General features: G+C 44.2%; 1 protein-coding gene across 2 annotated transcripts; it reads right to left on the bottom strand.

Moving 5' to 3' along the window:
• Positions 1 to 29,670: 29,670 nt before the first annotated feature.
• Positions 29,671 to 31,540, bottom strand: LOC123185288 (probable receptor-like protein kinase At1g49730). 2 transcript variants are annotated; one of them, XM_044597213.1, is made up of 7 exons: positions 31,295 to 31,540; positions 30,921 to 31,191; positions 30,780 to 30,832; positions 30,632 to 30,699; positions 30,437 to 30,526; positions 30,293 to 30,353; positions 29,671 to 30,203 (listed from the first exon to the last, which is right to left on the bottom strand). In XM_044597213.1, the coding sequence occupies exons 1-7, from the start codon at positions 31,332 to 31,334 to the stop codon at positions 29,896 to 29,898; spliced, it is 891 nt and encodes a 296-aa protein (XP_044453148.1). In that variant the 5' UTR covers positions 31,335 to 31,540; the 3' UTR covers positions 29,671 to 29,895. The 2 variants fall into 2 exon arrangements, with proteins under 2 accessions (XP_044453148.1, XP_044453149.1); XM_044597214.1 differs by having other exon boundaries at positions 30,293 to 30,347.
• Between the last annotated feature and the right edge of the window lie 40,549 nt (positions 31,541 to 72,089).

The following is a 72,089-nucleotide window of genomic DNA, read 5'->3' as shown; positions in this document are numbered from 1 at the left end:
ATGACTACTAGATAGTTCAGTGTGCCATGCTTTACGGCTTAGAACCGGGACTTCAACGACGTTTTGAACGTCATGGAGCATATGAGATGTTCCAGGAGTTGAAGTTAATATTTCAAGCAAATGCCCGGATTGAGAGATATGAAGTCTCCAATAAGTTCTATAGCTGCAAGATGGAGGAGAACAGTTCTGTCAGTGAGCATATACTCAAAATGTCTGGGTATAATAATCACTTGATTCAAATGGGAGTTAATCTTCCAGATGATTGCGTCATTGACAGAATTCTCCAATCACTGCCACCAAGCTACAAGAGCTTCGTGATGAACTATAATATGCAAGGGATGAATAAGACTATTCCCGAGCTCTTCGCAATGCTAAAAGCTGCGGAGGTAGAAATCAAAAAGGAGCATCAAGTGTTGATGGTCAACAAGACCACTAGTTTCAAGAAAAAGGGCAAAGGGAAGAAGAAGGGGAACTTCAAGAAGAACAGAAAGCAAGTTGCTGCTCAAGAGAAGAAACCCAAGTCTGGACCTAAGCCTGAAACTGAGTGCTTCTACTGCAAGCAGACTGGTCACTGGAAGCGGAACTGCCCCAAGTATTTGGCGGATAAGAAGGATGGCAAGGTGAACAAAGGTATATGTGATATACATGTTATTGATGTGTACGTTACTAATGCTCGCAGTAGCACCTAGGAATTTGATACTGGTTCTGTTGCTAATATTTTCAACTCGAAATAGGGAATACGGATTAAGCGAAGATTGGCTAAGGGCAAGGTGACGATGCACGTGGGAAACAGTTCCAAAGTCGATGTGATCGCAGTCGGCACGCTACCTCTACATCTACCTTCGGGATTAATATTAGACCTAAATAATTGTTATTTGGTGCCAGCGTTAAGCATGAACATTATATCTGGATCTTGTTTGATGCGAGACGGTTATTCATTTAAATCAGAGAATAATGGTTGTTCTATTTATATGAGTAATATCTTTTATGGTCATGCACCCTTGAAGAGTGGTCTATTCTTATTGAATCTCGATAGTAGTAACACACATATTCATAATGTTGAAGCCAAAAGATGCAGAGTTGATAATGATAGTGCAACTTATTTGTGTCACTGCCGTTTAGGTCATATCGGTGTAAACCGCATGAAGAAACTCCATACTGATGGACTTTTGGAACCACTTGATTATGAATCACTTGGTACTTGCGAACCGTGCCTCATGGGCAAGATGACTAAAACGCCATTCTCCGGTACTATGGAGAGAGCAACAGATTTGTTGGAAATCATACATACAGATTTATGTGGTCCGATGAATATTGAAGCTCGTGGCGGATATCGTTATTTTCTCACCTTCACAGATGACTTAAGCAGATATGGGTATATCTACTTAATGAAACATAAGTCTGAGACATTTGAAAAGTTCAAAGAATTTCAGAGTGAAGTTGAAAATCATCGTAACAAGAAAATAAAGTTTCTATGATCTGATCGTGGAGGAGAATATTTGAGTTACAAGTTTGGTGTACATTTGAAACAATGCGGAATAGTTTCGCAACTCACGCCACCCGGAACACCACAGCGTAATGGTGTGTCCGAATGTCGTAATCGTACTTTACTATATATGGTGCGATATATGATGTCTCTTACTAATTTACCGCTATCGTTTTGGGGTTATGCTTTGGAGACGGCCGCATTCATGTTAAATAGGGCACCATCAAAATCCGTTGAAACGATGCCTTATGAACTATGGTTTGGCAAGAAACCAAAGTTGTCGTTTCTGAAAGTTTGGGGCTGCGATGCTTATGTGAAAAAGCTTCAACCTGATAAGCTCGAACCCAAATCGTAGAAATGTGTCTTCATAGGATATCCAAAGGAGACTACTGGATACACCTTCTATCACAGATCCGGAGGCAAGACTTTTGTTGCTAAGTTCGGAAACTTTCTAGAGAAGGAGTTTCTCTCGAAAGAAGTGAGTGGGAGGAAAGTAGAACTTGATGAGGTAACTGTACCTGCTCCCTTATTGGAAAGTAGTGCATCACAGAAAACTGTTTCTGTGACACCTACACCAATTAGTGAGGAAGCTAATGATAATGATCATGAAACTTCAGAACAAGATACTACTGAACCTCATAGATTAACCAGAGTAAGATCCGCACCAGAGTGGTACGGTAATCCTGTTCTGGAAGTCATGCTACTAGATCATGATGAACCTACGAACTATGAAGAAGCGATGGTGAGCCCAGATTCCGCAAAATGGCTTGAAGCCATGAAATCTGAGATGGGATCCATGTATGGGAACAAAGTGTGGACTTTGGTTGACTTGCCCAATGATCGGCAAGCAATTGAGAATAAATGGATTTTCAAGAAGAAGACTGACGCCGACGGTAATTTTACTGTCTACAAAGCTCGACTTGTCGCAAAAGGATTTCGGCAAGTTCAAGGGATTGACTACGATGAGACCTTCTCACCCATAGCGATGCTTAAGTCTGTCCGAATCATGTTAGCAATTGCCACATTTTATGATTATGAAATTTGGCAGATGGATGTCAAAACTGCAGTCCTGAATGGATTTCTGGAAGAAGAGTTGTATATGATGCAACCGGAAGGTTTTGTCGATCCAAAGGGAGCTAACAAAGTGTGCAAGCTCCAGCGATCCATTTATGGACTGGTGCAAGCCTCTCAGAGTTGGAATAAACGCTTTGATAGTGTGATCAAAGCATTTGGTTTTATACAGACTTTCGGAGAAGCCTGTATTTACAAGAAAGTGAGTGGGAGCTCTGTAGCATTTTTGATATTATATGTGGATGACATATTACTGATCGGAAATGATATAGAATTTCTGGATAGCATAAAGGGATACTTGAATAAGAGTTTTTCAATGAAAGACCTCGGTGAAGCTGCTTACATATTAGGCATAAAGATATATAGAGATAGATCAAGACGTTTAATTGGACTTCACAAAGCACATACCTTGACAAGATTTTGAAGAAGTTCAAAATGGATCAAGCAAAGAAATGGTTCTTGCCTGTGTTACAAGGTGTGAAGTTGAGTCGGACTCAATGCCCGACCACTGCAGAAGATAGAGAGAAGATGGAAGATGTTCCCTATGCTTCAGCCATAGGCTCTATCATGTATGCAATGCTGTGTACCAGACCTGATGTGTGCCTTGCTATAAGTCTAGCAGGGAGGTACCAAAGTAATCCAGGAGTGGATCACTGGACAGCGGTCAAGAACATCCTGAAGTACCTGAAAAGGACTAAGGATATATTTCTCGTATATGGAGGTGACAAAGAGCTCATCGTAAACGGTTACGTTGATGCAAGCTTTGACACTGATCCGGACGATTCTAAATCGCAAACCGGATACGTGTTTACATTAAACGGTGGAGCTGTCAGTTGGTGCAGTTCTAAACAGAGCGTCGTGGCGGGATCTACGTGTGAAGCGGAATACATAGCTGCTTTGGAAGCAGCGAATTAAGGAGTCTGGATGAAGGAGTTCATATCCGATCTAGGTGTCATACCTAGTGCATCGGGTCCAATGAAAATCTTTTGTGACAATACTGGTGCAATTGCCTTGGCGAAGGTATCCAGATTTCACAAGAGAACCAAGCACATCAAGAGACGCTTCAATTCCATCCGGGATCTAGTCCAGGTGGGAGACATAGAGATTTGCAAGATACATACGGATCTGAATGTTGCAGACCCGTTGACTAAGCCTCTTCCACGAGCAAAACATGATCAGCACCAAGGCTCCATGGGTGTTAGAATCATTACTGTGTAATCTAGATTATTGACTCTAGTGCAAGTGGGAGATTGAATGAAATATGCCCTTGAGGCAATAATAAAGTTATTATTTATTTCCTTATATATCATGATAAAAGTTTATTATTCATGCTAGAATTGTATTAAAGCGGAAACATGATACATGTGTGAATACATAGACAAACAGAGTGTCACTAGTATGCCTCTACTAGACTAGCTTGTTAATCAAAGATGGTTATGTTTCCTAACCATGGACAAAGAGTTGTCATTTGATTAACAGGATCACATCATTAGTTGAATGATCTGATTGACATGACCCATTCCATTAGCTTAGCACCCGATCGTTTAGTATGTTGCTATTGCTTTCTTCATGACTTATACATGTTCCTATGACTATGAGATTATGCAACTCCCGTTTGCCAGAGGAACACTTTGTGTGCTACCAAACGTCACAACGTAACTGGGTGATTATAAAGGAGCTCTACAGGTGTCTCCAAAGGTACATGTTGGGTTGGCGTATTTCGAGATTAGGATTTGTCACTCCGATTGTCGGAGAGGTATCTCTGGGCCCTCTCGGTAATGCACATCACTTAAGCCTTGCAAGCATTGCAACTAATGAGTTGGCTGCGGGATGATGTATTACAGAACGAGTAACGAGACTTGCCGGTAACGAGATTGAACTAGGTATGGGATACCGACGATCGAATCTCGGGCAAGTAACATACCGATGACAAAGGGAACAACGTATGTTGTTATGCGGTCTGACCGATAAAAGATCTTCGTAGAATATGTAGGAGCCAATATGAGCATCCAAGTTCCGCTATTGGTTATTGACCGGAGACGTGTCCCGGTCATGTCTACATTGTTCTCGAACCCGTAGGGTCCGCACGCTTAAGGTTACGATGGCAGTTATATTATGAGTTTATGCATTTTGATGTACCGAAGGTTGTTCGGAGTCCCGGATGTGATCACGGACATGACAAGGAGTCTCGAAATGATCGAGACATAAAGATTGATATATTGGAAGCCTATGTTTGGATATCGGAAGTGTTCCGGGTGAAATCGGGATTTTACCGGAGTACCGGGAGGTTACCGGAACCCCCCCCCCCCGGGAGGTATATGGGCCTTAGTGGGCCTTAGTGGAAGAAGAGAAGAGGCAGCCAGGGCTGGGCCGTGCGCCCCTCCCCCCTTGGTCCGAATTGGACAAGGAGAGGGGGCCGGCCCCCCTTCCTCCTCTCTGTCCTCTTTCCCCCCCTCCACGAATCCTATTCCAACTAGGAAAGGGGGGAGTCCTACTCCCAGAAGGAGTAGGACTCCTCCTGGCGCGCCTCTCCTGGCCGGCCGGACCCCTCCCTTGAACCTTTATATACGGAGGCAGGGGCACCCCCTAGAGACACAAGTTGATCCACATGATCATATTCTTAGCCGTGTGCGGTGCCCCCTTCCACCATAGTCCTCGATAATATTGTAGCGGTGCTTAGGCGAAGCCCTGCGACAGTAGTACATCAAGATCGTCACCACGCCATCGTGCTGACGGAACTCTTCCCCGACACTTTGCTGGATCGGAGTCCGGGGATCATCATCGAGATGAACGTGTGCTAGAACTCGGAGGTGCCATAGTTTCGGTGCTTGATCGGTCGGGCCGTGGAGACGTACGACTACATCAACCAAACGCTTCCGTTGTCGATCTACAAGGGTACGTAGATCACACTCTCCCCCTCTTGTTGCTATGCATCACCATGATCTTGCGTGTGCGTAGGAAATTTTTTGAAATTACTACGAAACCCAACACGATGCACCAGTAAGATTTGGAGAACGAGAGCTGAAAGCTAGAATGAATAATTTGAGATGATGGGCTCTGGAGAATCAAACTGAAAAGACTCCTGAATTGCTCCGGATGGGTGAAAAGAATTCTCACAATCGGAAATAATAATGAGAGGATGGCATCAAGCTAGAACCATGAATCTTGAAGAGAATGGAGCAAGATTTAAGAGAAACTCTTCTTCGGTCTTCACAAACGAGAGAATGACGACGAGAAACACCACCATGATTTGTTGAGGCACTCCGGAATGAAAATTAGAAAGGTTGAACCGACGATGAAAAGAATTTGAAAGATCTTGGAGAAAGACATTTGACTGATGACAAATCCTTCTTACGTCAAACTTTGAAATGAATTTGAGAATAACTCCGGGAAAATTAGAAGAGTTATGTAAGATCCTGGGAAAAGACCTGTGGGTTAGGGACCACATGATGATCCACAAGTATAGGGGATCTATCGTAGTCCTTTCAATAAGTAAGAGTGTCGAACCCAACGAGGAGCAGAAGGAAATGATAAACGGTTTTCAGCAAGGTATTCTCTGCAAGTACTGAAATAAGTGGTAACAGATAGTTTTGTGATAAGATAATTTGTAACGAGCAACAAGTAACAAAAGTAAATAAAGTGCAGCAAGGTGGCCCAATCCTTTTTGTAGCAAAGGACAAGCCTAGACAAACTCTGATATAAGGAAAAGCGCTCCCGAGGACACATGGGAATATCGTCAAGCTAGTTTTCATCATGTTCATATGATTCGCGTTTGGTACTTTGATAATTTGATATGTGGGTGGACCGGTGCTTGGGTATTGTTCTTACTTGAACAAGCATCCCACTTATGATTAACCTCTATTGCAAGCATCCGCAACTACAACAAAAGTATTAAGGTAAACCTAACCATAGCATGAAACATATGGATCCAAATCAGCCCCTTACGAAGCAACGCATAAACTAGGGTTTAAGCTTATGTCACTCTAGCAACCCATCATCTACTTATTACTTCCCAATGCCTTCCTCTAGGCCCAAATAATGGTGAAGTGTTATGTAGTCGACGTTCACATAAGACCACTAGAGGCTAGACAACATACATCTCATCAAAATATCGATCGAATACCAAATTCACATGACTACTAATAGCAAGACTTCTCCCTTGTCCTCAGGAACAAACGTAACTACTCACAAAGCATAAACATGTTCATAATCAGAGGGGTATTAATATGCATAAAGGATCTAAACATATGATCTTCCACCAATTAAACCAACTAGCATCAACTACCAGGAGTAATTAACACTACTAGCAACCTACTAGCACCAATACCGGACTTGAAGACAAGAATCGGATACAAGAGATGAACTAGGGTTTTGAGATGAGATGGTGCTGATGAAGATGTTGATGGATATTGCCCTCTCCCGATGAGAGGAGCGTTGGTGATGACGATGGCGATGATTTCCCCCTCCGGGAGGGAAGTTTCCCCGGCAGAACAGCGTTGCCAGAGCTCTAGATTGGATCCGCCAAGGTTCCGCCTCATGGCGGCGGAGTTTTGTCCCGAAAGGTTGCTTCTTATTTTTTTTCTCGACGAAAGACTTCATATAGGAGAAGATGGTCATCGGAGAGCCACCAGGGGGCCCACGAGGCAGGGGGCACGCCCTAGGGGGGGCGCCCCCCACCCTCGTGAGAAGGGTGTGGGCCCCCTGGTCTTCATCTTTGGCGAGGATTTTTCATTATTTATTATAAGGTGTTCCGTGGAGTTTCATGACTTTTGGAGTTGTGCAGAATAGGTCTCTAATATTTGATCCTTTTCCAGCCCAGAATTCTAGCTGCCGGCATTCTCCCTCCTTATGTAAACCTTGTAAAATAAGAGAGAATAGCCATAAGTATTGTGACATAATGTGAAATAATAGCCCATAATGCAATAAATATTGATATAAAAGCATGATGCAAAATGGACGTATCACCACTCAAAAGAAAACACCATTGAACAATTTAAAGGAAGATTGCGTCGGTTGAATTAAATGGCTTGAATGAGATAACATCCTCAAAAGAACTTGAACGAATGCAGAGTGGAAACACGAATCTTCTGAGATATCTTCAGCACTCCGGAACAAATGTATAGCGAGAGGTGAATGATTATGGGGTGTGCACCGGCATGAGAAAACATATGAAATGAGGAAATGATATGATCGACAAAGCTTGAATTTAACCCACCGGGGAAGAAAGAGAACGAAGAATGATGAACTAGAAGCTCCGTTAGTATCTTCCTGAGAATCACCGGGTAAGAACATTGACAGAAAGAATGGAGAGATTTCCCATCAATAAGATGGATACTTGATTAAGAAATCCGAGTCCTTGAAGAAAAAGGGTGGGAGGGCGGGGAAACAAAGGCAACTTGGGACGGATGAAACAAATAACGTTGAGAAAACTTGAGTTGATCTTGCGGATGTTGAAAAAGATCGGATCCACTTGAAGAGAGACACACTGGTTCAGAAGAAATTGAGATGGCAAACTCGAAGATCAAGAAGGATTTGTATTCACATAGTAATATGAGAACACCGCTTAGGAAAGGTATGGAATCAACATTTGACTTCGAAGCAACTCGAATACCACAAACCAAAACAAAAACAAAGAATTGGCTTGTAGAATAAGCCGGAACAAACAAAGGATATACTACGTGATACTTGAATTCCCACTTATAAACTCCCGAAACCTTCTGGCTATGCAATTAGGTGTTGGGGATACAGGGGAAGCAGAATATCTCACCCAAAACTAACAAATCCTACATCCAGCTGTATCCATCCTTCAACAAATAACCAAGAAACCTTCGGAAATCATTTACCTCAACCTTTGAAAAGCATCCGTTATACGAGTTATGGCAATACTCCTGAACTCCCGCCCCAGTACTGGGTGGCGTCGAGGTTATCTCACCAACAACTGCATAAAAGAGATTTTCGATGTCGGCGAAACTCGGGTATTCCAGAACTGCAACGATAAAATTGTGATGACAACACCTCGGAGTTCACCTCCCCGGGACACTGCCACAACCCCTAAATGTCAGGAGGCACCAAGAACAACGTTCTCGTCACAAGACTATCGGAACGATTCCAAGATACCCGTGTGATCCTAATTTTTTTGTGAAATTTGAGGAGAGGAGAGTCAAAACTTCTACGTCAGGAGGCCTCACCAGAGCGACGAAGGGACTGAGGAGTAAAAAGAATCCTACTCTCCGACATATATAATCCTATAAGACTCAAAACATTTGTTCTAGACTCAACAACGTCAGCGATTCGATCAAGCAGGGGCTCCTAAGTCGGGGAAGGCTCTGATTACCAACTTATAACACCCACAATGCGGCTATATCTCCCACGTGTCGGGGCACGATTTAGAGGCATAGCCGCATGGTAGGTTTGTCGCAAGAGGGGTAATCTTCACACAATCCCATGTACTGAAGACGAAAAGGGATAAAGAGTTGGCTTACAATCGCCACTTCACACAAATACAAGTTAAACATACATCATCCAGAATACAATCAAGGTCCGGCTACAGAACCAAAATAAAGGAAGACAACCCCAAATGCTAGATCCCCGATCATTCCAACTGGGCTCCACTACTGATCAACAGGAAACGAAACAACACAACGAACAAGATTTTCTTCGAGCTCCCACTTGAGCTCGGTTGCGTCACCTACACTGGTATCATATGCACCTGCAACTGTTTGGAAGTATCTGTGAGCCACGAGGACTCAGCAATCTAACACCCGCGAGATCAAGACTATTTAAGCTTATGGGTAGGAGAAGGTAGTGAGGTGGAGCTGCAGCAAGCACTAAGCATATATGGTGGCTAACATACGCAAATAAGAGTGAGAAGAAAAGCAACGCAACGGTCATGAACTAGAAGTGATCAAGAAGTGATCCTGAAACTACTTACGCACAAACATAACACAAGAACCGTGTTCACTTCCCGGACTCCGCTGAAAAGAGACCATCACGGCTACACACGCGGTTGATTCATTTTAATTAAGTTAAGTGTCAAGTTCTCTACAACCATACATTAACAAATTCCCATCTACCCATAACCGCGGGCACGGCTTTCGAAAGTTCATACCCCGCAAGGATGTCCCAACTTAGCCCATCACAAGCTCTCACGGTCAACGAAGGATATTCCTTCTCCCGGGAAGACCCGATCAGTCTTGGAATCCCTGTTACAAGACATTTCGACAATGGTAAAACAAGACCAGCAAAGCCACCCGATGTGCCGACAATTCCAATAGGAGTCGCACGTATCTCGTTCTCAGGGCAACACCGGATGAGACTAGCTACGAGTAAAACCAAACCTCAAGTTTCCCCGAGGTGGCCCCACAGGCAGCTCGGTTCGGACCAACACTTAGAGAAGCACTGGCTCGGGGGGGTTAAAATAAAGATGACCCTTGGGTTGGCCGACCCAAGGGAAGAGTAATAGGTTGTTAGGCAAATGTAAAACCAAGGTTGGGCCATGCTGGAAGAGTTTTATTCAAAGCAAACTGTCAAGGGGTCCCCATAACACCCAACTGCGTAAGGAACACAAAATCAAGGAACATAACACTGGTATGACGGAAACTAGGGCGGCAAGAGTGGAACAAAACACCGGGCATAAGGCCAAGCCTTCCACCCTTTACCAAGTATATAGATGCATTAAAGTAAATAAGATATAATAATGATATCCCAACAATATCCATGTTCCAAACATGGAACGAACTCCATCTTCACCTGCAACTAGCAACGCTATAAGAGGGGTTGAGCAAAGTGGTAACATAGCCAAACAACGGTTTGCTAGGCAAAGTGGGTTAGAGGCTTGACATGGCAATATGGGAGGCATGATATAGCAAGTGGTCGGTAACGCGGCATAGCAAAAAGAGCGAGCAACTAGCAAGCAAAGATAGAAGTGATTTCGAGGGTATGGTCATCTTGCCTGAGATCCCACAAGGAAGAAGAACGAGTCCATGAAGAAGACAAACGGACGTAGTCCAACGAATCCTCACAACCCCAAAACAGAATCGAAGCTAATGAGAGAAGCAACCCGGAAAGAAACAAGCAACATAGTAAACAACCATCACATAAACATGGCATGATGCACAACCAAGTATGATGCATGTCCGGTTTAATGAGGCATGGCATGGCAAAGTGCATAAACAATACTACAAATTAAGTGGAGCTCAATATGCAACTCCGTTGCATATTGACGAAACACCACATTCAATTTATTTAGTTCGATCTCGTTTATGTACCCAACAATATTAAATGTTGATTAACATGGCAAGAGGTGAAGCTCAACAAAACTACCCCTTTAGGCAAGTTTAAATGAGGCCGGAAACAACGAACAACAATTCCGGTAAATCCACATAAGCATATTTTAGATTTGGTGCTGTTCTTCCCTAAATCATATTTTAGAGTTGTTAAACATGCAAAGTAAAGCCACCATGTTAAACTAGGCATTTTTCTACCCCATTTACATATAAAGTTTATTAAACTCCGAGCTACGGTTAATTAGTTATGAATTAAAACATTTTAACAAGTTATTTAAGCAAATTTAAACTAACAACATTTTAAACATTTTAAACATAGATGAAAGAGGCATATAATGAAACTAGATGAAATTCTAAGCATATTTCATATATAATGTTTTTACATATGATGCACGGTTGTTGAGTTTTAATATGCATGGAGTTTAGGGACTTTTCTGCAAAAGGTGAACCTCTGGATAAATAGGCAAATTGCAGGACTGGGAAAAACATTATGCGGGACACAACTGGCTATGGGCCAAAATAGTGGCAGGCGCTGGGGGGCAGCTCACCATGGGCCATGGCCTAGGTCGGGAAAGCAGAGGCAGGCCGGCAGATCTGGGCCGGCTCACTGGAGCGGTGCAGGAGGGAACCGGTGGGCTTCCTCACCAGAGGCCCATGCGGCTGATATGTTGGCGAACGAGGCCTTGGCGAGGGGAGAGGTCAACGCGGGCACGCGTCTCCCTCTCCTTGTTCGATGCAGGGTGAAGCAGAGGACTTGGCAAGGCGTGAGGCAGGGAGTTCAAAGCGAAGCAGGCCGCAGCGGAGGGACTTGACACGGAGGAACGAGGTCCACGGGAGCGCACACGAACGCGAGGGAGGTGGGGCAACAGGCGGGAGGGCTTGATCCATAGCGGATCCGGTCGGAGATGTCGGGTTCGAGGCGGAGGTCGCCGGAGTCCAGCGGGAGGATTGCAGGGATGACGTAGGGCGGCAGCGGACCCAGCTGAGATGGAAAAGGGGCAGCTGGTGCAGGGCAATGACGTGGGGGCTCTGGGTCAACGCAACCGCGGGCTTGGAGATCCATGGCGGGGCTCGACAGCTTGCCCGAGCTCTGGGCGATGAGGATCCATTCCAGGACGAAGCAGCGTCAGGCATCCATGGCGACGGAGTACCTGGGAGGGAGAGGGATTTGAGAGAGGGAAAACGAATAAGAGGACGGGAGGAGGAGGCGGGAGGGGCAAGCCGCGGAGGCCTCGGGCGACTGCAGAGGCTCGGGCTCCTCGATCCAGATCGAGGCAGGGAGGAGCTATGCTCTGGATTGGCTGGGCACGAAAGTCGAGTGAAGTTTGGTGGGGTTGCGGCGCTGCAATGGGATGGATGCATCGGGAGTGGAGGGGTGATCCCGAGGGGGATCTCGGTGGAGTGGCGGCGCGGAATAGGAAGGATGGGACATCTCCCTACGATTGAAGGTTAGAGTAGACTGATTATATAGTGAGTGGGTAAGGTTAGGGGCTACCTCGTCCCTCCGATCGTAATCGGACGATCGAGAAATAAATAGTTAGGAAGTCCAAAGAGGAAAAAGGAGATGTTTTATAGATGTTTGGGGATGATCCGGACCCATCGGTGACGACTGCTCGGGTCGGGTCCAGGACAGCTTTCGGACACGCGCGCGAGGAGGGCCGCGGGCTGACGAGAGAGGTTAGATTGGGCCTGGCAGTAAGTAGTGGGTTGTGTAGACGGTCTAGGGAGGAAAGATAGGGAAAGCCCGGCAACAGTTTTCGGAGACCGAAAACGTCCGACGATTTGACCGACTATATTGTCGCTATAGTTATCCGTTGGGGCGTCAAACGGACTCCGAATGCGATGAAACTTGGCAGGCGACCTACTAACAACATAACAACACCGCACGCCAACTTTCATCCCATTCTGAGAACATTTTCCGGCCACTTATAAAATAATATTTCGGACATGCCGCGGGCGCCTGCGAGTATGGTTGGGCTCAAAACGGACAACAGAAGGAACGGGGGAACCCAGACGGATGCAAGTTTGGAAACATGATGATGCAATACACATGATGACATGGCAAGATGCAACACGCAAGCAGAATGACAAGGCAACAACAGCGAATAAACTGAAAGACACCTGGCGCAACGGTCTTGGGGCGTTACAGATGTTCTGCTATCTTTTCAGTTTTGTCATGTCGGTCCTTGCTGGTCATCTAACTATGCCCCTGTAACATCCCAAATTTTAAATTTGGAATGTTATACAATAGATCATCATTGCATATCATATTTTATTGCATTTTGAGTTGATCCTAGAAATTTCACGCAACTCAAGGACCCTCGGAGAGAGAGTTGGGGATTTCGTTATTTTCATATTTGAGTTTTCTCAAATCTTAAAAATAGGATCATTTGATTTTATTTATTTTATGTTCAATTATTTCTATTATAAAAATATGAGAGAGGGAAAAAATGACTTTCCCAAAATAAAGAAATATTGAGGATTTAATAATAAAATCAAATAAGATTTTATTTTGGTTTTATTTGATATTTTATTTGAATTTAGGAAAAATGCGCGTTTTTCAAAATTGCATTTAGGCCCCAAATAAATGTTCATCCTGTGCGGCATGATTTTAGAAGCCAGGGAAAATTTATTTCAAGATTTTTGGAGTCCGTTAAGTATTCCTTTTATTTTTCTTTCCGAGTGTAACTATTTAAAGAAAAGCGTGAACCGACATACGGGCCGTATCCGGCCAGGGCTCCCTGGTCGGGGATTTATATAGCGCGCCCCGGGGGCCCGAGCAGCCCAAGCCGCCGCCCCAACCCTAACCCTAGCCGCGCCGCGCCCCAGCCACCGCCGCCGCTCGCCGCCGCCGCCAGAGCCGCCGCCACCACCGGACCCGCCCGCCGAGGTTGACCCGTCGCCGGTTTTTTTTAAAACCGTTGGTTTTCACCGGTTTTTTTTCGATTTTTTTAGATTCGATTTTTTTAGATAGATCGGTTTTTTTTTCTCGGTTTAGTTGTTTAGCGAGCGTTCGCTCGTTCGTTTGTTTTAACGAACGCGTTCAACGTTTAGATCCAGATAATGAACGTTCGTTTGTTAATCTGTTCGTCGTTTTTTTCCTCGGGTTAAATCCGCGATTTTTCTGATCGCGATTTCTGATCCGATTTTCTTTTTAGTATAACTTTTCGCTCGTTTATCGGAATCAGGCGATTCAAGCACCTGGAGTTTCGTATCGAAACCTTCTTTCCGTTTAACCAACTCAAACCAGTTTTTGCCTCTGTAAAATTTGACCTAGATCCAGAATAGGAAATGAAGCTTGTTTCTTTTGCCGTTTGTCTTTCGTTGCTTCGTTCGATTTGATTCTTTTTGCCAACCGGAGTTCTTAAGTTGAACTTTCTGGTTCGATCTCTTATTTGAGTGTTACCCATGCATTAGTTGAGTACTTATTGTATACTTGTTTGTTTGCGATAGAGTACCCGGAGTGCGCCGCTTGCTACTTCGAATCTATAAGTTTCACGGATCGTCAGCAAGGCAAGTAACACTTTGATCATACTTCCTATTACCCAGTTTTTATTTCATTAGACCAATCCTCACACATTGCATGATTAGGATCTAATTAAATTGTGGGTTTAGGAAGTAGATGAGGTAGTACCTATTACCTGTTGTTATCAAACCTTTGGGAGTTACTTCTATGTTTGCTTATTATGCCATGTTATGCTAGTAGATGTGGATTGGGTGAGTGTATCCATAATAGATGTGAGATTGTTAAATTAATGGTTTATCTAAGGTGGCAACTTGGATACACATCTGGGTGGATTGAGGCACCTGGGTATTCCAGCGATTGCCTGTTTTTCTTTTGGACCGCCACCCAGGCTCAAAGGGATCATGAGATTATTCATACTAGAAACTTCCGTGTGCAGCCACAAGCTACTATGGGCTCTAACATAGTTGACTAAGTTGTGCGAACTCTTACAGTGGTAGACTAGCAGATGTAGGGGAAAGTAGGTGTAACGGTCTACCCGATCGTATGGTGCTAGCGCTTCTGAAAGACTATGTCTCGGTCATCCATTTCTCAAACACCATGTAGTGCGAGAATCCCAATGGAGGAGAACGAGTCTTGTGGGGAAAAGTGCGAAAACCTCTGTAGAGTGTATAAACTAATCATGATTAGCCGTGTCCCTGGTTATGGACATCTTGAGTATCTAGTACCTGGATTATCATATGAATCTTATCATGTTACTCTAATTAATTTTGTTGGGTTTTAATGATGATGTTTAATTGGGATTGAGAGGGTGTCTACACTCTCAATGTTTAACAACCACCATGATAGTTAAATAAAATGTATTCCTTTGCAGTAGAAAAAAATTGGGTTTACGCAAAACTGTAACCATAGAGCTTTCCACCAGCCAAATATGCATGTAGTATAGCCTTATTCTTTCATTGCTCTCTATGTGTTACATTGCGAGGATATTCCATGTGCTGACCCATTTCGGGCTGCAACGTTCATGTTGCAGACTTTTCAGACGACGAGTAAGGTGCCTTTAGGTCGTGGTTCTATACTCAGTGATGTCGTTGGAGTTGATGGACTCACTTATCTTCCAAGCCTTCCGCTGTTATCGTTATTAGATGGCCTTAAGCCATATTTATTGTAATAAGTTCTTTTTTGAGACACTCGATGTATTAAGTGTGTGATTGCTACTCTGTTATAAATCCTTCAAGTACTGTGTGGTGTCAGCATTACTGATCCAGGGATGACATCGGAGCACAGAGATTGGACCATTTGAGGTCTGGTCGCAACAAGATGGTATTAGAGCACATGCTGACTGTAGGACACGACCACTAAGCTAAAGCCCTAGATCACTACTCACTCTTCTCATTCTGACTCCTCATCTTTTCTACTCTTTTAGGATGGCGGATGCAAGGAACAAGTTCACGCAACCGGATGAAGATACACCCTTTGGACGTCACTTGAAGGAAGTCACTAGATATCTGAACATAGGAGCACCAAGCTTCACCGGAACCTACAACGCCACATTACCAGAAGAAGAGCGCTGGATGATTCAAGTTCAAGGTCCAGGAAGGACGTTCATGCCAGTCACTGAGCCCGTAGAGTTTTCCTTTGATGCACTAACCTGGAGTCTAGGAAAGAGCATGGCAGCTCACATCGCCATGGGACGCATTGGAGAAGTTTACCGCAGTGATCTCAAGGATACTATTTACCAGATTTGTGGACACCGAGATGAGCACTGGGAGATGATCAGCACCAAGAAGGATGGATCAATTGCAGCTTTTATCCAGGAGTTAAACCAGCACATTTGACGTCGGGAGAACCAGATGTGCGCCGACATGATAGATCTGAAGAAGGCAAGGACAAGAATCACGGAACTGGAGGAAGAACTCAAGGCTACACGTGAAGATTATGAAGAAGAAATCGAAGTACTAGTGGATAAGAATGCTGACCTAACAATGAAGATCGAAATATTTATGGGAGGCCCTACCCAGTAGAAGAATATGAAGAACCCAAGGAGATTCGCCCAGAAGACTACATCATCATCGACGACACCGACTCGGATCCAGATGATAGCGATGATGACTATGTTGATGAAGCTGGAGCAGATATCATGGAGTCTGCAACCGAAGAATACTTCTAGTAGACCACCCCATCAGTAGTAGTAGTCCACCATGTAAATATAGTAGTCCGCGCACTTTTGCGATAGTTAGATTGATTGTATGGCCTTGTTTGATTGAATGAAGTGATATTGTTTGCTTTTGCCTCATGTGCATATGGGTAGTGTTTTCTCTCTAGATCTCTCTCTATTCTTAAATCTCATCTTTTCTAAACCCTCAAATGCCTCCAAGACGTGAACCCGGATTTACCTTCCCACCGGAGCTCACTCAGTTGATCCAGCACAGTACACGTTGATGCAGTTACTAGTCCAGAATCAGAATCAGGGGAACAACAACAACAACCCACCACCACCACCACCACATGTTGATCACTTAGCATGTTTTCTTAGGCTGAATCCGCCGGTGTTTTCCAGTAGCACCGAGCCGATAGTAGCAGATGATTGGCTCCATAAGACAGCTAGAGAGTTGACCACGGCAGGATGCACAGATGCGGAAAAGGTGAAGTTTGCCGCCATCAGCTTGACGGACCCGCAACATCATGGTGGGAGAATTTCACAGCCACTTTCCCTATCGACACTATCACATGGGACCAGTTTCAGCAGGCTTTCCGTACTGCCCATGTTTCAGGAGGAGCTATGGCCATGAAGAAGCGAGAGTTTCGCAACTTGCGCCAAGGAGGACGGACAATTGGCCAGTATGTGGAGGACTTCAGTAAGCTAGCATGTTATGCCCCAGATCACGTTGCTACGGATGCAGCTAAGCAGGAGAAGTTTCTGGAAGGGTTGAATGATGAGTTGAGCATGCAGTTGATGGTAGCAACCTTCAACAACTACCAGGAGTTGGTAGATCGTGCTCTTATGATTGAAGGGAAGTAGCAGCAGATTGAGAACCGCAAGAGGAAGTATGGACAAGGGAAGTACAATTCTGGAGCTCAGCAGAAGCCACGTTTTACCCCTAGACCGGGAGGGCATTTTCAGCATACCCATGGAGGAGGTAGCTCGCACAACCATAACGGCCCCAAGAATGGTAATGGGAATGGAGGAAGCAACGGCCAGAACCGTACCAACCCATCAACCCCAGTCAAAAGAGACCTGAGCCAAGTCACTTGCTTTAAGTGCCAGAAGACCGGACATTATGCCAACGAATGTCCTGAAGCCCAGAATGGAAATGACAATGGAAGCTCTGGGAAGAAGCCTAACCCTTTCAATAGGGGACAGGTGAACCACGTTAACATGGAGGAGGTTGAAGAGCAGCCAGATGCAGTAATCGGTAAGTTTTTGGTTAAGTCATTTACTGCACTCGTTCTTTTTGACACTGGTGCATCGCATTCATACATATCAAGGGAATTTGCGGATAAGTATAACTTACCCACCAAAGTTCTTAGAACATCCATGTTAGTAAGCTCACCAGGAGCGGAGTATATGGCTAGTAAGGGATGTTTTCAAGTACCATTGAGTATAGGCAGGCATGTGTTTCCCTCGGATTTAATCATTCTGGAATCATAAGGTTTGGATATAATTCTGGGTATGGATTGGCTGTCGATGTATGGAGGAAACATCGATTGCGCCAGTAAGTCAATTTTGCTTACCACCCCAGAAGGAAGAAGGATCAAGTATGTATCCCAGCATGTGCCTAAAAGGACTCGAGTAAATTTGTTAACAGGAGTTGTGCAGGAGGAAGTACCAGTAGTGAAGGATTTCCCTGATGTATTTCCAGAGGAGTTGCCAGGCATGCCATCGGATAGAGATATTGAGTTTTTGATTGAGCTTTTGCCAGGCACAGGGCCAATATCTAAGAGACCATATAAGATGCCCGCAAAGGATTTGGAAGAGATTAAGAAGCAGATTAAGGAGTTACTGGATAAAGGTTATATTCGCCCAAGTTCTTCACCTTGGGGATCGCCAGTACTTATAGTGGAGAAGAAGGATGGATCGTTAAGGATGGTTGTTGCTTATCGAGGATTGAATGAAGTAACCATCAAGAACAAGTACCCACTACCGATGATCAATGATCTGTTTGATCGATTGCAAGGAGCTAAGGTATTTTCCAAGATCGATCTGCGATCAGGATACCATTAGTTGAAGATTCGAGAACAGGATATACCTAAGACGGCTTTTACCACCAGGTATGGGCTGTACGAGTATACCATTATGTCATTTGGTCTGACTAATGCACCTGCATATTTTATGAACATGATGAACAAAGTATTTATGGAGTTTTTGGATAAGTTCATCGTAGTGTTCATTGATGATATTCTGGTTTACTTGAAGAATGAAGAGGAGCATAAGGAGCATTTGCGTTTGGTTCTTGGTAAGCTCAGAGAACATCAGCTATATGACAAGTTTAGCAAATGTGAATTTTGGTTGAAGGAAGTTGGATTTCTTGGAGACGTTATATCCGGAGAAGGTATAGCAGTAGATCCCACCAAGGTTGACATTGTGACAAATTGGGAAGCGCCAACAACAGTTGGAGAGATCCGGAGTTTTCTTGAACTCGCAGGATACTACCGGAGGTTTATTGAAAATTTCTCAAGGATTGCGAAGCCTATGATGGAGTTGTTGAAGAAGGATACCAAGTTCAAATGGACTGAGGAATGTGAGGCTAGTTTCCAGGAGTTGAAGAAACGTCTGGTTACATCACCAGTGTTGATTTTGCCGGATCAGACCAAGGATTATGAAGTGTATTGTGACGCTTCACGTCGAGGACTTGGAGCAGTACTTATGCAGGAAGGAAGAGTTGTTTCCTACGCCTCACGACAGCTTAAGCCGCATGAGTTAAATTTTGCCACTCATAATTTGGAGTTAGCAGCCGTAGTGCATGCGTTGAAAACTTGGAGACACTTTCTCATTGGAAACCATTGTGAGGTGTACACGGATCACAAGAGTTTGAAGTACATTTTCACGCAGAAGGAATTAAATCTCACGAAAAGGAGATGGTTGGAGCTCATCAAGGATTATGATATGAGATTGCATTATCACCCCGGAAAGGCTAACGTAGTAGACGATGCGCTGAGCCATAAAAGTCATGTCAACACCCTAATGACGGGAGATTTACCAAGGGAGTTAGCTGAAAATCTTCGTGAGCTATGTTCGGAGATAGTCCCGAGAGGCTATGTAGCAGCATTGCAGATCCAGTCTACTTTGATGGATAAGATCAGAGAAGCTCAAAGGATTGACAAGGAGGTTGCTTCTATTAAGGAGAAAATTAGGAAAGGAAAAGCTAAAGGATTTCGTGAGGATGAGCACGATACCTTATGGTTTGAAGACCATGTTTATGTGCCTAATGACCCGAAGATCAGGAAGTTAATTCTGCAAGAGGCCCATGATTCACCATATTCGGTTCACCCAGGAAATACCAAGATGTATTTGGATTTGAAGGATACTTTCTGGTGGATCGGAATGAAGAAGGATATTGCGGAGTATGTAGCAGTTTGTGATGTATGTCAGAGAGTAAAGGTAGAGCATCAGAAGCCAGCGGGATTGCTACAGCCATTGCCAATACCCGAATGGAAGTGGGATAAGTTAGGCATGGATTTTATTACAGGATTGCCCAGAAATCGTTTAGGCTATGACTCGATTTGGGTTGTAGTCGATCGTTTGACAAAGGTAGCTCATTTCATTCCAGTGAAGACTACCTATACTAGTGCCAAGTTGGAAAAGATATACATGACCAGGATCGTATGTCTGCATGGAGTTCCAAGGAGCATTGTATCAGATAGAGGAACCCAATTTACCTCAAAATTCTGGAATCAGTTGCATGAAACTTTGGGTACTAGGCTAGAGTTCAGTACAACTTTCCACCCGCAGACAGATGGACAGACCAAGAGAGTCAATCAGATTTTGGAGGATATGCTGAGAGCTTGTGCGCTAGATTATGATCTAGTTGGGACGAGAATTTGCCATACGCAGAGTTCTCTTATAACAACAGTTATCAATCCATTTTAAAGATGGCCCCTTTCGAAGCCTTATACGGAAGGAGGTGCAGGACCCCATTGTCGTGGGATGAAGTTGGAGACCGTCAGTTGTTTGGACTGGATCTGATTAAGGAGTCTAAACAGAAAGTAAAATTGATTCGCGATAGGCTCAAGGTAGCTCAGTCCAGGCAGAAGAGCTACGCGGATTCTAAATGCAAGGAGACAGTTTACGAAGTCGGAGACCAAGTTTATCTTCGAGTATCTCCACTTCGAGGAGTTAAGCGCTTTGGAGTTAAGGGAAAGTTAGTGCCACGTTTTGTAGGACCATACAAGGTTTTGGAACGTATGGGAGAAGTAGCCTATAAGTTGGAATTGCCCGAAGGATTGTTAGGAGTCCACGACGTGTTCCATGTTTCACAGTTAAAGAAGTGCCACTCGGAGATGGCTGATATACCGTTGAGAGATACAGTGCCGCTGGAAGCGATTCAGTTGGACAGTGATTTGACCTACGAGGAGAACCCAGTTAAGATTCTTGAGTATGCCAGCCGAGTCACCCATAGCAAGGTTATCAAGTTTTGCAAAGTTCAGTGGAGCCACCACACGGAGGATGAGGCCACCTGGGAACGAGAGGATGATTTGCTGAAGGACCACCCTCACCTATTTTCTAGCCAACCCAAATCTTGAGGGCGAGATTCATTTTAAGGGGGTAGGTTTGTAACATCCCAAATTCTCAATTTGGAATGTTATACAATAGATCATCATTGCATATCATATTTTATTGCATTTTGAGTTGATCCTAGAAATTTCACGCAACTCAAGGACCCTCGGAGAGAGAGTTGGGGATTTCATTATTTTCATATTTGAGTTTTCTCAAATTTTGAAAATAGGATCATTTGATTTTATTTATTTTATCTTCAATTATTTCTATTATAAAAATATGAGAGAGGGAAAAAATGACTTTCCCAAAATAAAGAAATATTGAGGATTTAATAATAAAATCAAATAAGGTTTTATTTTGGTTTTATTTGCTATTTTATTTGAATTTAGAAAAAATGCGCATTTTTCAAAATTGCATTTAGGCCCCAAATATATGTTCATCCTGTGTGGCTTGATTTTAGAAGCCGGAGAAAATTTATTTCGGGATTTTTGGAGTCCGTTTAGTATTCTTTTGTTTTTCCCGAGCGTAACTATTTAGAAAAAGGCGCGAATCGACCTACGGGCCGTATCCGGCCAGGACTCCCTGGTCGGGGCTTTATATAGCGCGCCCCGGGGGCCCGAGCAGCCCAAGCCACCGCCCCAACCCTAACCCTAGCCGCACCGCGCCCCAGCCGCCGCCGGAGCCGCCGCCGAGGTTGACCCGCCGCCGGTTTTTTTTGAAAACCGTTGGGTTTCATCGGTTTATTTTCGGTTTTTTAGATTTGATTTTTTTAGATAGATCGATTTTTTTCTCGGTTTAGTTGTTTAGCGAGTGTTCGCTCGTTCGTTCGTTTGAATGAACATGTTCAACGTTTAGATCCAGATAACGAACGTTCGTTCATTAATCTGTTCGTCATTTTTTTTCCTCGGATTAAATCCGCGATTTTTCTGATCGCGATTTCTGATCCGATTTCATTTTAGTATAACTTTCCGCTCGTTTATCGGAATCTGGCGATTCAAGCGCCTGGAGTTTCGTCTCGAAACCCTCTTTCCGTTTAACCAACTCAAACAAGTTTTTGCCTCTGTAAAATTTGACCTAGATCCAGAATAGTAAACAAAGGTTGTTTCTTTTGCCGTTTGTCTTTCGTTGCTTCGTTCGATTTGATTCTTTTTGCCAACCGGAGTTCTTAAGTTGAACTTTCTGGTTAGATCTCTTATTTGAGTGTTACCCGTGCATTAGTTGAGTACTTATTGTATGCTTGTTTGTTTGCGATAGAGTACCCAGAGTGCGCTGCTTGCTACTTCGAATCTCTAGGTTTCACGGATCGTCAGCAAGGCAAGTAACACTTTGATCATACTTCCTATTACCCAGTTTTTATTGCATTAGATCAATCCTCACACATTGCATGATTAGGATCTAATTAAATTGTGGGTTTAGGAAGTAGATGAGGTAGTACCTATTACCTGTTGTTATCAAACCTTTGGGAGTTACTTCTACGTTTGCTTATTATGCCATGCTATGCTAGTAGACGTGGATTGGGTGAGTGTATCCATGACAGATGTGAGATTGTTAAATTAATGGTTTATCTAAGGTGGCAACTTAAATACACATGTGGGTGGATTGAGGCACCTGGGTATTTCAGCGATTGCCTGTTTTTCTTTTGGACCACCACCCAGGCTCAAAGGGATCATGAGATTATTCATACTAGAAACTTCTGTGTGCAGCCACAAGCTACTATGGGCTCTAGCATAGTTGACTAAGTTGTGCGAACTCTTACAGTGGTAGACTAGCATATGTAGGGGAAAGTAGGTGTAACGGTCTACCCGATCGTAAGGTGCTAGCGCTTCTGAAACACAATGTCTCGGTCATCCGTTTCTCAAACACCATGTAGTGCGAGAATCCCAACGGAGGAGATCGAGTCTTGTGGGGAAAAGTGCACAAACCTCTGTAGAGTGTATAAACTAATCATGATTAGTCGTGTCCCCGGTTATGGACATCTTGAGTATCTAGTACCTGGATTATCATGTGAATCTCATCAGGTTACTCTAATTAATTTTGTTGGGTTTTAATGATGATGTTTAATTGGGATTGAGAGGGTGTCTACACTCTCAATGTTTAACAACCACCATGATAGTTAAATAAAATGTATTCCTTTGCAGTAGGGAAAAATTGGTTTTACGCAAAACTGTAACCATAGAGCATTCCTCCAGCCAAATATGCATGTAGTATAGCCTTATTCTTTCATTTCTCTCTATGTGTTACATTGCCAGCATATTCCATGTGCTGACCCGTTTTGGGCTGCAACGTTCATGTTGCAGACTTTTCAGACGACGAGTAAGGTGCCTTTAGGTCGTGGTTCTATACTCAGTGATGTCGTTGGAGTTGATGGACTCACTTATCTTCCAAGCCTTCCGATGTTATCGTTATTACATGGCCTTAAGCCATATTTATTGTAATAAGTTCTCTTTTGAGACACTCGATGTATTAAATGTGTGATTGCTACTTTGTTATAAATCCTTCAAGTACTGTGTGGTGTCAGCATTACTGATCCAGGGATGACACCGGAGCACAAAGATTGGACCGTTTGAGGTCTGGTCGCTACAGCCCCATAAATGACCAGTCCTGGTTTTTTCCTTGGGTCACATGAAAGTCGGTCATCCAACCATGGCCCCCTGAACACACGTCCTTGTTTTTTTCCCTTCAGTCATACCCAAAATAATACTAGCATATTCTCAAAATAATACTAGCAATCAAATCTTCAAGTGAATATATTAGAATGCAAAAAGAGTGAAAATATTAAAATGCTACAATAGTTCAAATATAAATATTACAATCTAAGTTAAAATAAAATAGTTTAAACTTCTCAACCATTTCCTTGCTCTAGTGCTCCATTGAAATCCTACAAATTCTCAATCCGATCTTCCCTGAGTTGCTTGATGATGAATTTAGACAAACAAATCAAACATGATTCAATTATGATTTGAAAGTTGGATATGATCATTTATGTTCTCAAATTTTAGGTCCTCGGCAGTACTTTCACCCTCATCCTGCACGATCATATTATGCAGGATCACATAACATATCATCACCTCCCACGGGGTCTTCGGATCTTATTATTTAGCAAGTCTACGAACAATTGTAATGTGAATTTAGAGCACTCCAAATGCCCTCTTCACAATTTCTCTCTCTCTCTCTCTCTCTCAGATAAAGTGGGCTTGTTTTTACCAACTGGATTAGAGATGGTTTGACGAAGGTTGTTCAAATAGTAGTTCATGTTGTAGTCATGCCCGTTGACAATATAATTGCACGAAGGAGCTTTTCTATCATTCAACCGAGCAAACAATGATTACCGCTGCAACACATGGATATCATTATGAGACCCGGGAATTGCCAAAGAAAGCGTACCAAATCCAGAGGTCTTGTGATGCAACTATTTCCAGAATGATGGTGAGCTTTTTAACATGGCCCTGATATTGCCGTTATTGAGCTTTTGGGTAGATTTTTCATCTCCAGTGCATGCAATAAAGATATCCGAGTATACCTAGGCATCCTCTTGCTTCTGAGTGACATGAGCCTTTCAGTGTCTGTGACAGTTGGTTCTCTCAAGTACTGGCTTGACGAAGGTTGCAGAGATCTGGCAAGGGCTTGGTGTGAGATCTGGGTGGTACAATGGCGGCTTCTGGTAGGGAGAAGCGGACACAGAGAAGGGAGTAAGGGATGGAGACACCGAGTGTGATTTTGGTGGGATGAGGGTGTCAGAGTCCTATGTGACTCATATCCGGACTCCTATAAGGTCCCCTTAGTTTACTTCTGATTTGTGGGGACGGGCACACGAACTGGTTCGTGGACTGATACAGGATGGCATTGAGTAGCAAACTATTTTCTAAGGTGCAATTTTGTTTTGTTTTATACTAGATTTCCCAACACTTTTTACATATTTTTATAAAAAATACCAAATTTTGTCAACAAATAGTAGTACTTGGTGTGCAATCCTGGTATTCCTATATGAGCTTGTCATATTTTTTGGGGGGGGGGATAATACACATAATTAAAAACAAGTTTGTTCACAAAATGTACTATCTGGGATGAAGTTTCGCGACATTCACTCCAAATCGTCAACGTTGTATCACCCAAATCAATTTTAGTGACTATTCGAGTACTTTTACACATCAAATTTTTCTACAACTTGGTTTAAAATATAAGTATTATTGGAAATATGTCTTGTAGGCAGCAATACTTGTATTATTTATTTTCATGTTTATAATTAAATGTTTATACTCTATGTTATAACTGATATGGCTCTTGAATATGTGATTCAAAGGAAAACTCATAAGCACGTGTAGAGTTATAAACGGTAAAACCGGATTCCTATTCTTGCCTCTAGGACTAGCTCAAGTGTTGCATGATGACTATGTTTTCCTAATCATGGGCATACGTTCAGAGTAACAAGGATGCCGACAACTTTGAGCGTACAATGTTAGATGAACAATCATATTGAATTGACCCAACTTCTATGTTATACTTTAGATGTCATCGTCACAAGTCTAAAGTTCATAACACAGAGATTTAAGTACGCCCAATTTCTTAGACCATGAGAGTATCGAGTCACTTCATGCCGGACCGTACACTTCGGGGTTGCTCCAACATCATTTGATAGGGTGGTCATAACGACAACTTTACATGTTTATCATAAAGTGTAACAAGGGGCAAGATAGCTCAAGAGTGGGATTTGCTCCTCCGACAATGGAGAGATATTCTTAGGGCCCTCTCGGTGTGAAGACATCCATCGTTGTCTGACCAGACACAAGTGACTTGCTCACATGGATGTCGGAACATGACAATGAAAAAGAACAAGAAAGCCAGTAACAAGGAGACCGCTATAGTGAGCAGGAGAATGCCTCAAGAGGATATTGATGTATCTCACCTTGGGTTTTCTAAAGTACCACGCAGCAAAAGGACTATCATATGATAACCAAAGGTTCACTCGAATATCATTCGTGTGGATATAGGGTCAACATGGATGTCCACAAGTTCGTTGTTTGACTATTGAACGAAAGGAAGTTTCAGTCATGTCTATATTTCACCAAACATGCAGGGTCACACACTTAAGGTACTTTTGATCCGCTGAGTAGTAATTGATTTAGGAGTATTGGAGAATATCACTGGAAAATTTCCAGGGACGACGGAATTTTTTTGAGAGAGAATCGAAAGTGTTTCGGGAAAACAAAGGTATTGGAAGAAAACCAAGTACAACTTGAGAGCCGAAAAAGTTTACGAACGCACAGAAAATACATCGCATGGTCCAGGAAAGTTCTGGAAGATTCTAGAACCCTCCCGAATGATCTGGAGGAGCCCATGGGGCTGCCTACTTGGCTGGCCCAAGTGGGGCAGCCCACATGGGCTAATTGGGCCAAGGTAGTGGTGGGGAGCGGGGCGGGGGGGGGGGGGGGTGAGCCGTCTCTCCCTTGTCTTGAGGGCCAAATCGGGGGGTGGTCGCCGCCCCCTTGGCTTGAGGGGCAAGTTGGGGGCCGCCACCCTAGGGTTTTTGGTGGGGGGCACAACCCCCTAGCGCCTATATATGAGAGGGGACAACCCCTCCAAAGGCACCTCTTCAGGTGCAAGGGTTGCCCCCTTCTTGCTCTCATTCTTCACAATAGTTGATCCCTCTCGAAGGGCCGCTCCTTCCTCCTCTTGTACTCAAGCATCGTTTTAGCTTTGGATGGCGAAGCGCTGCCAGATCAATGGTGTTGTATGTGTGCAATCCAGAGAGGGATCGTAAGTTTGATTCTTGTTTGAGGGAACTGTTCATGGGACGGATCGACGAACTTCGAGATCATCTTCACCGGCTCTTCTTTCGCGGCAACTCATTTGTTGGTAAAATCATATGTGAACTTGTATGCACGATCTTCATAGTGATCCCGGAATTAGATTCGTATGACATTTTTTGTTTTCTACTACGTTTTCCAAGAAATATATAATAGTACTAAAATCACCATTTGTCCTACGTTTTCGTATGACTTAAAATCACCATTTGTCATGTAATAATTGCAATTTAGCATTTTCTTTGTTAATTGGGGGGGGGGGGGTGGTAAAGCATATCTAAATGTTGTCAAAAAATACTAAAAATTGGTTAGGATCCCTAATATTGGTATAGTAAGTTACGAATTAAATTTGTGAAGAATACAAGTAAGAGAAATAATGATCGTTCACCAAATTGACTATCTCCCCTAACATCCGATGCAAATATCCAAAAAAATCCTTTTCTGGTGACCATGTGAAAACTTTACCAACTCAAAAAAATTCCTGCACATTAGTTTAAGATATGTACAAATAAATGTAAATTAAAAACATCTTTTGTTGGTAATAATCATACTTTATTTTTTATCTGGCTATTTAAGAGGGGAAAATGAAATAATATCTAAATGTTGTCACAAAGTACTAAAAATTGGGCAATTGTCCTATGATTGCTACAATATGTCATGATAAAAAGAGAGCAGCGTTTTGGCTCTCGGGGCACAGATGAGCCCCACACGTGAACGGTAATTTCCGTGTACTAAAAGAAAATTCAAAAAAAAATCCAAATTGTTCTGGGATGGAAGATGCTTGAGTGTATGATCTGTGTGCCAAATTACAGCGCACTTGGACATGTGAGTAGCTCTCAGTAAAAAAAATTAGGATCTATAAAAAAGTTTACTTGTTCGGGCTGATTTTTTTCCTTGATAGCTACTTAGATGTCCGAATGCGCCGACAATTGGCACGAACCTCACACACTCAAATATCTTCCATGCAAAAAATCATTTTATTTTTTATTTTTTTAGTATTTTCTTTAACAATACCGTTCACGGGTTGCAAATGAGTCCGGGCTTAGAGTTGGATTTTGTTGATGAACATCCAACTAATAGAAATGATCATTCACCAAGTGGACTATCGCCCATAACATCCCATGAAAATAGCTACAACCCTTTTTCAGGGATCGCTAGATCATTTTTCCACTTTAAATTTTCCTAGACCTTGGTTTAACATTTTAATAAGGAATGTGAACTAAAATAACCATTTTTATCCAATAACATTTTTTTAGCATTTTTTCCAACTTTTTAGAAAAAATTCTTTAAATAAATTTCTCAAAAAAATTATAAAGCTTGGCACGGTGTGCTAATATTGGTACATGAGCTTCCACGTTATTTCATTATAGTTACCACGGAAAATTTATTAATTTGACCGTGGTAATTTTGTTAATTAGACCATGGTAGTTTTATTGTAGATACCATGGATATTTTATTTATTTAGAAATGATAAATTTATTAATTAGGTCATTCCAATTTATATTTAGGTAGCATGGCAATTTTATTCCTTTACACCATGGTGATTTTATTAATTATATCGTGTTAGATTTATTGTTGGGAGGATGTCAATTTTATTTTTGGTTCTCAAGGAAAATTTAGGCCTTTTTTGTTTACTCTAAATCATGGCAATTTTGTATATCTTGTCACACGAGAAATGTAGATAGTTTTCCATCTCTTTTTTCCAAGATAGAAATGCAAAATACACACAATGGCAAAAATATTTTCAATGGTGATTTCATATAACCTCATGGCAATTTTACATTTTTGGTCTCCAAAACACAACAATTTTTGCCACACACTTGCATTGTTCTTTTGGACATGGCAAATTTAGGTAAATTTGATTGTTAAATCATTGCAAATGAAAAATCATGGCAAATTTGCTATGTGCTTGTGTTCAGTTTTTATAGAGTTTTTGCCATGGATCATGACAACTTTTTGTTTGTATATCACATGTGTGCCATGTCATTTTTTGTTGCATTTTAAAGATAATTTAGGTAAATTTGTGTTCGTGACATGGCAAAATTTATGATTTTTGGGTTTTCAGACATCATGAAAATTAGAGAATTTTTTATGTGTTTTTATTGACAATTTGCAAATTGATGCTATATATGATGACAAATCTATTTTTTTATGGCAAGTGTTTCTATTTTATTTATTTTTACCGGTTTTAGTTTTGAACTTTTTCCTTTTTTTGAAAGCAGTTTTGACTTTTTTCCTGGCTGTTAGTAATGATGATGGGAGGAGGCTCACCAAACAAACTGTCCTCAGTCGCGTTGGAGAGGTTAGCGGACATTTTGGTTCGCTCGATCCTCCCTCCCATAGTGAACGAATCGTTCACTCAGGGGACCTCTAGATCAAATATTGACTAGAAGGCATGGTCTAACCTTTTAAAAGAGATGGGAGAGGGTATTTTTTTCAGGGGCTAGATCCTGATATACTTTGTTGAGTTAATATCAGAATTGTAGTTAGATTATTTGATAAAAAAAATCAAATTACACATGTAATTTCAAACTTAAACTCCGAGAACTTTCTTAGCCTACATTGAAAAAAAAGCCCACTAAAATTATTGAGAATTATTGGTCAGTTTATCATTACCAGCTCGTTTGAAATGCATCGTTCTAATACAAAAACCGGGGTAATCCTCCTTTTTCCAAAAAAAAAACTTGTTTGGAATGCAGGAACTTGATGGTAACAAACCAACTTTACTAACAGTCTTGCAAAAGAGAACCGAGTTTTGGAGTTTCTGTCCAGATATTTTTAATGTGTGGAGACTTCTTCCACCTTCCACCCGCAAAAAAAAAAATAAAAAAAATTTGCGTGGAGACTTCTTCGCCACCGATGTCATATAATATCTCTGCGTGGATGTACAATACATACTCCCTTCGTTTCGAATTACTTGTTACAGATATAGATGTATCTCGATGTATTTTAGTTTTAGATACATTCATTTCTGTGACGAGTAATTTAAAACAGAGGGAGTAATTGCAATTTGCATTGCATTCACCCGCAAGCAAAGGACAAAAAGAAGAGCTACGTACACAAGATTACTGTCATCTGTTTTTGTCACCCACCTTCCCCTGCAAGTAGCGGAGTACCTGTGGGATCGAGACAACGGCGGTGCCGCTGCCAGGCCTAGTGCAGAGCCTCGCGACTATCACGAGGTCCCGGAGCTCGCCGTCGTCGTAGGTGCCCCCGAGATCCGCGTCCACCATCCTCTGCATGGATCCGGCGAACCCTGGCTCCTGCACCCACCGCACGAGCTCGCCGTCGCCGCCCCCGGGCGACTGTCCGGTGACGAGCTCCAGGAGCAACACGCCGTACTGGAACACCAGCTCCGTCCGCCTCTGCTGAATTCGCTCTGGAGAAAGAACACGCAGGCTCTAGTGTCAGTGTCAGTGCCATTCCAGACGTGTCAGACAAAGTGATGATAAAAATGGCCAAGAGAACCTTCGGCGTGGGATCCTTCGGAAGAGTCGTGACCGACGACACTGACGTTCGATAGCTGAAACTTAGTACAAATTCAGTTGCTCGATCGATCTATTGGCGGGCCAGGACAGATAGCATCGTCTGCAACGTACCAATGTGACTCACCTTGGCGACGAAATCAGCATCCATCATCACGTTGCTCGAGTTCACCGTCACGTGGAACACCGGAGGGTCGCAGAAGTAGTAGAGATACTCCTGCATCCACTCAAAATCAATCACGAAAATAAATGGTGTTATCTTTCTTGCGTCAAATTTTGAAGTGTTGTGGATGTGGCAGTGGTCGTTAGCAGAAAGGATTACCAGGGCTGCTGCGACATCTATGGCAACCTGCAACCGGGTCCTCCAGTTGAGTGGCGTCCTAAGAGGATCTGTTGCAGCAGGACGCATCATCAGTGTGGCAGCTTAACTGAAGAGCACAAGAGATATCCCTCCCTCAAGAATTTATTACCGTGGAGGCATTCTTTCAGGCTCCTGTTCTCCATCTGATCAAACACCAGAAACCTGTAACAAGAAAGAGAAGCGCAAATCAGAAGATTAGTTAGGAGAAGAGAAAAATACAGTACTAATAAAAATGGCGCCGTGGGTGAACCTGTTGTGTCCTTCTGAGAAGCCGCGGAGCCTGACGACGTGTCGGTGGTTGAGGCGGCCGAGCAGCTGCAGCTCCCGGTAGAAGGCGCCCTCCTGCCCTTCCTGGTCCGGGTCGCCGCTGCCCGCACGGCGCACCGTGGCGACGAGGCCATCAGCGAAGCGGGCGCGGTACGCCGTGCCGCGAGGCCCGCCGGTCTCGAGGGCCGTGCTGAAGCCTCTGGTGGCCGCCTCGATCTCGCTCGGCTTGAACCTCCTCGCGAACGGCAGAGCACCTGGTTTTCCGAAAGCAAAGCCACAGAGAGACAGATTGGTACGCGTGCGCGAAATTCCCGAGGAAAAGAAGGCAGTGAAGCTCGGAGAAGGGAGAGGGCGTACGCGTGCGGCCGAGCCGCTGGTGGAGGCAGCCCATGCCCATCCGTCTGGAGAGGTCGGCAGGCAGAGGCAGACGGCGCACCGGGATTGGTGCGCTTATTTGTTTCAGAGCAGAGGAGACAGATACTCCTACTGTAGTAGGCAGCAGGCAGACGGTGAGGGAGGCCTATGTTTTCTTGCTCTTGTTTATGGAGATCTTCAGGTACAACGAAATGGACCGCCTATCCTCTTTTGCCGTTGGTAAATTAGTTAAAACCGTGCTGCCGCAGCGAAAGCAGGGATGCTCGAGTCGACTTGCTTTTGTGTCGGTCCCCATCCAGCCTCCCACTCGCAATGCAAGTTTCGAATCATAAAAGGTGAAGAAAAATTCCTCTCGAGGCACGAACTAGGGAGGCATCACCATGTGGCTGCCCTACAAGAAAAAGTAGTGTGGGCGTCATTAAGCAAATAAAAACGAATTTAGGATATGCATGCATCTCCTACTACTTTTTCTATCTTTTACCTTAGGACCACTCTCTCTTTTCCCAAGCATGTGCCTCCAGATCCCATAGGACCATTCGGACCAATTTTTTTGACACCCGAGCCTACATGGCAAGGCATCAGTTTGAGTCTATGCATTGGTCATATGCCCTTAGGGCATGTATAATGGTGACATATGGATACATATGTCCCATGACAAAAAATAACTTAAGGCACCTATATTTATGTTTTCTCCCCAATGCAAGCTATCATTAATGGGCCTCATTAAGAAATAGAAAATAAAGACTAGTACACATGCATCTCTACTTTCACTCAAGCATTTTCAGCTTTTGTCACCGGACCACACTTTTTCTCTTCAAGGACCCGCCTCCCGGAGAGGATCCCGCTTCCCTATCTGAACCTACTTTACGTCATATTCGATCCTACATGGCATGCGAGGCATCACCTTGAGGCTATGCATTGTACATGCCCTTAGAGCATCTCCAAAGCGGACCATCAATTTGTATCTGTCCGAACAACATGGTCCGAACTTGTTATGTCATCTAACATGATTCTGTATCGGTCGGCCGACCGATTCAAAAAAGGCTTGCGAGATTTCGGAAAGCAGCCACGTGGAACTCCGACACCCCAACCCACTGAAATTTCCTCCTTACTTTGCATCCACCCCCTCCTCCTCTGCCGCCATTGTACCTCTTCGGCCGCCACCCAAGTCTTGTCGAACGTCCGAAGCACCATCCATGCACCCGCTCCCCTTGTACTACGGCTGTTGGCGAATGCAGTATTTCAAATTTTTTACCTACGATCACGCAAGATCTATCTAGAAGATGCATAGCAACGAGAGGGGAGAGTGTGTCTACGTACCCTCGTAGACTGAAAGCGGAAGCGTTTAGTAACGCGGTTAATGTAGTCAAACGTCTTCGTGATCCAACCGATCCTAGCACCGAACGTACGACACCTCTGCGTTCAGCACACGTTCAGCTCGATGACGTCCCTCGAGCTCTTGATCCAGTTGAGGACGAGGGAGAGTTTCGTCAGCACGACGGCGTGTTGACGATGATGATGAAGTTACCGGCGCAGGGCTTCGCCTAAGCACTACGACGATATGACCAAGCTGTGTAACTGTGGAGGGGCACCGCACACGGCTAAGAGAAGACTTGGTGTGCCTTTGGGGTGCCCCCCTCCCACGTATATAAAGGAGGGCGAATAGGAGGTTGTCGTGGTTCTAAGTCTGACAGTAGAATAGGGGGTACGTATGAGGAGGCAAGATCCTAGCTACGATGAGATTGTGCATGCAAGATTTACGAGTTCAGGCCCTTCTCGGAGGAAGTAAAAGCCCTACGTCTCGGTGCCCGGAGGCGGTCGACTAGATTATGCGTGAAGTTACAGGGGGTGCGAACCCTTGTGCTAGTGGAGGGGGTGACTTATATAGAGTGCGCCAAGACTTCAGCCAGCCCACGTTACAAGGAGTTCAATGTACATTAAGATGAGACGTTACTGGTAACGCCAACAATAAAGACATATAAATGATCATTAACGCTACGGAGTGAACTCCTGACCGTTGCCATCCTGAGTGATTTTAGATCTTCTGTACTCCAAGTGGTTTCTAGTATGGTTGAATGATGATATACTGATCGAATGGAACTGGGTTATCCGAGTGGAATTGTTGGTCTAGTGGGTTGCACTCTGAGGTGATTCCAGTCGGTGGATGCTGCTGTGTTTTGAATACCGTTTATATTAGGGCAGTGTCCTTGGGAAGGGTGTTTAGGTCAAGCCTATTACCCTACCCTAGGTACATATCATCGTCATTAGCCCCCGAATGGGTCGAGGTTCAAGGGGAGAAGAGGTTGGAGATAGTTCCAACCTGATTCTTATGCTTCAGGGGCATTTTACCTAGGTCGGCGAACGACGCTGGAACTTCAACTTTGTTTTCAGTCGCCTTGATCCATTCAGAGTTTGTCGACTGAATTTATTCTGATGTGCTTCGAGTGTTGGAGTGGTATGAAATCTTGGGCGTGATTGGTTGCACCGCCATTCCCGGACCTCACGAGATTCAAAATTTGGGGAAGTGCACGGGACGGAGAGCATCGTAGTAAACGGGACGAATTAGGCAATGGCGCCTCGATCTCCACGCCACCTTTTTCGCCATGTACCGAGCGCACGACTGTTGCAGGATTTGACAGGATCTCTCGGGCCCACATGTCAGTCACTCGAAAGCGGGCTAATAAAAGGCGCCATGGCCGGTGTGTCTGCACAGCGCATCCCATTCTTCTTCTTCTCCTTCTTCTTCTTCTTCTTCTTCTTCTTCTTCTTCTTCTTCTTCTTCTTCTTCTTCTTCTTCTTCTTCTTCTTCTTCTTCTTCTTCTTCTTCTTTTCTTCTTCTTCTTTTTCTTCCTCTGCTTCTCCACCTCGCTGTCCGCTGCTCTCGACGCCACCGCTCCACTCGTGAGCAGTCCGCGGTGATGGGGAAGGACAAGACGGCGGCCCTAGAGCATGCCAAGAAGGTGACGGCGATGATGACGGTGAAGCCGAAGGGCAAGAAGATGAGTCAGGGGGATCGTCTTCGAGGTCCGGCCTGCCGCACTGCTGGATCCAGGGCGACTGGATTCGGTCCACGATACAACAGGAGGATCTGGCCGAAGGGGGCTTGATTGCCCATGGATCTTGGAGGCTGCCGGGCAACGAGACCGAGCCGCAGCCGCAGGAGGGTGAGTGCGTCCTCCTCACGAATCACGTTGACCGTGGTTTCTCACTGCCCCCATCCTTTCTTCCGGGGTTTTCTGAACTTTTTTAGAGCCCAACTTCATCAGTTTTCCCCCAACACCATCACGTACCTCGCTGCATTTGTTTCCATGTGTGAGAATTTCCTGGGTTGTCGACCGCATTGGGGTCTCTTCAGACACATCTTTACTTGTCGCTCTCAGTCTATGAAAAAGGCTAATTCGAGTGATGAAAGGACGCATGTGATCCAGATGTGTGGAGGTCTAGGGATTCAGACGATAGGCAAAAGTACTTTTCCAGCTGTGATTCTTCCCGATTCAGCTAGAGGGTGCCAATCGACCTGGTTTTATTTCAAGGACCAACCAACTCCTGGCCAGTCGACCGGTCTTCCTCCCTTCTCCATGGAGTGAGTCCAGCAACCTACTTCTTTGAAAGTAACTTCAGAGAGAAAGCAAAGGTGGACATGCTAGTGGAACGATTAGTCCAATTAGTCCGCGACGGCGTGACTGGTATGGACTTGCTGGAGGTGTTTCTCAGTCGACGCATCCAGCCACTCCAGGCCCACGATCATCCTATGTGGATGTACTCGGGTATTGAAGACACCACTCGAATCCACCCGGAGGAGGTCACCGAGGAAATGGTGGAGCAGTGGTTGCAGGGCATCACTGGAAACAAAGACATACCTAGGGGGTCTAGGAGAGTTCTACCATTCAATGCTGACAATGAACCTGAAAAGGTCTATTCTTTACTGGCGAGTGTTTCTTCATTCTGATTTGTAACTGTCCTTGTGCTCGACTGATGTCTGTGCTATTCTTTGCCTTGCAGGTTTACACTGAGATGTACTCGATGCCCAATGGAGAGCAGGATCAGGACGGAGAGGCGAGCGGAGGTGAAAGCGGTGACTGGAAATCCAATGAAGAAGATGGGGAGGAGAGTGAGGACTCAAGCAACGGCGAGGAGGTCGACTTTGTCGGGGAACGTAGCAATTTCAAAAAAATTCCTACGCACACGCAAGATCATGGTGATGCATAGCAACGAGAGGGGAGAGTGTTGTCTATGTACCCTCGTAGACCGAAAGCGGAAGCGTTATGACAACGCGGTTGATGTAGTCGTACGTCTTTAGATCCGACCGATCAAGCACCGAAACTACGGCACCTCCGAGTTTTAGCACACGTTCAGCTCGATGATGATCTCCGGACTCCGATCCAGCAAAGTGTCGGGGAAGAGTTCCGTCAGAACGACAGCATGGTGATGATCTTGATGTTCTACTGTCGCAGGGCTTCGCCTAAGCACCACTACAATATTATCGAGGACTATGGTGGAAGGGGGCACCGCACACGGCTAAGAAAACGATCACGAGGATCAACTTGTGTGTCTAGAGGTGCCCCCTTGCCCCCGTATATAAAGGAGCAAGGGGAGGTGCGGCCGGCCCTAGGAGGAGGCGCGCAGGAGGAGTCCTACTCCTACCGGGAGTAGGACTCCCCCCTTTCCCTAGTTGGATTAGGACTTGGGGGGGAAGGAGGAGAGGGAAGAAAGGAAAGGGGGGGCACCGCCCCCCCCCTCCTTGTCCAATTCAGACTTGGGGGGGGGAGGGTGCGCGGCAGCCCCTAGGCCTCCTCTCCTCTTTCTCCACTAGGCCCATTAAGGCCCATTAGGTTACCGGGGGGTTCCGGTAACCTCCCGATACTCCGGTAAAATGCCGATTTCACCCGGAACACTTCCGATGTCCAAACATAGGCTTCCAATATATCAATCTTTATGTCTCGACCATTTAGAGACTCCTCGTCATGTCCGTGGTCACATCTGGGACTCCGAACAAACTTCGGTACATCAAAATATATAAACTCATAATGAAACTGTCATTGTAACGTTAAGCGTGCGGACCCTACGGGTTCGAGAACAATGTAGACATGACCGAGACATGTCTCCGGTCAATAACCAATAGCGGAACCTGGATGCTCATATTGGCTCCTACATATTCTACGAAGATCTTTATCGGTCAGACCGCATAACAACATACATTGCTCCCTTTGTCATCGGTATGTTACTTGCCCGAGATTCGATCATCGGTATCTCAATACCTAGTTCAATATCGTTACCGGCAAGTCTCTTTACTCATTTCGTAATACATCATCTCGCAACTAACTCATTAATTGTAATGCTTGCAAGGCTTATGTGATGTGCATTACCGAGAGGGCTCAGAGATACCTCTCCGACAATCGGAGTGACAAATCCTAATCTAGAAATATGCCAACCCAACATGTACCTTTGGAGACACCTGTAGAGCTCCTTTATAATCACCCAGTTACGTTGTGACGTTTGGTAGCACACAAAGTGTTCCTCCGGCAAACGGGAGTTGCATAATCTCATAGTCATAGGAACATATATAAGTCATGAAGAAAGCAATAGCAACATACTAAACGATCGGGTGCTAAGCTAATGGAATGGGTCATGTCAATCACATCATTCTTCTAATGATGTGATCCCATTAATCAAATGACAACACATGTCTATGGTTAGGAAACATAACCATCTTCGATTAACGAGCTAGTCAAGTAGAGGCACACTAGTGACGTTTGGTTTGTCTATGTATTCACACAAGTATTATGTTTCCGGATAATACAATTCTAGCATGAACAATAAACATTTATCATGATATAAGGAAATAAATAATAACTTTATTATTGCCTCTAGGGCATATTTCCTTCAGTCTCCCACTTGCACTAGAGTCAATAATCTAGATTACACATTAATGATTCTAACACCCATGGAGCTTTGGTGCTGATCATGTTTTGCTCGTGGAAGAGGCTTAGTCAACGAGTCTGCTACATTCAGATCCGTATGTATCTTGCAAATCTCTATGTCTCCCACCTGGACTAGATCCTGGATGGAATTGAAGCGTCTCTTGATGTGCTTGGTTCTCTTGTGAAATCTGGATTCCTTTGCCAAGGCAATTGCACCAGTATTGTCACAACAGATTTTCATTGGACCCGATGCACTAGGTATGAAACCTAGATCAGATATGAACTCCTTCATCCAGACTCCTTCATTAAGCTGCTTCCGAAGCAGCTATGTACTCCGCTTCACATGTAGATCCTGCCACAACGCTTTGTTTAGAACTGCACCAACTGACAGCTCCACCGTTTAATGTAAACACGTATCCGGTTTGCGATTTAGAATCGTCCGGATCAGTGTCAAAGTTTGCATCAACGTAACCATTTACGATGAGCTCTTTGTCACCTCCATATATGAGAAACATATCCTTAGTCCTTTTCATGTATTTCAAGATGTTCTTGACCGCTGTCCAGTGATCCACTCCTGGATTACTTTGGTACCTCCCTGCTAGACTTATAGCAAGACATACATCAGGTCTGGTACACAGCATTGCATACATGATAGAGCCTATGGCTGAAGCATAGGGAACATCTTTCATTTTCTCTCTATCTTCTGCAGTGGTCGGGCATTGACTTTTACTCAATTTCACACCTTGTAACACAGGCAAGAATCCTTTCTTCGCTTGATCCATTTTGAACTTCTTCAAATTTTTGTCAAGGTATGTACTTTGTGAAAGTCCAATTAAGCGTCTTGATCTATCTCTATAGATCTTAATGCCCAATATGTAAGCAGCTTCACCGAGGTCTTTCATTGAAAAACTCTTATTCAAGTATCCCTTTATGCTATCCAGAAATTCTATATCATTTCCGATTAGTAATATGTCATCTACATATAATATCAGAAATGCTACAGAGCTCCCACTCACTTTCTTGTAAATACATGCTTCTCCAAAAGCCTGTACAAAACCAAATGCTTTGATCACACTATCAAAGCGTTTATTCCAACTCCGAGAGGCTTGCACCAGTCCATAAATGGATCGCTGGAGCTTGCACACTTTGTTAGCTCCCTTTGGATCAACAAAACCTTCCGGCTACATCATATACAACTCTTCTTCCAGAAATCCATTCAGGAATGCAGTTTTTACATCCATTTGCCAAATTTCATAATCATAAAATGCGGCAATTTCTAACATGATTCGGACAGACTTAAGCATCGCTACGGGTGAGAAGGTCTCATCGTAGTCAATCCCTTGAACTTGTCCAAAACCTTTTGCGACAAGTCGAGCTTTGTAGACAGTAACATTACCGTCAGCGTCAGTCTTCTTCTTGAAAATCCATTTATTCTCAATTGCTTGCCGATCTTTGGGCAAGTCAACCAAAGTCCACACTTTGTTCTCATACATGGATCCCATCTCAGATTTCATGGCTTCAAGCCATTTTGCGGAATCTGGGCTCACCATCGCTTCTCCATAGTTCGTAGGTTCATCATGATCTAGTAGCATGACTTCCAGAATAGGATTACCGTACCACTCTGGTGCGGATCTTACTCTGGTTGATCTACGAGGTTCAGTAGTATCTTGTTCTGAAGTTTCATGATCATCATCATTAGCTTCCTCACTAATTGGTGTAGGTGTTACAGAAACCGTTTTCTGTGATGTACTACTTTCCAATAAGGGAGCAAGTACAGTTACCTCATCAAGTTCTACTTTCCTCCCACTCACTTCTTTCGAGAGAAACTCCTTCTCTAGAAAGTTTCTGAATTTAGCAACAAAAGTCTCGCCTTCGGATCTGTGATAGAAGGTGTATCCAATAGTTTCCTTTGGATATCCTATGAAGACACATTTCTCCGATTTGGGTTCGAGCTTATCAGGTTGAAGCTTTTTCACATAAGCATCGCAGCCCCAAACTTTCAGAAATGACAACTTTGGTTTCTTGCCAAACCACAGTTCATAAGGCGTCGTCTCAATGGATTTTGATGGTGCCCTATTTAACGTGAATGCGGCCGTCTCTAAAGCATAACCCCAAAATGATAGCAGTAAATCAGTAAGAGACATCATAGATCACACCATATCTAGTAAAGTACGATTACGATGTTCGGACACACCATTACATTGTGGTGTTCCGGGTGGCGTGAGTTGTGAAACTATTCCGCATTGTTTCAAATGTATACCAAACTCGTAACTCAAATATTCTCCTCCACGATCAGATCGTAGGAATTTTATTTTCTTGTTACGATGATTTTCAACTTCACTCTGAAACGGATCTGTAATCCCTGTTTTGAGTTGCAAATATTAGCAACAAAACTAGTATCAAATACCCAGGTGCTACTGTGAGCTCTGGTAAGGTACACATCAATAACATGTATATCACATATACCTTTGTTCACCTTGCCATCCTTCTTATCCGCCAAATACTTGGGGCAGTTCCGCTTCCAGTGACTAGTCTGCTTGCAGTAGAAGCACTCAATTTCAGGCTTAGGTCCAGATTTGGGTTTCTTCTCCTGAGCAGCAACTTGCTTGCTGTTCTTTTGAAGTTCCCCTTCTTCTTCCCTTTGCCCTTTTCTTGAAACTAGTGGTCTTGTTGACCATCAACACTTGATGCTCCTTTTTGATTTCTACCTCCGCAGCTTTCAGCATTACGAAGAGCTCGGGAATTGTCTTATTCATCCCTTGCATATTATAGTTCATCATGAAGCTCTTGTAGCTAGGTGAAAGTGATTGGAGAATTCTATCAATGACGCAATCATCTGGAAGATTAACTCCCAATTGAATCAAGTGATTATTATACCCAGACATTTTGAGTATATGCTCACTGACAGAACTGTTCTCCTCCATCTTGCAGCTATAGAACTTATTGGAGACTTCATATCTCTCAATCCAGGCATTTGCTTGAAATATTAACTTCAACTCCTGGAACATCTCATATGCTCCATGACGTTCAAAACGTCGTTGAAGTCCCGATTCTAAGCCGTAAAGCATGGCACACTGAACTATCGAGTAGTCATCAACTTTGCTCTGCCAGACGTTCATAACATTTGGTGTTGCTCCAGCAGCAGGCCTGGCACCCAGCGGTGCTTCCAGGACGTAATTCTTCTGTGCAGCAATGAGAATAATCCTCAAGTTACGGACCCAGTCCGTGTAATTGCTACCATCATCTTTCAACTTTGCTTTCTCAAGGAACGCATTAAAATTCAACGGAACAACAACACGGGCCATCTATCTACAATCAAACATAAACAAGCAAGATACTATCAGGTACTAAGTTCATGATAAATTTAAGTTCAATTAATCATATTACTAAAGAACTCCCACTTAGATAGACATCCCTCTAATCCTCTAAGTGATCACGTGATCCAAATTAACTAAACCATGTCCGATCATCACGTGAGATGGAGTAGTTTCATTGGTGAACATCACTATGTTGATCATATCTACTATATGATTCACGCTCGACCTTTCGGTCTCTGTGTTCCGAGGCCATATCTGTATATGCTTGGCTCGTCAAGTATAACCTGAGTATTCCGCTTGTGGAACTGTTTTGCACCCGTTGTATTTGAACGTAGAGCCTATCACACCCTTTCCTAGCATGTGGCACCACGTGATGATCGGGTGTGATAGGATCTACGTTCAAATATGCAGATGCTACCATGATCCTGGCAACACAACATGCTACCATGATGAATAATGGTGGAAGATGCAGATGCAAAGAAAGATAACACTTTCTCATATTTCACCTTAGCGGGGCCAAGGGATCAGAATCTGGATGATCGACCGAGAGACATTTAGCACTCCGCCTCTAATGTTCTCCTTGATGTGCTAGCGTAATCCATTCATAGATATGGTTTGATATCTAGAACATCAAGTAAAAGGTCGGACTTCGGCAGCTCAAGAATCCATAAGGAATAACTACGGAGGCAGATCCTGCGAGATCCTTATGGGGAGGTGACTAACTTCTTCAACCAGGATACTACAATAATAGGCCTTCCGGTTAGGTGTGTTGGCCACGACATCCACATTACCGGTTACAGAGGGACCAACAATATAGTTCTTGGAGTACGTTCCAACCATCATATCTGCCCGAGATTCAGATCTGGTTGGTGTTAGGATATTCCAGACTCATCGAGTCTAGAAAGAAAATGAAAGTTTGCAACACAAATCGATGAGATGTCATTGCGAGATTCTCAGGAAATGGACTATGGTAGTAAGCTCCAAAAGATGAGCCGGTTTTGCTACAAACCTGTGAACACGCTGTCCCAGACAAGCATGACCACATAGTAGTCTTATAATAAAACACTACCAAGTCCAGATGGGGAACCATCATCGAGGATATCGAAGTCCTTGCGTAAGTCTAGCTCTTAAGAAGAAACTTCTTCTCCTTGAACAAATCAATCAGTGGCTTGGTGTGCTGGGGATTCATATAGAATGAAGGTTGCAAGTCTCCAAACCACAGAATACTTCGCACGTATGCATGACTGACTTGGGATGATTCCAGAGAAGGCGAGACAAACTTTCCCAAATTCATGGCAGCAACTTGCTTCAAATGCACGTGAACTAGAGGAAGTCACTTTTAATACCAAACATATGCTTCATGAGCTAGCATGAAGAAATGCTTTCAAAATTTCCAACACTAGCTTAATGTTCAACATGAATCATGGATAAGATGAAGATATTGTCGATGGGCTCAACAACAGGTCATCCAGATTTCCATGAAGATGGAATTCCATAATTAGGTGAACAAGGTGATAGCATTGGTCAGAATAAAGGATGTAATGGTGTATGCCCGAGGAATCAACCTTGAGTAGGACAACATTACGAACATCGTTGGTTCTGATTTGATTTGAGGATAGCCCACACTCAAATCAAAGTTTGGACAAGAAAATAGATCCAATAACTGATCACGAGGACCAATCAATGAAGATATCATCTTTCTTCAACACACACACACAAAAGATATCCCTTAACACAAACTAAGCAAGACAAGCTTTTATCTTCCAACTCTCCAAGTTGTTGTTAAGCTTAACCAACTAGCTCAGGGGTATCCAACATAGATTCTTGGAGAAAAGGGTGGCTACAAGAAACCATCTTGATCACAAACTCAACATAGAGCTCAGGTGACAACCTGGTAATACTTCCAAGAAGATATTCGGAACATCACGAACCACCGATATGTTACTAAGCTCGAGAACAATCTTGCTTTTTAGGGCAAGACAATGTGATCAAGAGATTGATGGATTGACACACTCCTAACACATTGGTCGAAGAGTGCACCAGAAACAATGATTAGGTAGCACAATCTACCTTAGAACGATGATTCAATAACCAACATGCTAAGAATGAAGTTATTGTCCTTTAACTACCAAGCAACGGGGTTGCTAGGAGTATTGATTTCACACATCACAGTTCACTTGTCGGCACTCCGGTTACAACAACACGGGACCGAGGAATGGATATTGATAGCGAGAAGTATTTCTATGTCAAGAATTCATGAGAAATGGTGCAATTCTCCTGACAATCCTGACATAAAGGGGGTAATACTCCAAGGTAGAACAGAACAAATGCTGGATTGGCATTTTGATCTGCAGAACACAACTACTTTGACCACTCCAAGAAATGGATGAGGTGCTGGAGTTAGTTTCTCCTAGTCATTCCAGAATAGAATGGCTTGACGGACCACAAGAATAATAGGCATCGATAACAGGAATGCACAACCAGTCCTGACTATCAAATGATAGATGATGGTCGGATAACAAATGAAGAGGGACAACTCAAGGGGACATATATCTTTCTGAGTTGTGGATGCATAGATTAATATGTCGAACCAAGTCCAACATATTTCTTCCGGATAACCCATGCAGAAAGGAAGAACTGGCAGAATCACAATATGAATGGAGTACTCCTCAAGAGCACCCTGGTTGTGATCTTTTGATTCAATCGAATTTCTGCCAAGGATGGTTCATGGTATTTGGAAGAAGGAAATACCATGGACCTCGAGGGCTATCGCAAAGGTTACTAATATTCTAAAGGTACGAGCAACACTATCAACATGAAGTAGGGTGAATCACCAGTTCAAAAACCCAGGAGTAGAATACCTACTACTAATGGCATCACGAAATGCTTTCAAGAATGGTGGCTAGAATTATCACACTGGGGATACAAAACATGGCTAGATCACTAGGTGACTCCCTAAAACACCTAGGGTCATAGTAATAGCTCCAACATATATGTCGAGGCAACAAAGTACCTCAACTCACCGATTAGTGTGATTAATCTGGCCCAAATGGACATCAGGAACAGGAGGAAGGGATTTGCAAATGCATCAGACTATTTAGAAACCTGGGATGACTCGGACATCATAACGGTTGTGAATGCTCAAAATATTTGAGACATCCTGCAAAATAGTGGCATGACCACTCAACATTACAATATCAAGGTTCTGAGGCCAGCTATGAGCATACAGAGGTAAAAGGAACTAAACTGAGACTTGAATCCAACAATCCTATAAGTCTACGGATTAGAAACACGTCATCCTGATAGATAGATGAGAAGGCCTAGTTCTTAATTCCCGTAGAAAAGAAGAGGATGACTCAGATCAGAGGGCATGAGGTATAAGGAGTAAAAAGAGCCTTACGTTCCCTTCCACAATCAATTCCCTTACATAACTAAAGCATTTTCTAGACTCGACTTCGACCAGTTTGGCTTGGTAATCCTACAGGCAGTCAGGCTTTGATACCAAAGCTGTCAGGACCCCGATTCCAAGTCACATCGATCTAGCCGGTAACACCTCATATCACTTTGCGGCCTCACTCATGGTATTCCCACGGGTGTCGCCTTACCATCGCCCGGGACCGTTTGTGCCTTTTGGCTCACGTATATGATAGTGTCGCTAGCATCCATATGACAGAGAACCCGGGCCGACATGGCTAGTCGTGAACCCAAAGCGGCACTAACCTATGGGGACAGGCATACATGAATCACATCGAGCATGTCGGTCAGCAGCATGTGAATCCGGGCTGTAGCACTGGGCTAAGAGGACTCCGGGAACCCGGGCTGTAGCAGGCTAGGCAGGACTCCGGATGTCACCGCGTGACATTTCCCCGAAGGGACAGACACAGGAACGAAGTGAAACACATGCCGGCCAGTCAAGTGTCCTGAGCAGTAGTGCTGGGCTAGCAGGACTCCGGTGAACCGGGCTGTAGTGGACTACTATGGCTCATGGAAGCACTAGACTACATTTCCCCATAAGAGAGGCTGCCAAGGATAAACAACTAGATTGTCGGATCCCACACATACCAAGCATTTCAATCATACACACAATATGCTCGGTATGTGTAAATACAACATGGCATCACAACATAACTCTACAACTCAAGTATTTATTCCTTAGGCTCCGAGGAGTGAGATATTACAAACATGGGCCTCATGACCCAACAATCACAGCATACAAATCAAGCACATGCGGAAGCTTAACATGTCTGAGTACAGACATCTACAAATGGAAAAAGGCTAAGAAGCCTGACTATCTACCAAATCCTGCCGAGGGCACAAGATCGTAGCTGAGTATCAAGCTAACGTCAAAGTCCACGCGGAACTACTAGCAAGACTGAAGTCTCTCTCTGCAAAACATAAATTAAGCAAACGTGAGTACAAAGGTACTCAGCAAGACTTATATCAGAACTAGCTACATATGCATCGGTATCAACAGGGGGGGGGGGTGGTGGAGTTTAACTGCAGCAAGCTAGCTTTGACTCAGTGGCTAACCTGAACTACGACTGCAAGCAACTCTTTTGAGGTGGCGCACACGAGTCCACATATTCACCATTCAATACAGCACTATGGAACTGCTCCCGTCTCCCTACGAGAAGGCCATCCATAGCACTCACACTTATCTTGCGAGTTTTAGAGTATCCACTTTCACTTGTCTATGAACTATGCAAGGGGTCCAAGTTTCCATATCCGAGGAATCCGGCTATTCGAATAGATAATGATAACCCTGCAGGGGTGTACTTCTTCACACATGCTTCCACCACTTACCGTCGTTTACACGACATGTACTCAGCAACCTTCAAGCGGAAGCCCAACGAGGGTGTCGGCCACGGCCTACCTAAACACTCAAGTCTCTAGTCCAGGTTTATCGCCTATCCAGGTTCCATCCGCAGGGAGTCCGGCCGAGGTTTCCACATACGGCCCCGAACGATGTGAACAGGGTTCCCGAGACACCAAACGGGCGCCCGGTACACCGTGCCATGGTGTATCTACCGCAACATAGCCCACCCCTGGGGTCAGCGCTACGCACGGCCGCCAACACATAACCTACAAACACCAGAAACTAGTTGCAACTTCTGGACAGAGTACTAGGGTGATTAAGAAGCCGAGAGGGTCAATTAAGGATCCCAATGAGTGGTAGTAGCTGTTCATGGATCACAGACACAGAACTTAGTTCCTGAGGACGGTTTCAATGAGACAACCCACCATGTACTCCTACATGGCCTCTCACCGCTACCTTTACCAAAACGTGTTCACACACTTAGCTCACACATAGTAGGACATGTTCACACACCTCCGATTCATTCCCGATGAATCAGACCTCACACAACTCTATGCAATAGCAGGCATGACAAACAAGCATGAATGAGTAGGCACATCAGGGCTCAAACAACTCCTGCTCATGCTAGTGGGTTTCATCTATTTACTGTGGCAATGACAGGTCATGCAGAGGAAAGGGGTTCAACTACCGCAGCATGTAACAGTTGAATCGTTATTGTCCTAATGCAGTAAAAGAGAGCAGGAGCGAGAGAGTGGGATTGTATCGGAATGAACAAGGGGGTTTTGCTTGCCTGGCACTCCTGAAGATAACATAGTTCTTCATCGGTGTCATCGATCTCATCGTCGAAACCACGTCTATCGAGAGGGGACAAATACCAGCAGCAGAGAAAGAAACACAATCAATGCAATGCACAATATGATGCATGATTATGACATGTCAATATGCTGTGGTTCGAGCTAATGCAACTAGCTACATGTTAAATGGAGTTGGTTTGAACCCTAGGTTCAAATTCAAACTCCATATGTGAAATTCAAATGTCATTTAATTGATTTGACCTGATCAGCAGGTATAAGTTGATCTAACATGCATGAAAGTGGTACAAATGGATAGATTGGATTTTTCTGATCATTTTTCATATATAATTTATTTCATTTGGAGTTACGGTTGAATTTCTATGAATTTTAGAAGTTATACTAATTTCTGGAATTTTCTAAACTTTTCTGATTTAATCAAATTTCATAAAATAGTTACAGCGTCAGCATGACATCAAGATGATGTCATCAGGTCAACACAGCTGACCGGGGTCAAACCTGAGTTGTGGGTCCCACATGTCGGTGTAACAGGGTCAGCGGCAGAGGCTGACCAGTGGGGCCAGGTCAACGCTGAGGTGGCAAGGTCAAACTGACCAGTGGGCCACGGGCATTAGCTTAATCTAAGCAGGGGGATAAACATGTGATTAATTAAGGGTGTGGGCCCATTTGTCAGTGACGGAGGATGTTAGTTAGCCCCGTCATTAGTACTAATGATGGTGCCACGTTGGCTGCCGCCGGGGATGGTCGCCGGCGAGCACGCAGCATGGCGGAGGGCTTCGGTTTCGCGCTATAGGGCATGGATCGACGAGCGGTTTGCGGCTACGGAAAGTTGGAAGTCTCGCGCATCTAAAGGAGGCAACGACTCGCGCCGGAGTGGACTAAATCGATGATGGCGACAGCTTTTGCGGCGGCCGGAGTTCGGGTTAGTTTGGGCTCGGCGTTAGGGTGCTCGGGAGGAGGATTTGGTGGGCGTTCCAAGATCTTGGGAGCGTGCAGAGAACGGTGACGCGCTCGGTTTCGAGCCTTAGGGGCTGCAGCAACGGCGGGGACATCACCGACGACGTGGAGCTCTCGGTTCCAGCTGTGGAGCTAGCTAGAGGATGCACGCGACGACGAGGTAAGGGGGGTTTCGATCGGGGGCTCACAGAGGATCGTTTGGCGCAGACGGCGAGGCCGGGGAGGGTCGAGGCTGAGCGGGAGGCCGAGAGGGATCTCCGGCGACTGAGGTTGAAGAAGATGGTGGTGAGGGCGCTCAGGGGCATCCGGCATCGCGTAGCTTGGTGGAGATAATGAGGCAGACGTGGTGGAGCCCGTGGACTGCTCGGAGAGGCGAGGGGAGCTCGGTGGCCACGGGGGCAGCAGGCGGCGGCGACGGTTGCGCTCCGGCGTTCTCGGGTCCGAGGGGGAGCGAGGCAGAGAGCGGGGTGGGGGCAAGTGAGAGGTCGAGCGGATCCATACGACAACGGGGTGGTCATCCACGGCGTCGCGCTGGCCAGCGAGGGCCAGGCAGGCAGCTGCGTGCTAGCCCGCGCGGGCGCTGTGCTCGGCCTCGCCTCTGCCAGTAGGCAGAGGTTGAAGACAGGCATGCCCCTAGTGGGCTGGGCCAGTTAGCTGGGCTGCCGGGTAAGGAGGCCCAAGTGGGTGAGGCAGGTGAGTTCTTCTCTCTCTCTCTTTCCTATTTTCTGTTTTCTATTTTTTTGCAGTATGTTTTGACTTAGTTTAAATACTAAAATACTTTATAAAATTCTGCAAACTTTTATGGGCACTATCTGATTTAAACCAGAGGCCCTCACTAAGTTTCAGAATATTTGGAGCTACCAAATATTTTATAGGAATTAGTAGCTCCAATTCAAATAAGTATTGACTTAATTCAAAGGCCCAAATAAATTATTTCTGTGACTCCCAAAATATTGGTTTGAATTTCACCTCATGCCAATATTTTCACAGAATAACAGGAACATTTTCTTGGACTCACTTGATGAGATTTAAATGTTGGTTATTTTTAGAGGTTTTCTGAGGCTTGGAAAATTCCTCAATTCAAATTTCAATTGAATTTAAACATGATGCAGCAACCAAACTAGTCCAAGGCCAGGGTAGAGCTAGGGCTGTGACAGTCCGGTCAATAACCAATAGCGTAACCTGGATGCTCATATTGGCTCCTACATATTCTACGAAGATCTTTATCGGTCAGACCGCATAACAACATACGTTGCTCCATTTGTCATTTGTATGTTACTTGCCCGAGATTTGATCGTCGGTATCTCAATACCTAGTTCAATCTCGTTATCGACAAGTCTCTTTACTCGTTTCGTAATACATCATCTCACAACTAACTCATTAGTTGTAATGCTTGCAAGGCTTATGTGATGTGCATTACCGAGAGGGCCCAGAGATACCTCTCCGACAATCGGAGTGACAAATCCTAATCTTGAAATACGCCAACCCAACATGTACCTTTGGAGACACCTGTAGAGCTCCTTTATAATCACCCGGTTACGTTGTGATGTTTGGTAGCACACAAAGTGTTCCTCCGGCAAATGGGAGTTGCATAATCTCATAGTCATAGGAACATGTATAAGTCATGAAGAAAGCAATAGCAACATACTAAACGATCGGGTGCTAAGCTAATGGAATGGGTCATGTAAATCACATCATTCTTCTAATGATGTGATCCCGTTAATCAAATGACAACACATGTCTATGGTTAGGAAACATAACCATCTTCGATTAACGAGCTAGTCAAGTAGAGGCACACTAGTGACGTTTGGTTTGTCTATGTATTCACACAAGTATTATGTTTCCGGATAATACAATTCTAGCATGAACAATAAACATTTATCATGATATAAGGAAATAAATAATAACTTTATTATTGCCTCTAGGGCATATTTCCTTCAGACTCCCCACCCCACACTGAAAGGCGCTCCAAGCAGACCCATGATCCAGCAAGTACCTGTGGCAAAGCGGTCATGCTGACCTCGAGCGCACTCGGACTTCCTCCCCCGTTCCGACTGAAAAGGCCCCGAAGCAACCCAGGGTTGCGGCTTCCAAACCTCGAAAGACCCTGCCTAAGATCAAGGTTGACGTTCCTATCGCCTCCAGGTAAGCATTTTGTTTTCTCTCTTTATTCAAGAGCCTCTTAAGTAGTTGTCGACTCGTTTTCTTGCTTGACCGAGTGAGGTCGGAAACTTGCAGTGCTGCTACTTTTGGGACTTCCATCGATATATACAGAGATAAAGACGATGTGGAAATGGAAGATGCGGTCACCTCCAAAGCAGGTATGACTCTGCCATCTTGCCTCCATCTTGTCAATTAATTTGTAGGTCAACTGATATCTTACGGTCGAGTCTTTTGCAGCATCGCAACATGTTATTGAACTTCCAAACGACGATGAAGATATGCCCCAGAGGCCTATGGAAAGGAGAGGCAGGAGCTCGGGCAGGAGGGCGCCAGCCGGCAAAATAGCTCAAACGACATCAGTGCTCGAACCGGTGATCCAGAAGTCTGGAGACCTCAATCGGGCCTCTGTCACTTTTGCCGATCCTGTGTCGACTGAACGTCCTTCGGTGTCGACTGCTCAAGATCCCGCTTCATCTGTACCACTCCATACTTCAGATCCTCAGACTACTGCGACTGTTCCACCATCTCCGCTATTCGTCACCCATCATGTCCCGGAGGATCAGGCGAGCGCTGCTAAAGAAGCTATACGCCAAGCAGGCCTTATGATGGAGCGAATGAAGAAGGTGCATGAGACCAGTCAAGCTGCCTATGACGCCAGTGCAGCTCTCTAGACCAACGTCCAGGTTAGTTGATCTCCGATCGATATTCTAGCTTGACACTTGAAAACTGCTACTTTATTATTCGTAAGATGTCCGTGGATGAACATTTTCAAACCTTTTCAAACTTTATGTGCATCTATCATGAGTCTGCATCTGTTCACCCAGTGGGTGCCTTCTTTTACTTTGCAACCTTGTTCACTTGAGTTGACTTTGTCTCGTCGAGTGAACTTTCAAATCAATGGGAGCACGCAGAGTGCATCCACTGGGTGTAGTCCCCGAGACCGTTGTCGAATGTTTGATTCGGCGGGGGTCTTAGATCTTGTTTATAGTATATCCACTCAGTCTTGAACGGATCCCGTCGAGTGAACTCTTAAACCAGTGGGGGCATGCCAAGTGCACCCACTGGGTGTAGTCCCCGAGACCGCGGTCGACCGCGGGCAGTCGGCGGTGGTCTGAGAATCAATGTTGCAGTTGCTTTTCTCTTTTGTTGGGCGACTGGACTGACCAAGTCGAGTATCAAACCAAACCAGTGGGGGCACGCCAAGTGCACCCACTGGGTGTAGTCCCCGAGACTACTTTTGGATGTTTGATTCTGCAGTAGTCTTAGAACTCTTTTTGTCGTAATGTCCTGAACTTGTATTCATCACTCGGGAGCAAGTAATCTTTGTTTCTGTCGACTGACATATCTTATTCGCTGACTTCAGAAATCCTATGAGCTCATATCGCAATTTGCTGAATTCGAGAGGAAGCAGATCCAACTCAATCTTGATTTGGACTTAGCCAAGCAGAACTTGCAGAAGGCTAACGACGAAATAGTTGGTATGGAAGGTAAAAGCTTGCCGACTGTGAGATTGGACTGTCTCCTGTGTCACCTTTCCTTTCTTCTTTCTAAACCGAGTGTTGTTATTTTTTTAGAGAAAATGAGGCAGGCTCTAGCATAGAAGGACCTTGATCTTGCAGTAGCACAGAAAGAGGCGCAAGAGAAAACAACACTCGCTGACAAGAAGCTGGCTTTAGTCGGGAAGTTAGAAGAAGATAACGCCAAGCTAAAGACCGCTCTTGATGAAGACAACAAAGAAGTGACACGTTTGAAGAAAGACAAGGGAGCCATGAATGACAAGATTGAAGATCTCTCTCGGAAGAGGGATGAGCTGGAGGTTTATCTGGGGAGACTTGCCAAGAAATTGTTCCTTATGCTTGAAGGTATTTTCTTCTGCTCGACTGGTTTCTCTTGTCAGTTGTTGATTCTTCACATAGCTCTTCAACTCATTATTTTGCTGTGATGTGCAGAATTTTGCCAAAACTTCAAAGAAGAGACTGGGCGGATTGAAACGAGCTTGGACCCCATCAACTCTCTTGTTAAGGATGAAGCTGCCATGACCGTACTCCGACTAGAATCTCGCCTTGCCAGCGTCGTGGATTATCTAGCTCGACTAAAGGTGGCGGTTTCACGAGTCGACTGAGCTCTGGTCGAAGGAGAGATTCTAGAATGACCTTGAGTCTCTAATGACTCGACTCAACGAGATCCCCGGTCGAGTTCAGGCATGGAAGAAGTCATCCGCCCGATATGGTGCTGATGTGGCTCTGTCTCTGGTTCACGTCCATTGCAAAGATGTGACGCCCCTGATTCAATCGTACACTAATCATACACGCAAACATGTACGATCCAGATCAGGGACTCACGGGAAGATATCACAACACAACTCTACAAATAAAATAAGTCATACAAGCATCATATTACAAGCCAGGGGCCTCGAGGGCACGAATACAAGAGCTCGATCATGGACGAGTCAGCGGAAGCAACAATATCTGAGTACAAACATAAGTTAAACAAGTCTGCCTTAAGAAGGCTAGCACAAACTGGGATACATATCAAAAGAGGCGCATGCCTCCTGCCTGGGATCCTCCTAAACTACTCCTGGTCATCGTCAGCGACCTACACGTAGTAGTAGACACCTCCAGAGTAGTAGCAGTCGTCATCGACAGTGGCGTGTGGCTCCTGGACTCCAAAGTCTGGCCGCAGCAATCGGGTATAGGAAGGGGGAAAAGGGGGAGCAAAGCAACCGTGAGTACTCATCCAAAGTACTCGCAAGCAAGGAACTACACTACATATGTATGCATTGGTATCAAATGGAAAAGGGGTAACATATGTGGATTGAACTACAGAATGCCAGAATAAGAGGGGGGTAGCTAGTCCTATCGAAGACTACGCTTCTGGTAACCTCCATCTTGCAGCAGAAGAAGGGAGTAGATGGTAAGTTCACCAAGTAACATCGCATAGCATAATCCTACCCGGTGAGCCTCCCCTCGTCGCCCTGTAAGAGAGCGATCACCGGTTGTATCTGGCACTTGGAAGGGTGTGTTTTATTAAGTATCCTGTTCTAGTTGTCATAAGGTCAAGGTACAACTCCGGGTCGTCCTGTTACCGAAGATCACGGCTATTCGAATAGATTAACTTCCCTGTAGGGGTGCACCACATTTCCCAACATGCTCAGTCCCCTTTGTCCGGACACACTTATCTAGGTCATGCCCGGCCTCGGAGGATCAACACGTCGCAGCTCTACCTAGGCACAACAGAGAGGTCAGGACGCCAGTCTAAATCCTATGGCACAGGGGTTTGGGCCCATCGTCCATTGCACACCTGCACATTGCGTACGCGGCCGGTGAGCAGACCTAGCCTCCCTTATACAAGAGCAGGCGTTCCAGTCCAACCCAGCGCGCGCTGCCCAGTCGCTGACGTCACGAAGGCTTCGGTTGATACCATGACATCGAGGGCCCATAACTGTTCCCGCGTAGTTGGTTAGTGCGTATAGGCCAGTGGCCAGACTTAGATCAAATACCCAAATCTCGTTAAGCGTGTTATTTTGAAGTAACTGCGAACGCCGACCAGGGCCAGGCCCACCTCTCTCCTAGGTGGTCTCAACCTGCCCTGTCGCTCCGCCACAAGTAACATTCGAGGGCCGTCGGGAACCCAGGCCCACCACTAGCTGGGTGGAACCACATGCCCCTTCAACCCCCAACATCAGAATCACTTGCGGGTACTGAACGAGCCGACCCGACTTTAGTCACAACATATAATATGTATAAAGTATATAATATATATATATCCGTGATCACCTCCCGAGTGATCACGACCCGATAGTATAGCATGGCAGACAGACACGAATGTAGGGCCACTAATGATGAACTAGCATCCTATACTAAGCATTTAGGATTGCAGGTAAGGTATCAACAGCTGTAACAACAATGACAGACTATGCATCAAAATAGTATTAACAGAAAGCAGTACTACACTATTCTAATGCAAGAAGTAGAGAGAGAATAGGAAATATCTGGTGATTAAGGGGGGGGGGGGCTTGCCTGGTTGCTCTGGCAAGTAGGGGTCGTCAACAACGTAGTCGGATGGGGCACCAGCAGCGGCGTCAGTCTTGTAGTCTACTGGAGAGAAGAGGGGGAAGAAACAATGAATACAATGCAAACAGATGCATAACGATGCATGACATGTCAAGTAGCGGTGCTAGGTGTGCCCTAATGCGGTATGAGGTGATACCAGTGCAGGGGGAAAACATCCAGGAAAATATCCCTGGTGTTTTGCGTTTCCGGACAGATGAACCGGAGGGGGAAAGTTGCATGTTCGCTATGCTAGGGACATGTGAGAGACGAATGGACTGCGTATTCGGATTTGTCTCGTCGTTCTGAGCAACTTTCATATACAAAGTTTTTCCATCCGAGCTACAGTTTATTTTATATTAATTTTAAAAGATTTAAATCATTTTTAGGATTTATTTAATTATTTTAAAACAACATTATCCAGAACAGTGCACGCTGACGTCAGCATGACGTCACAGTTGACCGTTGACCTAGTCAACCTGACAGGTGGGTCCCACCAGTCAGCGACTGTTTGACCAATTAACAGTAGTTAATTAGGTTAATTAATCTTAATTAGTTAATTTAAATAGAATTAATTAAGTTAATTAATTAATTAATATTATTTATTTATTTATTTATTTTTAATTCTTTTTTAATCGTTCTTAGGGGCTGGGCCCCGTGTGTCATTGGCCCAGAGGGGCCGATGTGGTTAGCGGGCGCAGGGGCGCTGCGGGGCGTCGGGCGCTAGCCCGCCCGACAGGGCACCGCGGCCAGGAGAAGAAGGGCACCGGCGCATGGCTCGGCACCGTCAGCCATGGCCAGAGCAGGGCGACGCGGCGTGGCCAGACGAGGCCGGCTGGAGCGCAGGGGGGTCGGTGCGGTGGGCGCGAGGCACAGCGGTCGCACGGACTCGCGGGCGCGGCCGCCGGTGGTAGCGGCGAGGGAGGAGAAACAGGGGAGGCCAGGAGGGGCGCGAGGCGCTGGGGGCGCTCGACGCGGCCAGCGGGGGGGGGGGGCGAGGGCCACGATGATACATTGACTTTGCATCACGCTTTTATATCGATATTTATTGTATTATGGGTTGTTATTACACATTATGTCAGAATACTTATGCCTATTCTCTCTTATTTTACAAGGTTTACATAAAGAGGGAGAATGCCGGCAGCTGGGATTCTGGGCTGCAAAAGGAGCAAATATTAGAGACCTATTCTGCACAGCTCCAAAAGTCCTGAAACTTCACGGAAGACGTTTTCGGAATATATAAAAAATACTGAGCACAAGAAGTTCACCAGGGGGGCCACACCCTGCCCACGAGGGTGGGGGTGCGCCCTACCCCCTGGGCGCGCCCCCTACCTCGTGGGCCTTTTGGTGGTTCTCCGATGGCCATCTTCTGCTATATGAAGTCTTTCGATGAGAGAAAAAAATCATAAGCCATCTTCTTGGACGAAACTCCGCCGCCATGAGGCGGAACCTTGGCGGATCCAATCTAGGGCTCCGGCAGAGCTGTTCTGCCGGGGAAACTTCCCTCCGGGAGGGGGAAATCATCACCATGGTCATCACCAACGCTCCTCTCATCAGGAGAGGGCAATCTCCATCAACATCTTCACCAGCACCATGTCCTCTCAAAACCCTAGTTCATCTCTTGTATCCAATTCTTGTCTCCAAGTCCGGGATTGGTACTAGTAGGTTGCTAGTAGTGTTAATTACTCCTTGTAGTTGATGCTAGTTGGTTTATTTAGTGGAAGATCATATGTTCAGATCCTATATGCATATTAATACCCCTCTGATTATGAACATGAATATGCTTTGTGAGTAGTTACGTTTGTTCCTGAGGACATGGGAGAAGTCTTGCTATTAGTAGTCATGTGAATTTGGTATTCGTTTGATATTCTGATGAGATGTATGTTCTCTCTCCTCTAGTGGTGTTATGTGAACGTCGACTACATAACACTTCACCATTATTTGGGCCTAGAGGAAGGCATTGGGAAGTAACAAGTACATGATGGGTTGCTAGAGTGACAGAAGCTTAAACCCTAGTTTATGTGTTACTTCTTAAGGGGCTGATTTGGATCCATATGTTTCATGCTATGGTTAGGTTTACCTTAATACTTTTGTTGTAGTTGCTGTGACGCCCCCGATTCAATCGTACACTAATCATGCACGCAAATGTGTACGATCAAGATCAGGAACTCACGGGAAGATATCACAACACAACTCTAAAACATAAATAAGTCATACAAGCATCATAATACAAGCCAGGGGCCTCGAGGGCTCGAATACAATTGCTCGATCATAGACGAGTCAGCGGAAGAAACAATATCTGAGTACAGACATAAGTTAAACAAGTTTGCCTTAAGAAGGCTAGCACAAACTGGGATACAGATCGAAAGAAGCGTAGGCCTCCTGCCTGGGATCCTCCTAACTACTCTTGGTCGTCGTCAGCGGCCTGCACATAGTAGTAGGCACCTCCAGCGTAGTAGTCATCGTCGACGGTGGCGTCTGGCTCCTGGACTCCAGCATCTGGTTGCGACAACCAGAAAGAAGGGAAAGGGGGAAAAGGGGGAGAAAGCAACCGTGAGTACTCATCCAAAGTACTCGCAAGCAAGGAACTACACTACATATGCATGGGTATATGTGTAAGGAGGCCATGTCGGTGGACTGAACTGCAGAATGCCAGAATAAGAGGGGGATAGCTAATCCTGTCGAAGACTACGCTTCTGGCAGCCTTCGTCTTGCAGCATGTAGAAGAGAGTAGATTGAAGTCCTCCAAGTAGCATCTCCAAGTAGCATCTCCAAGTAGCATCTCCAGTAGCATCGCATAGCATAATCCTACCCGGCGATCCTCCCCTCGTCGCCCTGTGGAAAAGCGATCACCGGGTTGTCTGTGGAACTTGGAAGGGTGTGTTTTATTAAGTATCCGGTTCTAGTTGTCATAAGGTCAAGGTACAACTCCAAGTCGTCCTGTTACCGAAGATCACGGCTATTCGAATAGATTAACTTCCCTGCAGGGGTGCACCAACTTACCCAACACGCTTGATCCCATTTGGCCGGACACACTTTCCTGGGTCATGCCCGGCCGCGGAAGATCAACACGTCGCAGCCCCACCTAGGCACAACAGAGAGGTCAGCACGCCGGTCTAAACCTAAGCGCGCAGGGGTCTGGGCCCATCGCCCTGAGCACACCTGCACGTTGCGTGGGCGGCCGGAAGCAGACCTAGCCTAGCAGGCGTTCCAGTCCAATCCGGCGCGCGCCACTCCGTCGCTGACGTCTGAAGTGCTTCGGCTGATACCACGACGCCGGGATACCCATAACTACTCCCGCGTAGATGGTTAGTGCGTATAGGCTCGTAGCCAACTCAGATCAAATACCAAGATCTCGTTAAGCGTGTTAAGTATCCGCGAACGCCGAACAGGGCCAGGCCCACCTCTCTCCTAGGCGGTCTCAACCTGCCCTGTCGCTCCGCCTCAAAGATCCACTCGCGGGTGCTCCACCAGCCGACCCGACTTTAGTCTCCACATGTATCATGTATAAAGTATAGTATATACCCGTGATCACCTCCCGAGTGATCACGGCCCGATAGTATAGCACGGCAGACGGACAAGAATGTAGGGCCACAGATGGAATACTAGCATCCTATACTAAGCATATAGGATTGCAGGTAAAGGTAACAACAGTAGTAACAAGTATGCTACTTGGAGATGCTACTTGGAGATGCTACTTGGAGGACTTCAATCTACTCTCTTCTACATGCTGCAAGACGGAGGCTGCCAGAAGCATAGTCTTCGACAGGATTAGCTATCCCCCTCTTATTCTGGCATTCTGCAGTTCAGTCCACCGATATGGCCTCCTTACACATATACCCATGCATATGTAGTGTAGTTCCTTGCTTGCGAGTACTTTGGATGAGTACTCACGGTTGCTTTCTCCCCCTTTTCCCCCCTTTCCTTTCTTTCTGGTTGTCGCAACCAGATGCTGGAGTGCAGGAGCCAGACGCCACCGTCGACGACGACTACTACGCTGGAGGTGCCTACTACTACGTGCAGGCCGCTGACGACGACCAAGAGTAGTTAGGAGGATCCCAGGCAGGAGGCCTACGCTTCTTTCGATCTGTATCCCAGTTTGTGCTAGCCTTCTTAAGGCAAACTTGTTTAACTTATGTCTGTACTCAGATATTGTTGCTTCCGCTGACTCGTCTATGATCGAGCAATTGTATTCGAGCCCTCGAGGCCCCTGGCTTGTATTATGATGCTTGTATGACTTATTTATGTTTTAGAGTTGTGTTGTGATATCTTCCCGTGAGTCCCTGATCTTGATCGTACACATTTGCGTGCATGATTAGTGTACGATTGAATCGGGGGCGTCACAAGTTGGTATCAGAGCCGACTGCCTATAGGAATCCCCCTTCCACACTCCTTGGCCGAAGTCGAGTCTAGACATTGCAAAACTTTTACTAACATGGCTGTGTGCCTTATGGGCCCACGTCGCCATTGGGTGGTATTAGGATCTTTTACTCCTCGACCTTTACTCTGGGATTCTGAACTCTCTTATATTCGGGTTAAACGATTTTTACTAAATTCTAACTTTTAGGTTCTCGAAAATACTTTCTACCGGAGGGGCCCTTCGGTCCGGATGATCACCGGCTACATCAGAAGATTCCGAAGATACTCTCTAATGTTCTCTCGAGACTTGTGCCCATCACTTTGGCTATTCCTGACCACCGATAAATCCGTATGGATAACTACTTACACTTGCCATTCTTACGATCATCCCCCATTGATCTTGTTATTACAAGATACCCCAAAATTCTCTCTAATGTTCCGAGAATCCTTTTGTGCCTACTGCCTCGCAGTTCCTTGTCGCCTGAATACCCCTACGGATAATTTCTCGCACTTACCAAGTATCCACTCATCCCCAGTTGATGCATGTATGTCACGAATCCTCGAGATACCATTCGATCTTCCGAAAATCCTGAGCATCCTATTGCTCTTGAAATTCTTGATTACTTGCATTATGGTTAATCCCATAAGTCTAGTAATCTTCTTGACATCCATTGTCATTATCATTTGAGTCCGTTGATTCAATTTGTTGCGAATGCTCGCAATCCTCAAACAGATCCTAGAATTCCTCCTTCCGGCTCAGACGTCATTTTTGAACATGAGCTGGTTCTCGACCAATCAATTGCCGTCGATTGTGCCCCTAAGTCTATTGAACTTATCCATCCTTGGTCAGAGCATCTGCTCCTGATCCTTTGTTTTGGAAATCATAATTCCTTTGTTATCTAAGCATCAAATTATTCAGTTGTCCTATAATATGATGCCCGTGCATTCTTTCTTCCTCTGATTGAGTACCGATACTCACATCAGCTCCGTTGTGGATCGCCCGATCCATTGTTGGATTTTACCTAACAACGCCCTTCATATTCAATAACCTTGTGAGCCTTCCCTTGGATACATAATGCCTTTGGTAAATTGTATCATCTACCTTATCAACCTTGCTCTGCTTTCGAGCTTGTGATATTTACTCTTGAAACTTGTGGTATATGTTTCTAAGAAGCCCCATTGGGTTGAACCTATACCTTCCTTAAAAACCGTATGGACCGGAAGATTTTGACAAGTCAACCCTTCTAGTGTTTAGCAGATAATTTTCTACCATACAACTTCTTTGAGAATGAGAAGTGAATGAAAGGGTATGCATTGGAGAAGTGGGAGTCGACCTTGAACCTTGTGCTCATGCCCATGGACGCGATATATATCCTATCATGAAAGCTTCTTGTAACAATAACTATTTCCTTGATAACTAACCTATGGTATCTGTGAATTGATCCCTTGCAACCGTGGTTCCGACCATGATTGTTCTTCTTTGATCTCATTTCTCGGACAAGTTAAAACAATTGTCTTCTATGGATCAATACACCAGTCCAACCTTTACTTTGATCTTGTGTCGAGTATTACCCCCCTGGTATCTCGAGATTATCATGGAACTGCATAACTTTTTATGAGTTATTCATCAAGTGCTACCTTCCCACTAATTCCAATTTTTCGCGGGCTCTGAGTTATTGAACACTCAAAGACACCGATAACTGAACCGAGTCCGCACTACGGTTCAACAACTCTTCAGTAAGCTTCTATAAGTACGAGTTTGTACCCGATCATGCCATTCCTAGCCTGTTTGGCTATATCATTGTAGTGATGATTTTAACTGTGCTACCCGGTCCTTCTTCTCGGAGCACAATTTGCGACGATAGCTAAGATTACGTCGATTTTCCTCGTCATACCCTTTCACCTTAAACAACAAGCTTGGTTTCGAGTTTGTGTTGTACCCTTGGTTCCGATAACCTTTCACTTCATCATTACTTTGACTTGATGTCGTCGCCGATCGATTACATCTTCATGAACTCTCGCGACAAAGGTGTCGTGATCATCAACATTGTGAGCTCATCTAGGATATCAATTGAATTTTTGATGAGAAATACCATCCTTGCCCCTCGATGATTGTGTTATCATCGACGACATTCTTGCCTTCCCCCAACACAAACTTGTTCATGTTTTGTGTTATACCTTGAGTTCCTTGCTATCCAGCCTTTGTTCTTCTTTATCTTGGAGTATTACCATCTTTTATGTCAAGAATGTTCTGAGATTTGTTCCACCTCTTGAGCGTTCTTGGTGTAGTGCTACTTCTCACCATCACCATTCTTTCATGGTCCTCGTGTTGATTCCAACCGGGGTACAAACAAGTGAACGGTGCTGTTTGGATTCTGCACTTCTAGCAACCCTATTGCTTTGAAGTAAATGGTCAGCCATTCATTCTTAGACTATTGACTATTGAATCACCATTCTGACATTGGTCGTGCAACCCGGCCCATATTTCGGGTGCATCTTTCAACCAATGTTTAATTGTGTATGTTTTCCTCGAGCATACATCATTATACCATTTGATCTGACAAATGTTATCTCCTTGTTCACATAATTGTGGGAATCCATCTTTTGTTAATCTCGATGAATTGCCGCTGATTCCATCAGCCACCTCCTCATCCTCTCGTTGGTTTACTGATGAACTCTTGTTTCGGAACTCGCTTCCATAGTTCATTTCTCGAGAACTTTACAATGTCATCTCGTCAATTTGTATTACACCTTTTTCTCTCAGGCATCCTGAGTCTGAGGTATTTTGACACCAATTGGATCTAAATCTCGGTCAGATATGATGGTTGGGACAACTTTCCAGGAGTTATGTTGTTTGTCCTTTGATGACCCGGTAACATGATGTCATGCCTAGCACCCCCCCCTGGCTGGAGGACCTATCATTATAGATTCCTTTTCAGCAAGGTTATCCATTCATCCATGAGGAAATTGTAAGACTTATTCTACAAGTTATTCCTGATGGATCCTTCATGTTTCCAAAGTCTGATCTTCACCTGAAGACCATGTCAATGCTATCTCGAAGCATGTCAATGGTACTCCGATTTGCAACAGGAACATTTGAAGCACGATGCTAGATTTTATTTATCATTTATCCTAACACCGTTGTATGGGTAATATCATGAGATTCCCCCCCCCTTAACTAAATGGTTTTCTACTTTATATCCTGTCATGGATATCTTGCTCTGCTTGTCCTTGGGAAGGTTATACCCCTGAAATATGTGATTAAACACATTTTCCTTGTCTTTGTTCTGTGTAATTTGATAACCATATTTCCTTTCCGTTGTTTGGTTTAACCTTTCTTGTGATCCATATGATCTAAGCAGTAATGTTCTTCTACTTTTGTAAACACCTTGGTGTACAACCGTGTCAGTAAGACCCTGTTGCATTTGTCGATGACATTCCAGTAACCACCGATGGATGACAACTTGCCTATTAGTCCGCCTCGTTCAACGAGCGGGAAAATGGTTCTCTTCGTTCCTCGCCCTTGGTACCAACGTTGTTGCCAACATAACTGTCTGGCTATCCTCTGACATACCTTGCTATTTTAACCATGCAAGATGTCACCGCTCTTTCTACTTTTAAAACCACTTGGTGGGCCCATAACCCACAGTTCCACAGGATCCAAACCTGACTCTCCTATACACCCCCTGTTTCCATAATTATTCATCGCACGTGGCCTCATATGTAATTCACGAGCCACCTTCCGATGAGATCACCTATTCTGGAGTCAGACACAATACTTATTCCCGTTGCTTGAACCCCTTTCACACTTTGTTTCAGGCATCGAACAATTGCCTACTCGCTTGAAACTTCCCATAATACCTCCTTACTTTGCTCTCGATATTTTCGGAGGTTTCAATTCTAGAGTTACTTTCCGCCTCCCTCCCCGATGTTATCTACCAAATAGTCAACCTTGCCGAGGTCCGTTCTCCTGGAATGCTCCCCCTTTATTCTTTCGTAAGTACGATGAAGATCCCGAAGAAAGGATGCCTACTTCATCATGATGACCTGAAGCAGAGAAATGAAGACATCAACGTAATGGATCGACCGCTTCGGAAAGAGCAACCAAGATCGAGAAGACTCGTTAGAATTTCGTAACCTAGTCTTTCCCCTTACTCCGCCTCTTAAATCTCGGGACGAGATTTCTTGTAGTGGAGGAGAATTGTGACGCCCGGATATTTAAGCTACAGTAAACCTCTGCTAATGATGCCACGTCACCTCGATTACTGTTGCTAATCTCGCGTTAGTTCGCAACCGGTTCGAATTCAAATTCAAAATCAAGCAAACAATAAAAGTTTTCAAATATTAAAACTAAAATGTTCGGAGTGAGCCCAATAATGCATAGGTAATTATGGTGGTGAAACCACACTTTTATAAAATGTTTAAATACTCTAAAATGAATAAAACAGTAGTAAATACAATTATTTAAATGCTTTAAAAATAATAAACATTTTCAAAACTAATTTGTTATAAGTATTAAACTATTGTGGCAGTGGCATAATTTGTAAAATCTATTTAGGTGCCACTTTGGTAATTTACTAAAACTAAAATAAAAGAGAAACTAAAAGTAAAACGGTAGAAGAAAAATTAAGAAAAACAAAATACAAAGAAAAGAGAACACCCCCCCCCCTCGCTGGGCCACGGCCCAGATGGCCTCGTGGCCAATCGGGCCAGCCCAGCCGCACCTCTCCTGGCCTATATGACCCACTCCCTCCTACTAACCCCCCACCTGGGCAAACCCTAGCCCACTACCCACTACCCCGATTCCCCTCCCAACACCCTGTCGCCACTCTCTCTCCCCCCGATCCCCTACTGGATCGGGATCGAACACCGACCCCTGCCGCCTGGATTGACCGCGCCTGCCACCGCCGAGGACCTCGCCGGAGGCCACCACCCCGGACCACCCCGCCGGCCTGCATCCTCTCCGTCGTCGCCTCGTCCTCGTCCTCTTCCTCGGGCCCCACTGTCACGTCCCTACAGCCCCGCCGTGAGTGCCCTCCTCCTTTCCCCTCTTCCTCTGTCACCGCGCGCCCGAGGCCGTGCTCGCTCGCGGCCTCCCCGCGCTCATCGCGCCTCCTTTGGATGGCCATCGTGCCCGAGCCGTTCCCCGCTGTCGCCTCGCCGCACACGGCCCGCCCCGCGCGTGCCCGCCGTGGCCGCCTTGGCCGGTCTGCTGTCCCTCGCCTTTGTGCAGACCACTCGTCGCTCGCCCTGTCGCCGGCGTCCTCGGCTCCGTCGCCTTCCCTGCTCCTCCAGATGCCCGCGCCCCCGCGTCGTGGCCAACCCCCTGTTGCTGCTCTACATCACCGGCGCCATCCTTCGTTGGCGCCGCTCACCGTCGACCGCCCGTAGCGCCCTCGCCGTGGCCTCGCCTCTAGCCATCGCCCCCTGTCATCCTGGGCAAGCGCCCAAACGGGCTGGGCATCATCGCCCGCTAGCACCCGCCCCGCGGTGGCTCTCTGGGCCACTGACTAGGGGGCCCCACACCCCTATTAAGTAAAAAAAAGAATAATAAATTAATTAATTAATTTAATAATTAATTAACTTAACCAATGTCGCTTAATTAACCAATTAACTATCTAATTAGCCTAACTAAACTTGTTAGTTAACTAGACAATCAATGACAGGGGGGCCCACCCCGTGTTGACCAGTCAAAGTTTGACCGGTCAACTGGGTCCCCCCCTGGCCCCACATGTCAGCCAGTGTACAATTTTTTGTGTACACTGTGCTGGGTACATCTAGCAATTTAACATTTAATTTTCGAATTTAAAATAATTTAGAAAATGATTTAAAATCTTTAGTAAATCATATCTTTTAATCCGTAACTCGGATTAAATTACTTTCTACATGAAAGTTGCTCAGAACGACGAGACGATTCCGGATACGCAACCCGTTCGTTCGACACACCCCCCTAACCTATCGAACTCGCAACTTTCCCCCTCCGGCTCCTCTGCCCGAAAACGCGAAACACCGGGGATATTTTCCCGGATGTTTTCCCCCTTCACCGGTATCACCTATCCCTTCGTTAGATCACCTCTAGCACCATATTTGTCATGTTATGCTTTGATTGCTCTGTTATTTATTATGTTCCCCCTCCGTTACTTTTTCCGGTAGACCCCGAGGCCGCTGCCGGTACCCCCTGTGATCGACTACGGTGTTGACGACCCCTCTCTCTTGCCAGAGCAACCAGGCAAGCCCCCCCTTGATCACCAGATATCGCCTACTCTTCTCTATACTGCTTGCATTAGAGTAGTGTAGCATGTTACTGCTTTCTGTTATACCTATCCTGATGCATAGCCTGTCCTTGTTACTACTGTTGTTACCTTTACCTGCAATCCTATATGCTTAGTATAGGATGCTAGTATTCCATCTGTGGCCCTACATTCTTGTCCGTCTGCCGTGCTATACTATCGGGCCGTGATCACTCGGGAGGTGATCACGGGCATATACTATACTTTATACATGATACATGTGGAGACTAAAGTCGGGTCGGCTGGTGGAGCACCCGCGAGTGGATCTTTGAGGCGGAGCGACAGGGCAGGTTGAGACCGCCTAGGAGAGAGGTGGGCCTGGCCCTGTTCGGCGTTCGCGGATACTTAACACGCTTAACGAGATCTTGGTATTTGATCTGAGTTGGCTACGAGCCTATACGCACTAACCATCTATGCGGGAGTAGTTATGGGTATCCCGGCGTCGTGGTATCAGCCAAAGCACTTCAGACGTCAGCGACGGAGCGGCGCGCGCCGGATTGGACTGGAACGCCTGCTAGGCTAGGTCTGCTTCCGGCCGCCCACGCAACGTGCAGGTGTGCTCAGGGCGATGGGCCCAGACCCCTGCACGCTTAGGTTGCGGATGCTTGCAATAGAGGTTATTCATAAGTGGGATGCTTGTCCAAGTAAGGACAGTATCCAAGCACTGGTCCACCCACATACCAAATTATCAAATACCGAACGCGAATCATATGAACATGATGAAAACTAACTTGACGATATTCCCATGTGTCCTCGGGAGCGCTTTCCTCTATATAAGAGTTTGCCCAGGCTTGTCCTTCGCTACAAAAAGGATTGGTCCACCTTGCTACACTTTATTTCCTTTTGTTACTTGTTGCTCGTTACAAATTGTCCTATCACAAAACTATCTGTTACCACTTATTTCAGTACTTGCAGAGAATACCTTGCTGGAAGCCACTTATCATTTCCTTCTGCTCCTTGTTGGGTTCGACACTCTTACTTATCGAAAGGACTATGATAGATCCCCTATACTTGTGGGCCATCAAGACTCTTTTCTGGCTCCATTGCCGGGGAGTGAAGTGCCTTTGGTAGGTGGAATTTGGTAAGGAAAAATTTATATAGTGTGCTGAAATTTACTGTCACTTGTTACTATGGAAAGTAATCCTCTGAGGGGCTTGTTCGGGGTATCTTCACCTCGACCAGTAGAGCAAATATTTGCTCCTCAACCTACTGAACTTACTGAAAATGAAAATGTTTGCTTTGAAATTCCTTCGGGTGTGATAGAAAAACTGCTAGCTAATCCTTTTGCAGGAGACGGAACAATGCATCCTGATGAGCACCTAATATATGTGGATGAAGTTTGTGGATTATTTAAGCTTGCAGGTGTACCCGGAGATGTTGTTAAGAAGAAGGTCTTCCCTTTATCTTTGAAGGAAGACATATTGACATGGTATAGGCTATGTGATGATACGGGGTCATGGAACTACAAACGACTGAAATTGGAATTTCATCAGAAGTTTTATCCTATGCATCTTGTTCATCGTGATCGCAATTATATATATAATTTTTGGCCCTGCGAAGGAGAAAGCATCGCTCAAGCTTGGGGGAGGCTTAAAGCAATGTTATATTCATGCCCCAATCATGATCTCTCAAGAGAGATGATTATTCAAAACTTATATGCTCGGCTTTCTGATAACAATCGCAACATGCTCGATACTTCTTGTGTTGGCTCTTTTATGACGAAGACTATTGAATTCAAATGGGATTTATTGGAAAGAATTAAACGCAACTCTGAAGATTGGGACCTCGACAAAGGTAAGGAGTCAGGTATGACACCTAAGTTTGATTGTGTTAAATCTTTTATGGATACCGATGTTTTCCGTAAATTTAGCACTAAATATGGACTTGACTCTGAGATAGTAGCTTCTTTCTATGAATCTTTTGCTACTTATGTTGATATCCCCAAGGAGAAGTGGTTTAAATATCATCCTCCCATAGAAGTAAAAGTAGTTGCACCTATTAAAGTTGAAGAAAAGACTATCACTTATAATGATCCTATTGTTCCTACTTCTTATGTTGAGAAACCACCTTTCCCTTTTAGGATAAAGGATCATGCTAAAGCTTCAACTATGGTTCGTAAAAGCAATATTAAAACTTATACACCTTCTAAGAAAATTAAAGTTGAACCTGATATTGCTATTGTTAAAGATCACTTGTCTGACAATATTGATGGGCATGTTATTCATTTCCTTGATGAGACTGCTAGAATTGCTAAACCATGTGCTAAAGATAAAAACAGACCTGTGGTAGGCATGCCTGTTATTTCTGTTAAAATAGGAGATCATTGTTATCACGGCTTATGTGATATGGGTGCTAGTGCTAGTGCAATACCTTATGACTTATACAAAGAAATTATGCATGCTATTGCACCTGCTGAGATAGAAGATATTGATGTCACAATTAAACTTGCCAATAGAGATACTATTTCACCAATGGGAATTGTTAGAGATGTTGAATTCTTGTGTGGGAAAACTAAATATCCTGCTGATTTTCTTGTTCTAGGTTCCCCACAAGATAGCTTTTGTACCATTATATTTGGTAGACCCTTCTTAAACACTGTTAATGCTAAGATAGATTGCAAAAAGGATGTTGTTACTATCGGTTTAGATGATATGTCTCATGAATTTAATTTCTCTAAATTTAGTAGACAACACCGTGAAGAAGAATTACCTAGTAAGGATGAAATTATCTGTCTTGCTTCTATTGCCGTACCTCCTAGTGATCCTTTAGAACAATATTTGCTAGACCATGAAAATGATATGTTTATGAATGAAAGAAGGGAAATGGATGAAGTATTCTTTAAACAGGAACCTATTCTGAAACACAATTTGCCTGTTGAAATCCTAGGGGATCCTCCTCCACCCAAGGGTGATCCTGTGTTTGAGCTTAAACCATTGCCTGATACTCTTGAATATGCTTATCTTGATGAGAAAAAGATATATCCTATTATTATTAGTGCTAACCTTTCAGAACATGAGGACGAGAGATTATTGAAAACTCCAAAGGAGCACCGTGCTGCTATTGGGTATACTCTTGATGATCTTAAGGGCATTAGTCCCACTCTATGTCAACATAAAATAAATTTGGAACAAGATGCTAAACCAGTTCGTGATCATCAACGACGACTGAATCCTAAAATGAAAGAAGTGGTAAGAAAGGAAATACTAAAGCTCCTTGAGGCATGTATAATCTCTCCCGTTGCTGATAGTCAGTGGGTAAGTCATGTCCATTGTGTCCCTAAGAAGGGAGGTATTACTGTCGTTCCTAATAATAAAGATGAATTGATTCCTCAAAGAATTATTATAGGTTATAGGATGGTAATTGATTTTTGCAAATTAAATAAGGCCACTAAAAAGGATCATTACCCCTTACCTTTTATCGATCAAATGCTAGAAAGATTATCCAAACATACACATTTTTGCTTTCTAGATGGTTATTCTGGTTTCTCTCAAATACCTGTGTCAGCCAAGGATCAATCAAAGACTACTTTTACTTGCCCTTTTGGTCCTTTTCCTTATAGACGTATGCCTTTTGGTTTATCTAATGCACCTGCTACCTTTCAAAGATGCATGATGGCTATATTCTCTGACTTTTGTGAAAAGATTTGTGAGGTTTTCATGGACGATTTCTCCGTCTATGGATCTTCTTTTGATGATTTCTTGAGCAACCTTGATCGAGTTTTGCAGAGATGTGAAGAAACTAATCTTGTCTTGAATTGGGAAAAGTGCCATTTTATGGTTAATGAAGGTATTGTCTTGGGGCACGAAGTTTCTAAAGAGGTATTGACGTTGATAAAGCAAAGGTTGATGCTATTGAAAAGATGCCATGCCCCAAGGACATCAAAGGTATAAGAAGTTTCCTTGGTCACGCCGGATTTTTTAGGACATTAAGGACTTCTCAAAAATTTCTCGTTCTCTGACTAATTTATTACAAAAATATATACCATTTGTCTTTGATGATGATTGTGTAGAAGCATTTGAAATACTTAAGAAAGCATTGATCTCTGCACCTATTGTTCAGCCACCTGATTGGAATTTACCCTTTGAAATTATGTGTGATGCTAGTGATTATGCTGTAGGTGCTGTTCTAGGGCAAAGAGTTGATAAGAAATTAAACTTTATTCAATATGCTAGTAAAACCCTAGACAATGCTCAAAAAAAATTATGCTACTACTGAAAAAGAATTCTTAGCAGTTGTATTTGCTTGTGATAAGTTCAGACCTTATATTGTTGATTCTAAAGTAACTATTCACACTGATCATGCTGCTATTAAATATCTTATGGAAAAGAAAGATGCTAAACCTGGACTTATTAGATGGGTTCTCTTGCTACAAGAATTTGACTTACATATTGTTGATAGAAAGGGAGCTGAGAACCCCGTTGCAGACAACTGGTCTAGGTTAGAAAATGTGCTTGATGACCCACTACCTATTGATGATAGCTTTCCTGATGAGCAACTAAATGTCATAAATGCTTCTCATACTGCTCCATGGTATGCTGATTATGCTAATTACATTGTTGCCAAATTCATACCACCTAGTTTCACATACCAGCAAAAGAAAAAGTTCTTCTATGATTTGAGGCATTACTTTTTGGATGACCCACATCTTTATAAAGAAGGAGTAGATGGTGTTATTAGACGTTGTGTACCTGAGCATGAACAGGAACATATCCTACGCAAGTGTCACTTCGAAGCTTATGGAGGACACCATGCTGGAGATAGAACTGCACATAAGGTATTGTAATCTGGTTTTTATTGGCCTACTCTCTTCAAGGATTCCCGTAAGTTTGTCTTATCTTGTGATGAATGTCAAAGAGTTGGTAATATTAGTAGACGTCAAGAAATGCCTATGAACTATTCACTCGTTATTGAACCATTCGATGTTTGGGGCTTTGACTATATAGGACCTTTTCCTACCTCTAATGGATATACACATATTTTAGTTGATGTTAATTACGTTACTAAGTGGGTAGAAGCTATTCCAACTAGTAGTGCTGATCATAGCACTTCTATTAAAATGCTTAAAGAAGTCATTTTTCCAAGATTTGGAGTCCCTGGATATTTAATGACTGATGGTGGTTCACATTTTATTCATGGTGCTTTCCATAAAATGCTTTCTAAGTATGATGTTAATCATAGAATTGCATCTCCTTATCACCCTCAGTCTAGTGGTCAAGTAGAATTAAGTAATAGAGAGCTCAAATTAATTTTGCAAAAGACTGTCAATAGGTCTAGAAATAATTGGTCCAAGAAACTTGATGATGCATTATGGGCCTATAGAACTGCATATAAAAATCCTATGGGTATGTCTCCGTATAAAATGGTTTATGGAAAAGCATGTCACTTACCTCTCAAACTAGAACACAAGGCATATTGGGCTATTAAAGAGCTCAATTATGATTTTAAACTTGCCGGTGAGAAGAGGTTATTTGATATTAGCTCACTCGATGGATGGAGAACCCAAGCCTACGAAAATGCCAAGTTATTTAAAGAAAAAGTTAAAAGATGGCATGATAAAAGGATACAAAAGCGTGAGTTTAATGTAGGTGATTATCTATTGCTATACAACTCTCGTCTAAGATTTTTTGCAGGAAAACTTCTCTCTAAATGGGAAGGTCCTTACGTTATCAAGGAGGTTTATCGTTCTGGTGCCATAAAAATCAACAACTTTGAAGGCACAAATCCGAAGGTGGTGAACGGTCAAAGAATCAAATATTATATCTCAAGTAATCCCATAAATGTTGAAACCAATGTTATTGAAATCGTAACCCCGGAGGAATACATAAGGGACACTTTCCGAAACGTTTCAGACTCCTAAAAGGAATAGGTATGTGGTACGGTAAGTAAACCGACTCCAAAACAGTTTTTAAGGCAATATTTCTCCGTTTTGGAATATTTAGAAAAATAGAAAAATAAGAAGCAGTCCGGGAAGGACACGAGGGCTCCACGAGGGTGGAGGGCGCGCCCCCCTACCTCGTGGGCACCTCGTGCGCTTTCCGAACTCCGTTTTCTTACACGACACGTATTTTGGTTGGTAAAAATTCATTATATAATCTCCCGGGGGTTTTGACTCCTGTATCACGCAAAAATCTCGTGTTCTTGTTTCGAGCTGTTTTCTGCCAGGGTTTTCAAAGCTAAGCATCATGTCGTCTCCATCCTCGTCCAACAATGAGGGCAACGGCGCTTGGCTAATGAAGATAGAGCTGAAGAGAGAAGAACCCGTGGAGATCTACAAGGATGAAGGGATTAAGAAGTCCACGGAGGACCAAGTTCCGGCAACAGAAGAAATCCTTCAACTTGATCACAATCTTCTTACCCCAACTGAGATCGAAGCTTTCAAGATGATTGAGCTAGCTCGTATACAAAACAAGTATCTCACACATGAAAATATTTTGTTGAAGGAGCATATCATCGCACTCAAGGGCATTATCCGCAAGTTGGAAGACCTCCTACACTCAATGTGCGACTACCCATCATCACCACCTTCTTCTTCACCAACAAAGGAGACATAATCACATGGGTATGGGCACTCCCCTTGGCAACTGCCAAGCTTGGGGGAGTGCCCCGGTATCGTATCACCATCACTTTTATCTTTACCGTTTTTCTTAGTTCGATCCTTTTGGTAATATCTTGATCTAGTAGAATAAAGTTTATGGCATGATCTAGTTTTTGAGTTTTGCTTTATGATCCCTCTATGTAATCGAGTCCATGAGCTATATATAATAAAGATTAGTGTTGAGTTAAGGGCTTGATTATTTTGCCATGATCCTAAGTGAATAAAAGAAAAGAGAAATAAATAAAAAAGGAAACAAAGTGATCATATGGATCTTATGGAGAGTAATGAGCTCACACAGAAAAAGCATGATGAATAAAAGCTGTTGAGAGTTGACAAACATAGTTTTGGTCATCGTTGCAATTAATAGGAAGTAATAAAGAAAGAGAGGTCCTCACATATAAATATACTATCTTGGACATCTTTTATGATTGTGAGCACTCATTAAAATATGACATGCTAAAGAGTTGACGTTGGACAAGGAAGACAACGTAATGGGTTATGTTTTCTTACATCTAAGATAAATTATATTGTCACGGATCATCCAACATGGTTGAGCTTGCCTTTCCCCCTCATGCTAGCCAAATTCATCGCACCAAGTAGAGATACTACTTGTGCTTCCAAATACCCCTTAATAAGTTTTGCCATGAGAGTCCACCATACCTACCTATGGATTGAGTAAGATCCTCCAAGTAAGTTGTCATCGGTGCAAGCAATAAAAATTGCTCTCTAAATATGTATGACTTATTAGTGTGGGAGAAAATAAGCTTTATACGATTGTCTGATATGGAAGAAATAAAAGCGACAGACTGCATAATAGAGGTCCATATCACAAGTGTCAATATAAAGTGACGTTCTTTCACATTAAGATTTTGTACATCCAACCATAAAAGCGCATGACAACCTCTGCTGCCCTCTGCGAAGGGCCTATCTTTTACTTTTATCTCCTACCTTGCATAAGAGTCATGGTGATCTTCACCCTTCCTTTTTACAATTTATCCTTTGGCAAGCACAGTATGTTGGAAAGATCCTGGTATATATGGCTAATTGGATGTGAGTTTTCATGAACTATTATTCTTGACATTACCCTTCAGGTAAAATGTTGGGAGGCAAAACGATAAGCCCCTATCTTTCTCTGTGTCCGATTAAAACTCCATACCTATAAGTATTGCGTGAGTGTCAGCAATTGTGAAAGACTATATGATAGTTGAGTATGTGGACTTGCTGAAAAGCTCTTATATATTGACTCTTTCCTATGTTATGATAAATTGTAATTGCTCCAATGACTGAGATTATAGTTTGTTAGTTTTCAATGAAGTTTACAATTCATACCTGAAATTGTGATTGAATTATTACTCTAGCATAAGAAATCATATGACAAGAATTATGTAAGTTGCTGTTCTAAGAATGATCATGATGCCCACATGTCCGTATTTTATTTTTATCGACACCTCTATCTCTAAACATGTGGACATATTTTTCGATTTCGGCTTTCGCTTGA

The sequence above is a fragment of the Triticum aestivum genome, chromosome 2A (assembly GCF_018294505.1).
Source record: "Triticum aestivum cultivar Chinese Spring chromosome 2A, IWGSC CS RefSeq v2.1, whole genome shotgun sequence".
Taxonomy (NCBI): domain Eukaryota; kingdom Viridiplantae; phylum Streptophyta; class Magnoliopsida; order Poales; family Poaceae; genus Triticum; species Triticum aestivum.
Note: the sequence above shows the minus strand (reverse complement) of the source record. Positions and strands in the feature narration are given on the sequence as shown.

Coding starts and splice junctions, on each gene's coding strand:
- LOC123185288 (XM_044597213.1), bottom strand. CDS start 31,334: ATGGGCATGGGCTGCCTCCACCAGCGGCTCGGCCGCACGC. Junction 30,833..30,920: donor TTCTCAGAAGGACACAACAG/GTTCACCCACGG, acceptor TTCTTGTTACAG/GTTTCTGGTGTTTGATCAGA. Junction 30,700..30,779: donor CCTGAAAGAATGCCTCCACG/GTAATAAATTCT, acceptor CTGCTGCAACAG/ATCCTCTTAGGACGCCACTC.